The 72,089-nt window shown below is 44.6% G+C and overlaps 1 protein-coding gene across 2 annotated transcripts; it reads left to right on the forward strand.

Annotated features, from left to right (window-relative positions):
• The first annotated feature begins 16,855 nt into the window (after positions 1–16,855).
• LOC118363292 (SH3 and cysteine-rich domain-containing protein 2-like) lies at positions 16,856–58,137 on the forward strand. Of its 2 annotated transcripts, XM_052487804.1 has the most exons (12): positions 16,856–17,354; positions 45,077–45,440; positions 45,885–45,979; positions 48,943–49,027; positions 49,630–49,742; positions 49,949–50,012; positions 51,633–51,686; positions 52,294–52,346; positions 52,817–52,905; positions 53,333–53,384; positions 57,424–57,561; positions 57,653–58,137. In XM_052487804.1, the coding sequence occupies exons 1-12, from the start codon at positions 17,265–17,267 to the stop codon at positions 57,749–57,751; spliced, it is 1,296 nt and encodes a 431-aa protein (XP_052343764.1). In that variant the 5' UTR covers positions 16,856–17,264; the 3' UTR covers positions 57,752–58,137. The 2 variants fall into 2 exon arrangements, with proteins under 2 accessions (XP_052343764.1, XP_052343765.1); XM_052487805.1 differs by lacking the exon at positions 51,633–51,686.
• Positions 58,138–72,089: the final 13,952 nt, after the last annotated feature.

The raw sequence follows: 72,089 nt of genomic DNA on the forward strand, positions 1-72,089 counted from the left end.
TAAGGCTAGGGGGCAGTATTCGGAGGTTTGGATGACTGAGATGCCCAAAGTAAACTGCCTGTTACTCAGGCCCAGATGCTAGGATATGCATATGCATGGTAGTATTGGATAGAAAACACTCTAAAGTTTCTAGAACTGTTAAAATAATGTCTGCGAGTATAACAGAACTGATTCGGGAGGCGAAACCCAGAGGACAATCCATCCAGGAAATGTTTTTGTTGAGGTCATTGGACTTTCCAATGTTTTTCTATGGGAAAGCCTAATTATTAGGACCCAGATTGCAGTTCCTATGGCTTCCACTAGATGTCAACATTCTTTAGAAATTGTTCAATGTTTTTATTTTTAAATGAAGAAGTATTCGTATTCTTTGTAAGTGTCACTCAGAAGGACTCTTGTCTTTTGGTGCGTGTGAATGACTGTGTGCTCCTCGTTGTTTTTCTCCGGTATTGAAAACAGTTTATTCCGTCTTAAATGACTTAAATGTAAATGTAAATGTTAAATTATATTGATTATTTACATATTAAGGTATCTGAGTTTGGATTAGAAACGTTGTTTGAAATGTTTGGACCAAGTTTACAGGTAACGTTTTACATTGCTTTGTAGGCATGTTGGGGAGTTGGAACAGGTGTATTTCTGAATCAAATGCGCCAAATAAATTGACATTTATTTTATTGCTATTTCTGACTTTCGTGATGCATCTGGTTGGTTGGAAAATGTTTGTGACGCACTCCGGTGAGTTTGTGCACTTGGTTATGATTCCCTTCACTGGAACTAAGGGGCCTTGCCCGAACCATGAAAAACAGCCCCAGACCATTATTCCTCCTCCACCAAAATTTACAGTTGGCACTATGGACAGGGGCAGGTAGCGTTCTCCTGGCATCCGCCAAACCCAGATTCGTCCGTCAGACTGCCAGATGGTGAAGTGTGATTCATCACTCCAGAGAACGCATTTCCACTGCTCCAGAGTCCAATGGCTGTGAGCTTTACATCACTCCAGCCGACACTTGGCATTGCTAATGGTGATCTTAGGCTTATCTGTGGCTGTTCGACCATGGAAAACCATTTGATGAAGATTCTGACTGACATTTCTTGTGCCGATGTTGCTCCCAGAGGCAGTTTGGAACTCGGTAGTGAGTGTTGCAACCGAGGACAGACAATTTTTACGTGCTAGGCACCCTCAGCACTCGGCAGTCCCATTCTGTAGACTTGTGTGGCCTACCTCCTCGTGACTGAGCCGTTGTTGCTCCTAGATGTCTCCACTTCAAAATAACAGCACTTGCAGTTCTCGGAGGACAGAAATTTGACAAACTGACTTGTTGGAAAGGTGGCATCCTATGACGGTGCCATGTTGAAAGTCACTGAGCTCTTCAGTAAGGCCATTCTACTGCCAATGTTCGTTTATAGAGATTGCATGGCTGTGTGCTCGATTTTATCAGCAACAGGTGTGGTTGAAATGGCCCGAATTTCAAGGGGTGTCCGCATACTTTGTATATATAGTGTATAAATATCTGTAAGGTCCCTCAATTCAATCACATAGACCAATGGCTCTCAAAGAAGGGAACCTATTGGTAGATGGGTAAAAAAATGACATTGAACATCCCATTGAGCATGTTGAAGTTATTAATTACACTTTGGATGGTGTTTCACTACACCCAGTCACTACAAAGATACAGGCGCCCTTCCTAACTCAGTTTCCGGAGAGGAAGGAAACTGCTGAGGGATCAACACCATGAGGCCAATGTTGACAAACAGTTACTAAATTAAATGGCAGTAATAGGAGAAAACTGAGGGTGGATCAACAACATTGTAGTTACTACACAATACTAACCTAATTGACAGAGTGGTAAGAAGGAAGCCATACAGAATACAAATATTCCAAAAACATGCATCCTGTTTGCAACAAGGCACTAAATACTGCAAGAAATGTGGCAAAGTGATTATCTTTTCGTCCTGAATACAAAGTGTTATGTAGGGGGCAAATCCAATACAAAACGTTACATATTACCACTCTCCATATTTTCAAGCATAGTGATGGCTGCTTGTAATCATTAAAGACTGGAAGTTTTTCAGATTAAAAAATAAATTAAATGGGCCTTAGCACAGGTATAATCCTAGAGGAAAATCTGGTTCCGTCTGCATTCCTCCAGACACTGGGAGATGAATTCCCCCTTCAGCAGGACAATAACTGAAAACACAAGGCTAAAAAATACACTGGAGTTGTTTACGAAGAAGACAGTGAATGTTAGTGAGTGGCCGAGTTACAGTTTTGACTTACACTAAGACCTTAAAATTGTTAGTCTAGCAATGATGAACAACCAATTTGACAGAGCTTGAAGAATTTTGAAAAGAATAATGGGCAAATATTGCCCAATCCATGGATGGAAAGCTCTTACAGACTTACCCAGAAAGACTCACAGCTTTAATCGCTGCCAACGACGATTCTAACACGTATTGACTCAGGGGTATGAATACTCATTCATATGAGATATTTCTGTATTCCATTTTAAGTTAATTAGCTTAATACAAAAATAAAAACATGTTTTCAATTTGTCATTATGGGCTATTGTGTGTAGATGGGCGAAGAAAAGTAAATCATTCATCCATTATGAATTTAAGCTGTAACACAATAAATGTCAAGGTGTATGACTACTTTCTGAAGGCACTGTAACTATGCAGTCTGTTGGATGAATCTGCATACCACTGTGGCCTAACTTAACCCTGTTTCCCTGTTTCTCCCACCCTGCAGAGCCCAGGGCCAATTAGAGAGCCTCACAGAGAGATGGGAGACGGACATTCATCCCATAGTTCTGCAACCACATCCTCCTCTTCCGTCTCCTCCCCAACTGCCTGCCCCCTGTCCATCCCTACACCTGTCAACATATTTCCCCCCCTTCTATACCACTCTCCCTCCCATCTCTATCTGTGACACGCTGCAACCCATCCTCCTGCCCCATCTCTCCCATCCTGGATGACAGCCATTTACTAGGAAACGGGAGCTGAAATGCTGGGTTTGGAGAGGGACAGGGTGAGTTGAGGTTTAGGATGAGACTCTGGGATTAATTGGATAGAATAAAGAGTTTCACCGTAGATTCACTGTAGATGAGACTTTATGAGGGTCAGACCTGGGTCAAATACATTATGTAAAGTATTTGACTGGTGAACTCTTCTAATTCTCCCACAGAGGTGAAGGAGCAGGCAGAGGGAGCATTGATAGGAGAGAAAAAAATAAAAATAAATGGTAGCAAAAGCACCAGAGGAGAAGGTGGAAAGGGTGAACAGGAGGAGGAGAAGAGGGATATTCAGGGAGATGAGATGAAACGCAGTGACACTGATACTGAAATTCAGGCAACAAGAGAGGACAAGAGAGACAGGAAGCTTCAAGAGTTTCAAGAAAAGGTGAGCAGATAGAAAATCCCAAGCAAAAAAAACTCAAATAAATATTTGATGGTTTTCCATAGTTTGGGGGTATCGGAGTTAACAGCTTCAACCCATAGAAGAAGAGTAGTAAGAATAGGAATGACACAGGCAGTCCTTGAGTGTGACGTACCATTTTAAGTAAGTTAGGTTTCTATAATTTAGATAATAATTCACGTTTTTGTTTTTGCTCTAGCATTACACAGTTGATTCAAATAATCAACTCGTCATCAAGCTGTGATGATTTGAATCAGCTGTGTAGTGCTAGGGCAAAAAACAAAACGTGTACTCAGTGGGGGCCCCAGGACCGAGTTTGGGAAACGCTGTTCAAGAGTATAAATATATCTATCTGTATATCTGTCTCATTCACAGATGGATTCGGGTTGAGATGACACTTCTTTCTCCTGTTGACCCATCATCCATCTAAGAAAAGCTACCCAAGATACTAAGGACACAAACAAATACACACAAAGACACACACACAAGCACTTGTCTGCCTACCGACTGACCTGACCGACTGACCAACCTACCCATCTACCTACCTACTGACATACCTACAGTGGCTTGCGAAAGTATTGTTAAATGTTAAATTATATTGATTATTTACATATTAAGGTATCTGAGTTTGGATTAGAAACGTTGTTTGAAATGTTTGGACCAAGTTTACAGGTAACGTTTTACATTGCTTTGTAGGCATGTTGGGGAGTTGGAACAGGTGTATTTCTGAATCAAATGCGCCAAATAAATTGACATTTATTTTATTGCTATTTCTGACTTTCGTGATGCATCTGGTTGGTTGGAAAATGTTTGTGACGCACTCCGGTGAGTTTGTGCACTTGGTTATGATTCCCTTCACTGGAACTAAGGGGCCTTGCCCGAACCATGAAAAACAGCCCCAGACCATTATTCCTCCTCCACCAAAATTTACAGTTGGCACTATGGACAGGGGCAGGTAGCGTTCTCCTGGCATCCGCCAAACCCAGATTCGTCCGTCAGACTGCCAGATGGTGAAGTGTGATTCATCACTCCAGAGAACGCATTTCCACTGCTCCAGAGTCCAATGGCTGTGAGCTTTACATCACTCCAGCCGACACTTGGCATTGCTAATGGTGATCTTAGGCTTATCTGCGGCTGTTCGACCATGGAAAACCATTTGATGAAGATTCTGACTGACATTTCTTGTGCCGATGTTGCTCCCAGAGGCAGTTTGGAACTCGGTAGTGAGTGTTGCAACCGAGGACAGACAATTTTTACGTGCTAGGCACCCTCAGCACTCGGCAGTCCCATTCTGTAGACTTGTGTGGCCTACCTCCTCGTGACTGAGCCGTTGTTGCTCCTAGATGTCTCCACTTCAAAATAACAGCACTTGCAGTTCTCGCAGGACAGAAATTTGACAAACTGACTTGTTGGAAAGGTGGCATCCTATGACGGTGCCATGTTGAAAGTCACTGAGCTCTTCAGTAAGGCCATTCTACTGCCAAGGTTCGTTTATAGAGATTGCATGGCTGTGTGCTCGATTTTATCAGCAACAGGTGTGGTTGAAATGGCCCGAATTTCAAGGGGTGTCCGCATACTTTGTATATATAGTGTATAAATATCTGTAAGGTCCCTCAATTCAATCACATAGACCAATGGCTCTCAAAGAAGGGAACCTATTGGTAGATGGGTAAAAAAAATGACATTGAACATCCCATTGAGCATGTTGAAGTTATTAATTACACTTTGGATGGTGTTTCACTACACCCAGTCACTACAAAGATACAGGCGCCCTTCCTAACTCAGTTTCCGGAGAGGAAGGAAACTGCTCAGGGATCAACACCATGAGGCCAATGTTGACTTTGAAACAGTTACTAAATTAAATAGCAGTAATAGGAGAAAACTGAGGGTGGATCAACAACATTGTAGTTACTACACAATACTAACCTAATTGACAGAGTGGTAAGAAGGAAGCCATACAGAATACAAATATTCCAAAAACATGCATCCTGTTTGCAACAAGGCACTAAATACTGCAAGAAATGTGGCAAAGTGATTATCTTTTCGTCCTGAATACAAAGTGTTATGTAGGCGGCAAATCCAATACAAAACGTTACATATTACCACTCTCCATATTTTCAAGCATAGTGATGGCTGCTTGTAATCATTAAAGACTGGAAGTTTTTCAGATTAAAAATAAATTAAATGGGCCTTAGCACAGGTATAATCCTAGAGGAAAATCTGGTTCCGTCTGCATTCCTCCAGACACTGGGAGATGAATTCCCCTTCAGCAGGACAATAACTGAAAACACAAGGCTAAAAATACACTGGAGTTGTTTACGAAGAAGACAGTGAATGTTAGTGAGTGGCCGAGTTACAGTTTTGACTTACACTAAGACCTTAAAATTGTTAGTCTAGCAATGATGAACAACCAATTTGACAGAGCTTGAAGAATTTTGAAAGAATAATGGGCAAATATTGCCCAATCCATGGATGGAAAGCTCTTACAGACTTACCCAGAAAGACTCACAGCTTTAATCGCTGCAACGATGATTCTAACACATATTGACTCAGGGGTATGAATACTCATTCATATGAGATATTTCTGTATTCCATTTTAAGTTAATTAGCTTAATACAAAAATAAAAACATGTTTTCAATTTGTCATTATGGGCTATTGTGTGTAGATGGGCGAAGAAAAGTAAATCATTCATCCATTATGAATTTAAGCTGTAACACAATAAATGTCAAGGTGTATGACTACTTTCTGAAGGCACTGTAACTATGCAGTCTGTTGGATGAATCTGCATACCACTGTGGCCTAACTTAACCCTGTTTCCCTGTTTCTCCCACCCTGCAGAGCCCAGGGCCAATTAGAGAGCCTCACAGAGAGATGGGAGACGGACATTCATCCCATGCTTCTGCTACCACATCCTCCTCTTCCGTCTCCTCCCCAACTGCCTGCCCCCTGTCCATCCCTACACCTGTCAACATATTTCCCCCCCTTCTATACCACTCTCCCTCCCATCTCTATCTGTGACACGCTGCAACCCATCCTCCTGCCCCATCTCTCCCATCCTGGATGACAGCCATTTACTAGGAAACGGGAGCTGAAATGCTGGGTTTGGAGAGGGACAGGGTGAGTTGAGGTTTAGGATGAGACTCTGGGATTAATTGGATAGAATAAAGAGTTTCACCGTAGATTCACTGTAGATGAGACTTTATGAGGGTCAGACCTGGGTCAAATACATTATGTAAAGTATTTGACTGGTGAACTCTTCTAATTCTCCCACAGAGGTGAAGGAGCAGGCAGAGGGGAGCATTGATAGGAGAGAAAAAAATAAAAATAAATGGTAGCAAAAGCACCAGAGGAGAAGGTGGAAAGGGTGAACAGGAGGAGGAGAAGAGGGATATTCAGGGAGATGAGATGAAACGCAGTGACACTGATACTGAAATTCAGGCAACAAGAGAGGACAAGAGAGACAGGAAGCTTCAAGAGTTTCAAGAAAAGGTGAGCAGATAGAAAATCCCAAGCAAAAAAAACTCAAATAAATATTTGATGGTTTTCCATAGTTTGGGGGTATCGGAGTTAACAGCTTCAACCCATAGAAGAAGAGTAGTAAGAATAGGAATGACACAGGCAGTCCTTGAGTGTGACGTACCATTTTAAGTAAGTTAGGTTTCTATAATTTAGATAATAATTCACGTTTTTGTTTTTGCTCTAGCATTACACAGTTGATTCAAATAATCAACTCGTCATCAAGCTGTGATGATTTGAATCAGCTGTGTAGTGCTAGGGCAAAAAAACAAAACGTGTACTCAGTGGGGGCCCCAGGACCGAGTTTGGGAAACGCTGTTCAAGAGTATAAATATATCTATCTGTATATCTGTCTCATTCACAGATGGATTCGGGTTGAGATGACACTTCTTTCTCCTGTTGACCCATCATCCATCTAAGAAAAGCTACCCAAGATACTAAGGACACAAACAAATACACACAAAGACACACACACAAGCACTTGTCTGCCTACCGACTGACCTGACCGACTGACCAACCTACCCATCTACCTACCTACTGACATACCTACAGTGGCTTGCGAAAGTATTCATCCCCTTGGCATTTTTCCTATTTTGTTGCCTTACCACCTGGAATTAACATCTTCCACTTTGAAGATGCAAAATATTTTCTATTGTGAAACAAGCAAGAAATAAGACAAAAAAAACTGAAAACTTAGCGTGCATAACTATTCACCCCCACAAAGTCAAAACTTGGTAGAGCCACCCTTTGCAGCAATTACAGCTGCAATTCTCTTGGGGTAAGTCTCTATGAGATTGGCATATCTAGCCACTGGGATTTTTGCCCATTCTTCAAGGCAAAACTGCCCCAGCTCCTTCAAGTTGGATGGGTTCCGCTGGTGTACAGCACTTTGTCATACCACAGATTCTCAATTGGATTGAGGTCTGGGCTTTGACTAGGCCATTCCAATACATTTAAATGTTTCCCCTTAAACCTCTTGAGTGTTGCTTTAGCAGTATGCTTAAAGTCATTGTCCTGCTGGAAGGAGAACCTCCGTCCCAGTCTCAAATCTGGGGATGGTGTTCTCAGGGTGATGAGGGGTGTTGGATTTGCGCCAGACATAGCATTTTCATTGATGGCCAAAAAGCTCCATTTAGTCTCATCTGACCAGAGTACCTTCTTCCATATGTTGGGGAGCCTCCCACATGCCTTTTGGCAAACACCAAATGTGTTTGCTTATTGTTTTCTTTAAGCAATGGCTTTTTTCTTGCCACTCTTCCGTAAAGCCCAGCTCTGTGGAGTGTACGGCATAAAGCGGTCCTATGGACAGATATGGATGAATACTTTTGCAAGGCAATGTACCTAAACAACCTACCTGCTTATCTATCTTTCTCCCTGCCTACCGACATACTTACCAACCTACCGGCCTACCAACCTACCAACCTACTTACCTACTTACTTTATTATGGTTTATGGCTTATGAAAGCGTAATACATACATTTTTTAATTAATTTTCTTTGTGTCTGTGTATTTAATTTGTAATGGAATTTACGTTGACCTCTCTGTTCAGTTGTAAAATAATGAAATTGAGAGAAAAGACAGGATCATCATTTTGACCTGAATGTGAAATGTTGTGACACCTAAGAACCATGGACAGTTCCCAAGCATTCAGGCCACAGTGCACTCTTCCTAAGCAATCAGAAACCAAGGGGGAATCAGATCTCTTTATAGTAACGACAAGGGGAAACTAGAAGTCCACTTTTTTTTTACCCCTTTTTCTCCCCAATTTCGTGGTATACAATTGTTTAGTAGCTACTATCTTGTCTCATCGCTACAACTCCCGTACGGGCTTGGGAGAGACGAAGGTTGAAAGTCATGCGTCCTCTGATACACAACCCAACCAAGCGCGCATCCAACCCGGAAGCCAATGTTTCGGAGGAAACACCGTGCACCTGGTTAGTGCGCACTGCGCCCGGCCTGCCACAGGAGTCGCTGGTGCGTGATGAGACAAGGACATCCCTACCTGCCATGCCCTCCCTAACCCGGACAACACTAGGCCAATTGTGCGTCGCCCCACGGACCGGTCGCGGCCGGTTACGACAGAGCCTGGGCGCGAACCCAGAGTCTCTGGTGGCACAGCTGGCACTGCAGTACAGCACCCTTAACCACTGCGCCACCCGGGAGGCCCAGAAGTCCACATTTTAAAATCATTTTTTACATCAGGTATTGTTATTCTAATGATAGACTAATAGCGAGATTATCACACCATATCAACCAATTATTTATAACTGTGCATCACTTATTCATTAATCTCAAGATTAACAGTCTATAAACTCATTTTAAAACATGAATAAAGTACATATGTCTGTAAACATTTTACTAAAGGTTTTGTATTGTCTGAACACATCCAGAATCCTGGTATATTAGTACATTTGGCCCGAAGTGGATGTATTGTAGCAGCACCACAGGAGGTTGGTGGCACCTTAATTGGGGAGGACGGGCTTGTGGCAATGGCTGGAGGGGAATGAGTGGAATGCTATCAAACACATGGTTAAATGCCATTCCATTCGCTCCGTTCCAGCCATTATTATGAGCCGTTCTCCGATCAGCAGCCTCATCTGGGCTGCAGCACTCAGGCTATTTCAACAGTGATAACCCGGCCTCGGACCCCAGTTATACCTCTCATTAAAGATAAATGGAGCTTTATTGTCCTTATAATCCCGATGGAGGGTGAGTCAGCGACTGACGGCGTAAAAACCTCTTGGTATGTCCAACACTTCCTCCCCGTCAATGTCACTACGTCTGGTACGGTTTTCTATCTCACACACATCCTCTCTCTCTCTCTCTCTCTCTCTCTCTCTCTCTCTCTCTCTCTCTCTCTCTCTCTCTCTCTCTCTCTCTCTCATTCTCTCTCTCTCTCCCTCTCTCTCTCTCTCTCTCTCTCTCTCTCTCTCTCATTCTCTCTCTCTCTCTCTCTCTCTCATTCTCTCTCTCATTCTCTCTCTCTCTCTCTCTCTCTCTCTCTCTCTCTCTCTCTCTCTCTCTCTCTCTCTCTCTCTCTCTCTCTCTCTCTCTCTCTCTCTCTCTCTCTCTCTCTCTCTCTCTCTCTCTCTCTCTCTCTATATATCTCTCACACACACACACACACACACAGACACACACAAAACACAGTGTTCTAGACCTCACCCACTGACACAGAACCCTAAGCCCTGCGGGCATATCTGGACCTCAGACCCGATTTTGTTTTAGAAAATAGATTTTCACACCTTGTTTCTTCCTCGCTTCAAAAGCACTTAAGGTGTAAATGGGGTTTCTGAATATTTCACATGAGGTGAGAAGGAGTTGCTGTTGCCAAGATAAGACAAATAGCTAAGCTAAGATAACATTTCATAGAGTTACCAGAATACGTAAGAAACACACACACACACACACACACACACACACACACACACACACACACACACACACACACACACACACACACACACACACACACACACACACACACACACACACACACACACACACACACACACACACACACACACACACAAACTTAAGCACTTTATTTGTATCCACAACGATACATTACAGCACAGCTAGCTAGAGCAATTTTTAGAGGAGAACGCTGAGTCCCAATCCCAAGACAGCAATATTATTCTCCCACTAACATCCGTAACCAGCAGAGAGCAGCCACATCGACGCGTGCAACTAAGAATAGACCTCTGGCTGTCAGATTTGTTGAGCAAACATATTTCTGTGCCGGCTCTGCTATCTGGCTTCCTCTGTTTCCCTGGCACTCTGACTGTCTTTGTCATTGAAGGCCGTCCTCTCTCTATTACACTCACACACTCTTTAATTCGATGATCCAATAAATGAAATCGAATCCCCAATTTTAAATTTTGAATAAAAAGTTTTCTTGTTTTTTGGTCATAGTTTATTTTTATTTTTATGGAGGATTGGGATCTCTATCTCTCTTTCTCTCTCTTTCCCTCTTTCCCAGGGGAGGTTATTACCAGGATATCATACCACTCCTTAATTTTCTATTCACACTCAGCACAGATGGACACTGGAATGATAATGTACTCATTGTCCAGGCTAAATATCTTTGTACATACACTTCTATAAATATATTAAGTCATAAATATGTCATACCAGACTTATTGTACTGGGTGTAGGGGTATAAATGACAATGTATAAACTCTCTAATCAAGACCCGTTTATTATTCTAAATTCACGGTAATCCAATCAATATTCATGGGCATGGTAGGGATTAAAATGAGAAAGGCTTTTTTACGTGTTCATTTTGTGTGCCACATATGTGACTGCTCATGTCAATCTGCAGTAGCTAAGCATAGTACCATTGACCTTTAGGTGTTTTGAATTTTTCAACATCTGTTGTAAAGATTTTGTTTTCGAAGCGCATACCCGTACGTGCGTGCATACGCACACACACTTTAAGTGAACAGAGGTCCAAACAAGCACACTGCCTTTATCACACACACACACGCACACACACACACACACACACGCACGCACGCACGCACGCACGCACGCACACACACACACACACACACACACACACACACACACACACACAGCACTTTTGCACACACACACACAGCACTTTTGCACACACACATACACACACAGCACTTTTGCACACAAATATACTCACGCACACACACACACACACACACACACACACACACACACACACACACACACACACACACACACACACACACACACACACACACACACACACACACACACACACACACAGCACTTTTGCACACACACACACAGCACTTTTGCACACACACATACACACACAGCACTTTTGCACACAAATATACTCACGCATGCACACACACGCGCGCACACACACGCACGCGCGCGCACGCACACGCACACGCACACGCACACACATACGCACACACGCACTTCATGGCAACAGAGGCCCGAACACACACACACACACACACACACACACACACACACACACACACACACACACACACACACACACACACACACACACACACACACACACACACAGCACTTTTGCACACACACACACAGCACTTTTGCACACAAATATACTCACGCATGCACACACACGCGCGCGCGCACACACACGCACACACATACGCACACACACACTTCATGGCAACAGAGGCCCGAACACACACACACACACACACACACACACACACACACACACACACACACACACACACACACACACACACACACACACACACACACACACACACACACACACACACACACACACACACACACACACCCTTCATGGCAACAGAGGCCCGAACACACACAGAAATATTTTGCACACAAACCCACAGGTCTTTTGCACACTCAATGGAAGTGTGTTATATCATACAGGGATTTGTGTTATTTGATGTATTAGTAGGTTCATCTTTGACTGAGATAGAGCAAGTCATTGGGGACTTTCATAACAACAGAGGATACAAATAAAGCTCTAACAATGGCCAAGCTGAAGGCTCGTATTCTTCATATGTTAGAAAACATGTCTGAAAGGCACAATGTGTCATTTCCACAGCCTGACTCGGCATCTTTGTTTGGTAGGCCGAGGGACAGGGCTGGGGTAATGTAACCACTGTTAAAAACATATAGACAGCAGTGGATGTAAGGACTGACAGATTTACGTGGCTCATAAGGCATTATAAGGTATATTATTCAAAATAGGAAAAGTGATCAAACATTTGAGGTTGCTTGTTGCAGGTGATTGGTAATAATGAAATTATATCTGTGTGATTCTGGTACTGGTTCCGACCGACATTTTTGCTTATAAATCATTATGTAGATGCCATAGATTGAAATGGGATCCCTTACAGAAACACCCACCACCAAAGGACCAAGCAGCGTGGTAACGGGCAGCAGCAGCAGCAGCGAGATCAGGACTCCTGGACATGGGAGGAGATTCTGGACGGCAAGGGACCATGCGCACAGCCTGGAGAATATCGCTGCCCCAAGGCAGAGCTAGAGGCAGCATGGCAGCGCGGCTGGAAGCCCGAGAGGCAGCCCCAAAAATGTCTTGGGGGGGTGGCACACGGAGAGTGTGGCAAAGTCAGGTAGGAGACCTGCGCCAACTTCTCATGCTTTCCAGCGAGCGAGAGGGACCGGGCAGGCACCGTGTTATGTGGTAGAGTGCACGGTGTCCCCGGTGTGCGTGCATAGCATGGTGCGGTACATTGCAGCACCTCGTATCGGCCGGGCTAGAGTGGGCATCGAGCCAGGTGCCATGAAGCCGGCTCAGCGCATCTGGTCTCCAGTGAGTCTCCTCGGGACGGTGTACCAGCCTTATGCATGGTGTGCCCGGTTCGCCAGCACAGCCCAGTGTGGGCTATTCCACCTTACTGCACTGGCTTGGCTACGGGGAGCATTCAACCAAGTAAGGTTGGGCAGACTCGGTGCTCAAGAGCTCCAGGGCGCCTTCACGGTCCGGTCTATCCGGTGCCACCTCCACGCACCAGCCCTCCGGTGGCAGCCCCCCGCACCAGAATGTCTCTCTGTCTCCTCCCTACAGGTGCTCCTGCCTGTCCGGCACTGCCGGAGTCTCCCGTCACTTCCGGCGCTGCCGGAGTCTCCCGTCCATTCGGGACCCATTGCTAGGGTCCCCAGTCTGAGGTCGGCGGTGAGGTTCACCGCTCTAAAGAGGCCGCGGAGGTGGGCTAAGAGGTGGACAAGGACTATGGTGAAGTGGGGTCCACGTCCTGCACCAGAGCCGCCACCACGGACAGACACCCTCCCAGATCCTCCCCTATAGGTTCAGGTTTTGCGGTCGGAGTCCGCACCTTTGGGGGTTCTCAATCAGAGGCAGCTGTCAATCGTACTTAGGTAGCCTGGTTTCACTTTTGAGTTGTGGGTGTTTGTTTTCCATGTGAGTGTTTGGTCCACACGGTACTGTTTTCGGTTTTGTATATTCACGTCATCGTCTGTTGTTTTGTTCGAGTGTTCTATTGTCTTGATTAAAAAACATCATGGACACTTACCACGCTGCGCATTGGTCCTCCGAGAAGAGGATCACGAGATCCCATAAACTGTGTGAGTTTTTCTTGTCATGGAGGTATATTCTTCAAGAATCAATGAGCTTTATCACATCGAAATATAGTCAGAGGATTCTATTTAAAGTAACTTATGTGGCTCATGCACATCCTATCTAATGATGTGAGCAACAGCCTTTCATGGCATTGTGGCGCATCATAACACACCCCACGGCGTCCTCCTCAAAATCACGCCGAAAAGTTTATTCTATTTCCGTTTTGCGATAATAATGAACACAGCGGTGAAACGAGGTCACTCGTCAGAAGCACTTGTAAATAACACGCCATGGAGCTGAGTCTAAAAAGACACCAGAGCAGACACCCCCCAGCAGCAGAGCGAGAAGGCTGAAAGCACTATTTGCTCACAGGCCTCCAGTTGCAAGACGGCTCTTTTGTACCAAAATAGATTTAAGAAACAAAAAGTTGGCACTCAGTAGAAACGACAGAGCAGCAGAAGGGAATAAGAGAGAGAGAGAGGAAAAAGATAGAGAAAGAGAGAGAGAGGAAAAGAGAGGGAGAGAGAAAAAGCTGTAAAGAAAAAGTTGAAGACCAAGGGAGAGAGTGAAATGGAGAGGTGGCAAGAAAGAACGGTGAAGAGAAGAGAAGAGGCGAGAGAGAGAGTGACACTGGGTGTTATGCTAATTGGGGGGGGCAGACATTCAGCCTGCTTATGTTCCTGAGCCAGGAGACTTATCCCCTTGCTCTCTACCTACTGTGGAAGAGCTTCTGGATCTTAGAAAGCAACACGCACACACACACATACTCGGGTACACTCTAGCTTGCATGCACACTAGCTCACATACACACACACACACACACACACACGCTTGCCTCTAACGTAGTTCTGTTCCCTGCTGTGTGCTACGAATGTTGTAACCTTTACACTGTGGGATGACTGTTTGTGGAGGCAGAGTCGGGAAACAAGAACACAGAGGAGAGGGCCGCACTGTCAGGAGTGGAAGGAGAAGAGAGAGAAATAGACGTGGACATTTGTCCGAATTTTAGCTGTCGCCCCCACCCTGCCTGATAACAGCACGAGCCACACATCTCCATTCTACCTGATTCCTCTGGATGGTGTGATGAGGTGTCAATGAGAGAGAGAGAGAGAGAGAGAGAGAGAGAGAGAGAGAGAGAGAGAGAGAGAGAGAGAGAGAGAATGAGACAGAAATGCGCAATGAGAGATGAGTACATACTCTAAATGGGACTAAAAATGCTCTTACACATAATTTATAAAATATGTCCTTTTTATGTAACAGCCATGTTCTCTCTCTCTGTCACTCCTCACCCTCACTAATCCACTTACACCCTAAGTAGTGCTTAAAGCTCTTAGTATATTTGACTTCAGTCGATGGTCCAAATGGCACACTATTCCCTACCTAGTGGACTTTCTTTTCACTAGAGCCCTATGGGAATAGGGTGCCATTTGAGATGCAGACCTACATGATCCCGACAAACATAAAAGCCCTGTATGAAACTCATACAGAGTAGCTAATACACTTGATGTGTATTATGTATCACACACAAACACACACACAGACACACACGTACACAATTAAGTTATACTATGTCACTCAAAAGCTAGGCCTCAATGTGCCTCCGGAATGTAATGTGGAAATGCAAGCCAGCCGGCGAAGCAATCAACCAACCTCTGATCACATGTTATAATATATGCCATTTAGCAGACGCTTTTATCCAAAGCGACTTACAGTCATGTGTGCATACATTCTACGTATGGGTGGTCCCGGGAATCGAACCCACTACCCTGGCGTTACAAGCGCCATGCTCTACCAACTGAGCTACAGAAGTTATGGCCTAATAGTTTTCCCTGTGATACTGTCTTTATTCCTGTAACAGAATGGGCAAGACGTGACTAAGAACCCATGGGAATGAGTAATGAATACATGTGCATGAACCGCAGTGCCAATTACAACTTCAAGGACGTTATCATAAAAGTGATCAGCTACTGTCTGTGTTTTAGATAAATGAGTAATTGTTGTGGTTATGTAGCCATTGGCGGTCCCATCTGAGTTTTCAGCATTGCAGTGTTGTAAGTGAATAATATTATATGCCTCTCTATCCTCCTTGTTCTATTCAATAGCTTCTATATTTAGCTCGGCGTCATGGGGTGGGTGCATATTTAAAAACTCAAAGAGGGGGATGCTTGCGTTTGCAAGTGAGAAGTACTGCTTTTTTGCAAAACCAGTGATTATTACAGTAGATTGACTTTGTAAAGTCTTGGTATTTTTGATGTTTTTGAAGATTTACATTGTGTTTCACCCCCTTTTTTTAATGTGATTTGGTTATTCTAAGGTTCAGGTTCTGTCCATGGCATATGGTGCTGAAACAGGGACTGGGCACTGTTCAGGCCTTTTTTGCTGAAACATAGGGTCTGAGTACTGTCGAACGTATGGTTTTGAAACATGGGGAAAGGACCAGGCGCTGTCCAAACCTATGGTGCTGAAAAATGAGACTAGGTGCCTTTAGGATTTACTTTGGAAGGGGCGCTGTCCAGCTATAATATGGTTCTGAACCGCGAGGAAAGAGTCAAACCCTGTCCCGGGCATATGGTGCTGAAACACAACGTTCCACCTAGCCTTCCTACAACTCCACTTTGAAATAACATCATCCAACATAAAAGCAGTCATAACCATAAACCGAAAGAACATTATTAATAGACATGTTAGCAAGCTGTTGCATTGCCATCAACAGACGTACACCTGCGTCCTAGCACCGCCCAAGTCTACCAACGTCATCAACTTTGATCCAGTCCTGACGTGGTACTACACTAACATTTGCATAGTGTAAGGGGGTTAGGCCAATCAGGTTGAGCCAACCTTGTCACAAAATCAAAGTTTTGTAAAGGCGCGTGTGGCAGAAGCTGAGCGAAGCAGTGGACAGCGCTCATCAATAGATAAAGATAAGGCTATATAATACGCTTTGGCTAGTGGATATTTACAATTGTTTTAAAGTAGCCTAACGTGATACGAGGATTTTTTTATTTGGAAGAGAGAGGATATTGTTTTTGCGACGGAGTGGCTTCGCGCGTCAAGATACCTTATTCACTGGAATGTTATCGAGTAAATTACTTCGATTTGACTCGTGAAAAAGTGAAAAGCATGAGCCTTTATAGCCTACGTATGCTTTCAAGTTCATAGCCCACGAATACCGGTCGCGTTAGACGTTTGTTGTATTTCACTAGAGCAAATTTAACCACGGTATCCAATTTTGGTAGTATACTGTAATAGCTTCTGCCTGTCTGCCAAAAGATGACGGAAAACAATGAGAAGGAGAATGAACCGCAACACCGGGACCTCCATCGTTGCCGGAGCACTGTGCCTATTCAGCCCGAATCAAAGGTAAGACATTCGGCGTTACTTTGAAGCCTTGCACGTGCGCACGCAAAGACGTTGATTCTAGTTGCCAGATATTAGTTTAAATGCAATGCAGTTTAATGGCCTGAATCAAATGATGAGGACTTATAGCCATACCTAACCATTTTTAGACGACATTTTTCGTTTATATGCAAAGCATTTATATTTATTTTTGAGACCCAACATGATTGAGAAAAACTGGGATGTGACACCACAGGCGGCAAAAGTGACAGCATGTATCGAAAGTGACAGCTAGCAGCTAGCCTTAAATGACAGTGTCATGGTGCTTTCAAGACAACTGGGAACTCGGGGAAAAACGAGGTCAAATCATGACATCAGTGATCTTCAGGTCGGAAAGGCGGGGCTCTAGAAAGAGGTCCGAGTTCCCGACTTGTAATTCCGAGTTGGATGACTGTTCGAAACCATTTTTATCAGTTGGAGCTTGTTATTTTCCAAGTTCCCAGTTGTGTTGAACACACTGAATTCGAAACTCTGTGAGTTGTTTGAGAGAAGACTATAGCTTAAGGAGGGATGAACCTGCATGTCACCAGATGAAATCTACAAGATCCAAATATTCATAAAAGTAATAATAATACATTTGATTTATAAAGCAGCATTGTTTTTTTTTTTACAAAAATGCATAGAGATTTTTAAAACTTATGACAGAATGTTATTAGGTACTCCCCTTTGCCTCCAGAACCGCCTGAATTCTTTGGGGCCTGAATTCTCTGAATTCTTTGGCGCCTGAATTCTTTGGGGCATGAATTATAAAACGTGTCGGAAACGTTCGTTGCTCAATTGGTATCAAGGGACATAACGTGTGCCGGGAATACATTCCCCACACCAGGCAGGATGGGTCCATGGATGCTGCTTACGCCAAACGTTGACTCTGCCGTCAGCATGACGCAACCGCAATAGTTGGACCAAGCAATTGTTTTTCCACTCCTCAATTGTCCAGTGTTGATGATCGCGCCCTCACTAGAGCCGCTTCTTCTTGTTTTTAGTTGATAGGACTGGAACCCGATGTGGTTGTCTGCTGTGTCATTCTGCACACCACTGTTGTACCGCGTCGTGATTTGCGTGTTTGTGGCCCGCCTGTTAGCGTGCATGATTCTTGGCATTTTCTTCCGACCTATCTCATCAACAAACTGTCTTCTCCCACAGGACTCCAGCTGACTGGATGTTTTTTGTTTGTCGCACCTTTCGCAGTAAACCCTAGGCACTGTGGTGCGTGAAAAGCCCAGGATGGCGACCGTTTCTGAGACACTGGATCTGGCGCGCCTGGCGCCGACGATCATACCACGCTCAAAGTCACTTAGGTCACTTGTTTTACCCATTTTAACATTCAATCGAACAGTAACTGAATGCCTCAATGCCTGTCTGCCTGCTTTATATAGCAAGCCATGGCCACGTGATTCACTGTCTGTAGGAGCGATTCATTTTCATGAACGGGATGGTGTACCTAATAAACTGACTGGTGAGTGTACTGTATATGAAACAGTGTAATATAAAAAAAACAAAAGTAGCCTACATAGGGAATAATACAATTGGTAGGCCTACATGTAAAAGTGGATAACCAGTAAAGAAAGATACAAAAGCAATTGAAAATAGGCCTACATTTTCTACTGTCTCTTAAAATGAAGATTGTTTACAAAATCGTTGGTACTTCTATTGAAACAAGCCAAGGCTACCAACCAAAAAATAACATATCACACACACCACAGAAAAAAAACACTATCCAAAACTTTCATTGATTGCAGAGCCCTGACAACCTTCTACTCTGCACCTGAATTTGTGTGGTGTGTGTATATGTGTGTGTGAGTGTTGTGTCTGTTTCTGTATGTACACTGAGTGTACAAAACATGACATAGATTGATGAGTTGAATCCAGGTGAAAGCTATGATCCCTTATTGATGTCACTTGTTAAATCCACTTCCGGCAGTGTAGACGAAGGGGAGAAGACAGATTAAAGAAGGATTTTAAACATTGAGACAATTGAGACATGGATTGTGTATGTGTGGACTTTAGAGGTTGTATGGGCAAGACAAAATATTTAAGTGCCTTTAAACGGGGTATGGTAATTGGTGCCAGGCATACCGGTTTGAGTGTGTCAAGAACTGTAATGCTGCTGGGTTTTTCATGCTCAACAGTTTCACTTGTGTATGAAGAATGGTCCACCACCCAAAGGAAATCTATTTGTCAATAACAGCTGGTGCTCGATATCTAATATTAAGGTAGTCTCGAGGTATTGCTTGCCTAAGGCAGAGTACCTCATGATGAGCTGTAGAACCGTACTATCTACCGAGAGAGTTTTCATCTATATTTTTCTTAGCCATCTATTTACCACCACAAACCGACACTGGCACTAAGACCACACTCAATGAGCTATATAAGGCCAATAGCAAACATGGAAATGCTCATCCAGAAGCGGCGCTCCTAGTGGCTGGGGACTTTAATGCAGGCAAACTTAAATCTGTTTTACCTAATTTCTACCAGCATGTCAAATGCAACCAGAGAAAAACAACTCTTTACTACACACACAGAGACACATACAAAGCTCGCCCTCCATGATTATATCCTGCTGATTCCTACTTGCAAGCAAAAACTAAAGCAGGAAGTACCAGTGACTCGCTCAATACCGGAAGTGGTCAAATGACGCGGATGCTACACTACAGGACTGGAATATGTTTCGGGATTAATCCAATGGCATTGAGGAGTATATCACCCCAGTCACTGGCTTCATGTCAAGTACATCAACGACATCTTCCCCAACAGTGAATGCATGTACATACAGTGGCTTGCAAAAGTATTCACCCCCCTTGATATGTTTCCTATTTTGTTGTCTTACAACCTGGAATTAAAATATATATTTTTGGGGGTTGTATAATTTGATTTACACACATGCCTACCACTTTGAAGAAACAAAATATTCTTTCTTGTGAAACAAACAAGAAATAAGACCAAAATAAACGTACAACTTGAGCGTGCATAACTATTCAACTATTCAAAATCAATACTTTGTAGAGCCACCTTTTGCAGCAATTACAGCTGCAAGTCTCTTGGGGTAGGTCTCTATAAGCTTGGCACATCGAGCCACTGGGATTTTTGCCCATTCTTCAAGTTTTGGATGAGTTCCGCTGGTGTACAGCAATCTTTAAGTCATACTGTCAGGACCCAGTTGCGAACCCGGGTCTCCGGAGTGAGAAACAGTCACTAAACCAACTGAGCCACGAATAGTCAGCAGAACCCAGAAGATGAGGCAGACACAGCAGTACTTGAGACGGTGTATTTAATGAAGTAAAAAGTGAAGTTCTTCAGGAAAACATGTAACTCCACAACCTCAAAAGGAATTCCACAAGAACAAAGGCAATCCTCAAAGACAAAGAGGCAAATCCACAAGGTGGAAGGCACAGCACAAAAAGCCTCAAAAGATACTCAAAAATAAACAAACAAGAACAAAAAAAAAACAGAACTCCACAAGAGAGTCCACCGGGATCAACAAGAGCTCACAGAGTACTAGGGCTGGGTGCTAACATACAAACACAGAGCAAAGAACTGAGTAAAACAAAGGGTTTAAATACAATCAGGGGAAACGAGGCACAGGTGCAAATAATAATGGGGATCAAGGGAAAACAAAAGGTCAAAAGGCACAATGGGGGCATCTAGTGACCAAAAACCGGAACAACCCTGGCCAAAACCTGACACATACCACACATTCTCAATTGGATTGAGGTCTGGGACAGGTTTCTGAAACAGGTTTCCCTCAAGAATTTCCCTGTATTTAGCGCAATCCATCATTCCCTCAATTCTGACCAGTTTCCCAGTCCCTGCCAATGGAAAATGATGGTGTTCTTGGGGTGATGAGATGTGTTGGGTTTGCACCAGACATAGCGTTTTCCTTGATGGCCTAAAAGCGAAATTTTTGTCTCATCTGACCAGAGTACATTCTTCCATATGTTTGAGAAGTCTCCCACATGCCTTTTGCCGAACACCAAACATGTTTGCTTATTTTTTTCTTTACGCAATGGATTTATTTCTTGACGCTCTTCCGTAAAGCCCAGCTCTGTGGAGTGTACGGCTTAAAGTGTGTGTTCGTGCGTGCGTACGTGCGCATACTTAAAGTGGTCCTATGGACAGATACTATCATCTCCACTGTGGAGCTTTACAGCTCCTTCGGGGTTATCTTTGTTCTCTTTGTTGCCTCTCTGATTAATGCCCTCCTTGCCTGGTCCATGAGTTTTGGTGGGTGGCCCTCTCTGTGATTTGATTTAACTTGACACAACTGTGGGAAGCATTGGAGTCAACATGGGCCAGAATCCCTGTCGAACACTTTCAGCACCTTGTAGAGTCCATGCCCTGGCGAATTTAGGCTGTTCTGAGGGCAAAAGGGTGTGCAACTCAATATTAGGAAGGTGTTCCTAATGTTTCATACACTCAGTGTATGTGTGTATGTTGTGTTAGAATGTGTGTATGCGTTCATGCTTGTGAGAGTGTGTGTGCGCATGCATGCGTGTGTGTTTGTGCGCGCATGTGTGTGCGTGTGTGTTCGTGCGTGCGAACGCGCGCGTGCTTAAAGCGGTCCTATGGACAGATACTATCATCTACACTGTGGAGCTTTACAGCTCCTTCAGGGTTACCTTTGTTCTCTTTGTTGCCTCTCTGATTAATGCCCTCCTTGCCTGGTCCATGAGTTTTGGTGGGCGGCCCTCTCTTGGCAGGTTTGTTGTGGTGCTATATTCCTTGCCTTTTTTAATAATCAAATAAAATGTATTTATATAGCCCTTCGTACATCAGCTGATATCTCAAAGTGCTGTACAGAAACCCAGCCTAAAACAGCAAGCAATGCAGGTGTAGAAGTAATAATGGATGTAATGGTGCTCCGTGGGATGTTCAAAGTTTTGGAAATATTTTTTTATAACACAACCCTGATCTGTACTTCTCCACAACTTTGTCCCTGACCTGTTTGGAGAGCTCTTTGGTATTCATGGTGCTGCTTGCTTGGTGTTGCCTCTTGCTTAGTAGTGTTGCAGACTCTGGGGCCTTTCAGAACAGGTGTATATATACTGAGATCATGTGACAGATCATGTGACACATAGATTGCACACAGATGGACTTTATTTAACTAATTATGTGACTTCTGAAGGTAATTGGTTGCACCAGATCTTCTTTAGGGGCTTCATAGCAAAGGGGGTGAATACATACAGTGGGGAGAGCAAGTATTTGATACACTGCCGATTTTGCAGGTTTTCCTACTTACAAAACATGTAGAGGTCTGTAATTGTTATCATAGGTACACTTCCACTGTGAGAGACAGAATCTAAAACAAAAATCCAGAAAATCATATTGTATGATTTTTTTTGTAATTAATTTGCATTTAATTGCATGACATAAATATTTGATACATCAGATAAGCAGAACTTAAAATTTGGTACAGAAACCTTTGTTTGCATTTACAGAGATCATACGTTTCCTGTAGTTCTTGACCAGGTTTGCACACACTGCAGCAGGGATTTTGGCCCACTCCTCCAAACAGACCTTCTCCAGGTCCTTCAGGTTTCGGGGCTGTCGCTGGGCAATACGGACTTTCAGCTCCCTCCAAAGATGTTCTATTGGGTTCAGGTCTGGAGACTGACTAGGCCACTCCAGGACCTTGAGATGCTTCTTACAGAGCCACTCCTTAGTTGCCTTGGCTGTGTGTTTCGGGTCGTTGTCATGCTGGAAGACCCAGCCACGACCCATCTTCAATGCTCTTACTGAGGGAAGGAGGTTGTTGGCCAAGATCTTGCGATACATGGCCCCATCCATCCTCCCCTCAATACGGTGTAGTCGTCCTGTCCCCTTTGCAGAAAAGCATCCCCAAAGAATGATGTTTCCACCTCCATTCTTCACGGTTGGGATGGTGTTCTTGGGGTTGTACTCATCCTTCTTCTTCCTCCAAACATTTTAGACCAAAAAGCTCTATTTTTGTCTCATCAGACCACATGACCTTTTCCCATTCCTCCTCTGGATCATCCAGATGGTCATTGGCAAACTTCAGATGGGCCAGACATGCGCTGGCTTGAGCAGGGGGACCTTGCGTGCGTTGCAAGATTTCAATCAACAGGGCTGTAGTGGAGCGGGTCGAGAGTTTCAAGTTCCTTGGTGTCCACATCACCAACAAACTATCATTGTCCAAACACACCAAGACAGTCGTGAAAAGGGCACGACAACCCCTTTTCTACCCTGGAAACTGAAAAGATTTAGCATGGGTCCTCAGATCCTCAAAAAGATCTCCAGCTGCACTATCAAGAGCATCCTGGCCGGTTGCATCACCGCCTGGTATGGCAACTGCTCGGCATCCGACCGTAATGGGCGCAACAGAGGGTAATGCGTATGGCCCAGTACATAACTGGGGCCAAGCTTCCTGCCATCCAGGACGTATATATACTAGGCGATGTCAGAGGAAGGCCCAAAAAATTGTCTAGGTCCAAAAAGCTCATTAACAGCTGCTACCCCCAATTAATCAAATGGCCACCCAGACTATTTGCATTGACACCTTCCCCTTTGTTTTACACTGCTGCTACTCACTGTTAATTATCTTTGCATAGTTACTTTACCCCTACCTACATGTCCAAATTACCTCGACTAACCTGTGCCCCCGCAAATTGACTCGGTACCGGTACCCCCTGTACATAGCCTCATTATTGTTATTTTACTGTGTTACTTAGTAAATGTTTTCTTAACTCTGTTTTCTTAAAACGGCATTGTTGGTTAAGGGCTTGTAAGCATTTCACGGTAAGGTCTACCTTCCGTATTCGACGCATTTGACAAATAAAATGTGATTTGATTTAACTTGACACAACTGTGGGAATCATTGGAGTCAACATGGGACAGAATCCCTGTCGAACACTTTCAGCACCTTGTAGAGTCCATGCCCTGACGAATTTAGGCTGTTCTGAGGGCAAAATGGTGTGCAAGGTGTTCCTAATGTTTTATACTCAGTGTATGTGTGTATGTTGTGTTAGAATGTGTGTATGCGTGCATGCTTGTGAGAGTGTGTGTGCGCATGCATGCGTGTGTGTTTGTGCGCGCATGTGTGTGCGTGTGTGTGCGTGTGTGTTCCTGCGTGTGTACGCGCGCGCGTGTGTGTGTGATGGAATGTGCACTGACAGGGACAGTGCTCCAGAGACAGTCTGGGTGTAGTTCCCTGAGAGTTTGTTTTTATCCCAGTGGTGGAACTTTGTGCCTGGGCACACGTGAGCTCCAGCTCCCATTACTCTCCAGAACTCTAGACAGGCACACCACGTACTAGAGGTTGTATGAATGGAGGTGGTTCGCTGAATCACACTTGTGTGTAACATTAGGTTGTCAATGATCTAAATGCAAACTGAGACTGCCCTCAAAAAGTATTTGTTTAACAAAATGTTAGTGTTAAATATGTTTTTTGGACATCCCCTTTCCCATGGGCCCCAATTATTTCAACCAAAAGTATCTCTGTGCTCAATGTACCTTTTTTGATTGATCATGGAAACGCTCACACACCAGTCACCTAGCATACACACACAGACAAGTGTTAAAAGAGATGAGCTACGGTACATTTCGACCAGGGAGGGCGGACTCAGTCCTCGACCGTCACCTGAGAATTTATGACTCAATCAGGTAACAGATGTTTTCTTTGTCTGGCCACCAGTTGGGACATAACTCAGTGGGTCGCTGGCTCAACAAGACATGGGGGAAACAAAGGGTGTCCCATGTTTCACTTCCCGCCAAGCCAAAGCCCCGGCTGACAGCCACAGGCCCATTTCCAACCGGTTAGAGGAGTCTCAGTGTACAACGGCCAGGAGGACATGTGGCATATCATCACTCTTTCCCCCTCTCTCTCCTCTCTCAACTCTCGCCAATTTCAAATGGCTCTGGGAGAATTTGTCATAGTCTTAAATGGGACCGCTGGCCTCAGCGCTCTGCTAAGTGACCTTCTCCTCCTTTGGGGTGCAGTGACAGCTATGTTCTCTGAAACAAATGATTTTGGCCCTTTTTACCCCCTCTACCTCCCTGCTGGGGGAGGTTTCTAAGGGGGAGGTAAGACTAATGGGTGAGGTTGATAGTCTCCCGAGTGGCGCAGCAGTCTAAGGCACTGCATCTCAGTGCCAGAGGCTCCACTACAGACCCTGGTTTGATCCCGGGCTGTATCACAACCGGCCGTGATCGGGAGTCCCATAGGGCGGTGCACAATTGGCCCCAATATTATCCGAGTTTGGCCGGGGTAGGCTGTCATTGTAAAATAAGAATTTGTTCTTAACTGACTTGCCTGGTTAAATAAATCTAATTAAAATAACAATTCCACTCAAGGGGTTTGAGTTCTAATCAAAGGGGTATGGAGCACTGATGCCCCTTCTTGGAAATGAACCAATAGGGGGAACACTGGATATAAAGAGGTAGTGTTGAATTGAAACTCTGATAGTGCAGAAGAGTACAGAGCCTTCGTCACATGGCCCATCAGTTCTTCAACTAACACACAACGTACCGGGCACAGATGTCTATTCCACGTTGGTTCAACGTAATTTCATTGAACTGACATCGAAACTACGTTGATTCAACCCGTGTCTGCCGAGTGGGAATGCACATTTATGAGGGGGAAATTGTGATACCTCACTCTCTCTATCAGTGGAGGCTGCTGAGGGGAGCACTGCTCATAATAATGGCTGGAACGGCGCAAATGGAATGGCATCAAACACATAGAAACCATGTGTTTGATGCCATTCCACCTATTCCGCTCCAGCCATTACCACGAGCTCATCCTCCCCAATTAAGGTGCCAGCAACCTCCTGTGCTCTCTATATCTATCCTGCACGCACTCTTCATCCGTCTCTCCCTTCTCTGCCTCTTTAATGTCGCACCCCTCTCTTTGCATCGTTATCTTGTGTCCCTCTCTCCCTCTGTTCGCTTTCGTATGAACATTTTCTCTGAACTCTCTCCTCACCCACTCTGTTTTCTCTTCGATTCATTCTTGTCTCCTTCACTATACACTTCTCCACAGTTGATGTTCCCTCTCCTTTGAATGCCCCCCCACCCTCCTCTCTGTTTCCGCCCCCCTCTGTCTCTATGGACATTGATTGGGTGGTGATGGCTGGCTGAGCACTTGGCAGGTTAGAGGTGTGATTACGGGCAGGGTAGCGTGCCAGGGACAGTGCCCGTGCCAAGACGGGGGGATAGAGTGATGGAGAAAATAGCAAGGAAGCAAGAGGGACAAAAATAGAAAGATAGGACAGAGAGAGGAGAGTGAAGACTAGAGAGAGATGGAAGTGATGGGACACAAGCTAGAGTGAAAGAAGAGAGCAAGGAAGCAAAATGTCATGTCATCTGTGTGTCATCAGAATGACATGTCATCTGTGTTTTGGCTTCTTGACTGTGCCTCCACAAACAGTCATTCCACAGTGTAAAGGTTACATCATTCACAGTACATTATACTACTATGGAGGCACTACAGAAGAAGCAATAATAGAAAATGTGTGTGTGTGTGTGTGTGTGTGTGTGTGTGTGTGTGTGTGTGTGTGTGTGTGTGTGTGTGTGTGTGGTGTGTGGTGTGTGTGTGTGTGTGTGTGTGTGTGTGTGTGTGTGTGTGTGTGTGTGTGTGTGTGTGTGTGTGTGTGTGTGTGTGTGTGTGTGTGTGTGTGTGTGTGTGTGTGTGTGTGTGTGTGTGTGTGTGTGTGTGTGTGTGTGTGTGTGTGTGTGTGTGTGTGTGTGTGTGTGTAAGCATGACTGTATATATTTGTGTGCTAACTTTGGTTTGGGCAAGTGTTTGTGGGAGTGCGTGTGTCCGTGTTTGTTTACACACACACAGCTTGCCAAACTGAGTGACCTGCTGACCTTTAAATAGAAATGTCTGTACAGAGAACAGATGAAGAGAGAGAGAAAGCAAGGTTAGAGAGAGAAAGGAAAAGAGAAAGCGAGACAGAGAGAGAGAGAAAGCATAGGTGGAGAGGGAGAGATGTAGAGAGAGAGCAAGGGTAGAGAGAGAGAGAAAGAAGCAGAGAGAAAGAGAGAGAGAGAGAGAGAGAGAGAGAGAGAGAGAGAGAGAGAGAGAGAGAGAGAGAGAGAGAGAGAGAGAGAAAGAGATGGAAAAGCAACAAGAGAATACAGAAGGATGAAGGAGGAGGCAACGCTAACCATTAGCTAGACCAACCCAGGGCCACGAACTGATCATTTATAACACTCTGAATGATGATCCTTCTAATACCCTTGATTGAGCTCCACAAAGTGCTGACCCAGAAAAGTCACAGTTGGAGAACAAGAGAACAAGAGTGTGCTGACAGTGATGACCTTTTACTGTTGCAATTATATTCTTGATATATTAATCTAGATGTAATTTAGGATTACACACGCACACACTCACACGTTCACACTCACACTCTCACACCCCTGATGATATTTGGAATATTTAAGAAATCAAGGCCTTCCGGAGATATGGGATAGTAATTGCAAAGAGTTTGCCCTGGATCAAGGTAAAAGTGGCAGGTTGTCCATGCAAAATATTTCTTAACCCAACCACCAGTCTCACAAAGCCTCAGTGTGACCGCCGTAAATTGCCTCTGTGTTGTGTTTTGATTGGCTTACATATAAGATCAGGGTTGGTTTTGATCTTTTTTTCTCTGATGATGACAGGACAAACTTCTATTAACAAATGCTGTAAAGCCCTTATACGTCAACTCCTCTATTCCACTCCTCTCTTCCACACCAAGGCAGTCGTGAAGAGGGCACGACAAAACCTATTCCCCTTCAGGAGACTGAAAAGATTTGGCATCCTCAGATCCTCAAAAGGTTCTACAGCTGCACCATCGAGAGCATCCTGATGGGTTGCATCACTGCCTGGTATGGCAACTGCTTGTCCTCCAACCGTAAGGCACTACAGAGGGTAGTGTGTACGGCCCAGTACATCACTGTGGCCAGGCTTCCTGCCATCCAGGACCTCTATACCAGGTGGTGTCAGAGGAAGGCCTCCAGCCACCCTAGTCATAGACTGTTCTCTCTGCTACCGAATGGCAACCGGTACCAGAGCACCAAGTCTAGGTCCAAGAGGCTTCTAAACAGCCTCTACCCCCAGGGTTCCCGAGTGGCAAAGCGGTCTAAGGCACCGCATCTCAGTGCAAGATGCGACCGGTATGCCGTCATTGTAAATAACAATTTGTTCTTAAGTTACTTGCCTAGTTAAATAAAGGTTCAAAAAAATAAAAATACCCCCAGCCATAAGACTCCTGAACATCTAATCAAATGGCTACCCAGACAATATGCACTGCCCCCCTTTTACTCTGCTGAACCTCTATGTTATTATTTATACATAGTCACTTTAATAATTCTACCTACATGTACATATTACCTCGACTAACCGGTGCCCCCGCACATAGACTCTGTACTGATACCCTCTGTATAGAGCCTCGCTATTGTTATTTTACTGCTGTTCTTTAGTTATTTGTTACTTTTATTTTAAATTTTTTTAAGGTATTTTTCTTAAAACTGCATTGTTGGTTAAGGGCTTGTAAGTAAGCATTTCACTGCTGTATTCAGCGCATGTGACAAATAAAATTTGATTTGATTTATAACAATAATCTCATTTCACATAACGGTACAATATAAGGTCAATGCAATGTACAGTTTGAAATAGATATGTACAGTATAGCCTGTGAGGCTCGCCAACCTTCTCAATGACAGTGCATTAGCGACAGCGAACAGTCAGTAAAATATTGTTAAGATATCTTTGAAAAACAAAAACACCTTACTTCCTGATAATGACAGGAAATACGTCCAGAAACAGATGCTGGGCTGCCCTTATACGCCAACTCCCCTGCAAGGTACCCATTAGCAATGAAAGGGGACCTGAATAGTAGTGATGGGGGGAAGGAGATCGATACAGCTACATATCTAAACATATCTTTTTGATGATATCTCGCATCGTATGAGTTTGACTATCGCAATATTATTTTTGCACTAGTTGGTTGTACCTGCACCAAAACGCCAGTATTTTTCCTTCATAGATTTTTCCCGAAACTTCTTTTTAAACAGGGAGCAAATGTTGTTTTCAGCACTTTTATATCCCTGACTGATCAAAGCTAGTTTTCTCGTGGTTCTCTCTTGTCCCGCTGCAGCAGACATATGGGGAGCAATGTTTGGAACATTGAATCGCAATAAAATCACAGTATCAAATAGCAATACATATAGAATAGTGAGAGTCACGGGAATCACAGTACATATCGTATCGGCACCTAATATCGTATCGTGAGGTCCCTGGCAAATCCCAGCCCCAATGAATAGCCATGCTAGCCCAATGACGACATGTACAGACATCTACCACCTCATGCTAATTTGCTAAAGCTGCTTAGGCAGGATTTGGAGATGCTACATATAGCTAGCTCCTCTTCACACATACATACACTCAGACCAAAGCACGCAAGCACATGGAGTGTTGGCTAGTTCGGCTAAAATAGGCTAAATAAGGCTAAAAATACCTACCGCCCCCAGAAAAGCCAGATAGTTTACGCACAAAGCTAAAAGTGAGGCCTGAGAGAACCCGATTAAACTGACAGTGGGTGGCCATTGATTTCTTTCACTTCTATCACAATGATATCCTCCCCCTTAGCTCTTGTATAAAACATACATTTGCATGATACATCATTTGACAATTATCTCCCCTAAAATACGGACATGGCTCCAGTGTTACTAAACAACACTTTCTTTTCCATGTTTTTTGTTTCTTGGTGCACTGTAAATACTGAGAAGCGTCCTAACTTAAATATTTTACATTTGCTGACAGGACTATCTATGGCTTAGTTCTCTGTACTTTTAGGATGAAATGTTTAGTCAACTCAGTGTAATAAGTTGAGTGTACTTAAAGGGGCAGCTTGCACAATAAGGCTGGAGTTACACTAAGCAACATTTTAGTTGCAAGTTTTTATTTATTTAACCTTTATTTAACTTGGCAAATCAGTTAAGAACAAATTCTTATTTTCAATGACAGCCTAGGAACAGTGGGTTAACTACCTGTTCAGGGGCAGAACAACAGATTTGTACCTTGTCAGCTCGGGGATTTGAACTTGTAACCTTCCGATTACTAGTCCAAAGCGCTAACCACGAGGCTACCCTGCCGCCCCAAGTGACATCATCTCGAGCAACTTTCTGTTACATAGAGCAACTCAAACGCGATTAGAATAGCATGCAACAGACAATTAAATTGAAGCAGCTTCTGTCATATTGTTTGAGAATTCTATACCCCATGTCATCTGCTGCATTACATAATGGTTTCACAAATTTTCCAACCGTTTGGTTATTGTAACTGCATGGATATAAACACAATGCAGCCTGTACAATTTAGCTAGCTAGCCAAAATGACATTGCAAACACCAACACAGCTGGCTAGCAATGAGCTATCCAAGATAGCAACTAATTAAGCTAGTTCATGGTGAATAATTTAAGTTGAAACTGGTCAGTGAGAGGTTTAGGTTCACTTTGAACATTACATTTATTGACTGCCAAACCATGTGCATAAACCTTTACTAGCCATTCTATTAACAATTCTGTCAATCTTTGTGGTTCCCGCAGCACTGACAGCTGTGTTGGTCAGAGTTCTGAACATTGGAATGGATCATGTGACAACAGCATTTGTTTTGATTGGCAGTTGCTTTGTATTTGTATTTATTAAGGATCCCCAGCAGCAACTCTTCAGTTTTAAAAACATTACAATACATTCACTGATTTCACAACATGCTTTGTGACCTCAGGCCCCTACTCCACCACTATCACATATCTACAGTACAAAATCCATGTGTACGTGTGTGTATAGTGCGTATGTTATCGTCTGTGTATGCATGTGTCTGTGCCTATGTTTGTGTTGCTTCATAGTCTCTGCTGTTCCATAAGGTGTATTTTTATGTTTTTTAAAGCAAATTTTACTGCTTGAATCAGTTACTTGATGTGGAATAGAGTTCCATGTAGTCATGGCTCTATGTAGTACTGTGCGCCTCCCATAGTCTGTTCTGGACTTGGGGACTGTGAAGAGACCTCTTGTGGCATGTCTTGTGGGGTATGCATGGGTGTCCGAGCTGTGCTCCAGCAGCTCAAATAGACAGCTCGGTCCACTCAACGTGTCAATATCGCTCATAAATACAAGTAGTGATTAAGTCGATCTCTCCTCCACTTTGAGCCAGGAGAGATTGACATGCATATGATTAATATTATCTCTCTGTGTACATCCAAGGGCCAGCTTGTAACTAATTGCACAAAGTTGACATTTTTGCAACTGCATGCAACCAAGTTGCAGATAAGTTGCTTATTAGTTGCTGGGGCTGTTTCAGGAATCAATCAGGAAGCAACTCAGTTGCAAGAAACCAAGCTGTTTTGGTAAAAAGCTGAGAGATGAGGCTAGAGAAATGTACCCACTCTCAAATTCATGGAAAGAGCTATGGATACAAGGGGTGTATTCAGTTCGATTGAATGTTTGCTACGCTGCAGAACGGTTTGTACTCAACTACGTTTCCCCAAAATGTTCTTGTGCTCTCTGGAACAGACTTTTGAGGTATGTTTGATCCGTTTGGTGGTGTGGCGGGGTGTGGCTTGAAGCAATGAGTGAAGCATTTTATGGGCAGCGGCCATGCTGACAGCGTTCCACAACCCAACCCCGCCCCGTTTTTCAGCTGGTCATTCAGTACAGCACCGTTTCTGTTGAATTGAACGTTCCAGTACGTTTTTTCGTACTGAACGCAGCCCTTGACTGACCATTAATGTTATCAAAATTATAGTTTAACCATGTTTTGAGGCCATACAATGTTTGTTTACAATTGTTTTATTTACAAACAAAGGAGCAAAAAAAACACATTTTGGGAGCAAAAAGGAGCAAAAAAACATTTTGGGGTACAACAGTTGAACTAAGTAGTGTGAGAAACAGGAAGTCGACAAGAAATCTAATATGTACTGTAGGACTAACAGCAGTGTTTTTTGTGCTCGATACCTTACAGTTTTTCCGAGGCATGCCGTGTGAACGCCTCCGTAACCCTAATCATTAATTTATCTATGCATCTCACAACACTCTATTTTTAGCTCGCCGCCAAACAACCCTCTGTAGACTGCTCACCTTCAAACAGCCGAAGAAGAACAAGGCCACAATGTCTTCTCTGCCTCTGTCTTTACCATCTGTCTATCTGTCTATCCGTCTGTCAGAGGGAGGAAAAAAGGCTCTGTGTATTGTTTGGGATTTCAAAAGAAAGGGTCTCTCTCTCTCTCTCTCTCTCTCTCTCTCTCTCTCTCTCTCTCTCTCTCTCTCTCTCTCTCTCTCTCTCTCTCTCTCTCTCTCTCTCTTTTTCCCCTCCCTGTCTCACTCTCACACGGTCCTTCCTCTATTGCTCCCTCTTTCTCTCTTTTCCGCTAATTGAGTAGCCAGTTGTTCAGAGAGAGAGTGGTCTGTGTTTTTTGGAACTATGAATTGATGCAACAGCACGAGGGAGAGACTGTAGCAATTGAAGAGGGCTGGCATCCCCCAAGGGTCTGCATTTGTTCCTTTCAAATTCAGGGAGACGTGGTAAGAGACAAGGAGCAGAGGAGCACATTTGGGAAGTCGCCATTTACGCTCCTCGCATGTAAATAGGCTAGTCACAAACACCCACACACACAGTCAAATACACACACACACATACACACACACAAACAGTCTCACACTTACACAGGCCTAATCACACACAAAAAAGTTCACACATATACACGCAGTCACTCCCCCGTGTACACACACACACACACACACACACACACACACACACACACACACACACACACACACACACACACACACACACACACACACACACACACACACACACACACACACACACACACACACACAGACACAGACACACCCCCTACCACCACACGCACACCTTTCAGCCCCTGAAGTGTGAGTGGCGAATACAACAGTTATGAGTCAGATACTTCATGCAGTCACTTTGGTAGGACTAATGGTGTAAGGTGTGAAAAACACCCATGAGACCCAAACCTGTCACAGAGCCCTTCTGTTCACAGCTGGCACCCACTGCGGCAGTTCGGGACAATGAGAGAAGCCAAGGCACTTAACCTGGCCTTTGCATATTGATATGAGATCCATGTAGCCCGAACCTAAGAGGCCTGGAATTAAATTGAGATTGCTGAATAATGCAAACCTACTGTATAGTGATTAGCCCAGTGGGATGCACTCACAAGTGTGTCGACTGAGGTACTTAGGTGTGCTGTCAGTGGTGCATAATGGGAGTTATTCACATAGGCCTGCGGAAATATGCAGATTTGCTACTATAACGAGAGGATGAAGGGAAGGTTTAATTAACATGATTGTACATATGCAAACACATACATAAAACATGTGATGTCATACAATACTTAAAAAAACAGGTACACATATATAAATGCTGGTTGGCATTTTTTGTCATGAATCTTGTTTTGGAGGCAGCTCTGCAGAGTGGTCACTAGCTGGCACAGCCAAAAAGGAATAAAAACAGATTTTAAACCTAACCCTGACCTTAACAACACTGATAACCCTAATGCCTAACCCTAACCTTAAATTAATCTTTGTTTCCATTCATTTTTAAATAGCCTCTTGTGGCAGCCGGCAGGGAGAGGTGAGGGGAGTGGTAATTGAGGAGAGAGATCTTGCAGGTAGCTGGCTCCACCCCTAAACCTTATATGGACTTCCTGCCCCAACGAGGAAAGGCTATGGGTCTTTAAGCCAGTGCTTGGGGATAAAGAAGGAAGCAGCCTGCACAAAGGGGCAGAGGAGGTGAGAGACAAGAAAGGTATGAAGAGTGAGAGAAACGAGAGCTAAATCTGTGTGATTGCCCGTTGTGGCCCGGATTGTTGGATTACCCCCCTTGTGTAATGGACCGGATTGGCTGAGGACCCGAGTGGGGATTACCCCTGGAAAATGGAACCTACAAAGAGAGAGAGGCTTGTAGACTGTGAGGTGATTGGTGAATTGCCCCTTCTTTCCCCCTGTACGAAAATCCCTAAAACTTCCCCGTTGCATTCCATTTGTGCTACTGGTGCCTGTTTTGTTATTGAACTTGGTGACGTGGAAACCCCGCACCCTTGATCTTGCTACACTCTTAAAGATCGTACAATTTAAAAAAAATGTTTGCCTAAAATGACGTACCCAAATCTAACTGCCTGTAGCTCAGGACCTGAAGCAAGGATATGCATATTCTTGATACCATTTGAAAGGAAACCCTTTGAAGTTTGTGGGAATGTGAAATTAATGTAGGAGAATAACACATTAGATCTGGTAAAAGATAATACAAATCAAAACCCATGGGTATTTTTCTTCTCATCTTTGAAATGCAAGAGGCCTTACTTTCAGGTAGTAGTCTATGTGTAATTTAGATTTTGGCCACCAGATGGCAGCAGTGTGTGAAAGTTTCAGACTGATCCAGTGAAGAATTACCTTACTGCACAATATTTTGTATCAAATCTGCCAGGAGTTTGCCGCCTTGGTCAATTGATACATTTTCAAGTCCAAAACTATAGAGAACATACGAAAATGCTATGGTAATACAACATTTAAGTTTACACACTCCCAGGAATGTCATACATAATGGATCATTAGCTAATACACTAACTTTCTCATATCTAGATGGTCTGGGCGGGGTGGGTGTGGAGTCAGAGACAGTAGTGAGGTCAAACTGTAGACCCCAGCTCCTACATTTGAACATAAATGTATTTTACCGAACAAAACTATGCAATATTTTATGTCTGGGACCCTTGGTGTAATATTGGAGCTGTGAGTCAGGAATCAGGTTCAACGTTTAATAGAACAACAACAACCAGAAACGAGACAATTCCATGTGGCTATACGCCAGTACACAAGAATAATACCAATTGTTGAGAAAACATAGGATAGTGACATATAAAGCGGAGGAAATTAAGGTAATGAATTCCAGGTGTGAATCATAATGATTAACAGGTGCGCGTAATAATGAGTGCCAGGTGTGCGTAATGATGAATCCCAGGACCGGTGGTTAGTATTCTGGCGACGTTGTACGCCGGAGGGGAGGAGCAGGAGAAGATGTGACAGTACCCCCTCTCTGACGCACGGCTCCAGCCGCAGGACGACACCGACCAGAGGGACGACCCGAGGACACGGAGCGGGTCGGAGCGGGTGGGAGCGGGTCGGTCCGGGCGGCGAAGGTGGAAGTCACAGATGATGTTAGGGTCCAGAATGTCCACCGGAACAAGTCCATCAGATACTGAAGCTGACCCCCATGACGTCGGGAGTCCAGTAGAGATCTGACAGCGTACGCTGGACCCCCCTCAATGTCCAGGGCGTGCAGGTGTGTCGTGGGGGACAGTATCAGCTAGGGGACCAGGAACCACTGGCCTGAGAAGGGAGACATGAAAAGAGGGTGATATGCGATAGTGACTGGGTAGTTGTAACCTGTACGTCACCTCGTTGACCCTCCGGAGAACCTTGAATGGCCCCACAAACCGGGGGCTCAGTTTGTTACAGGGCAGGCGGAGTGGCAGTTTCCCGGTTGAGAGCCAGATGCGGTCGCCAGGATGGAACACAGGGGTCTCACTGTGGTGGCGGTCTGCCTGTTCCTTCTTACGATGGACATTACACTGGAGTCTCACATGCGTGTCACTCCACACCCCCTTCTCGTGCCGGAACCACTCATCTACCGCAGGAGCCGTGGTCTGGACCGGGGCCACGGGGCCAGGGCCAGCTGGAAACCCAAAACACACTGGAACGGGGTCAACCCAGTGGAGGAGTGACGTAGGGAGTTCTGAGCGTACTCTGCCCAGGGAAGGAATCGTGCCCAGTCACGCTGCTGGTCCTGACAGGGACTCCTCAGGAACCTCCCCAGCTCCTGGTTCATCCTCGTCACCTGCCCATTGGACTGAGGCCGATACCCGGAAGTGAGGCTGACCGTGACCCTGAGCATCTCCAAAAAGTCCCACTGTCAGAGACGATGTCCTCCGGAAGGCCATAATGCCGGAAGACCTGCTGGAAGAGTACCTCAGAAGAGCAAGTAATCAACATGACTTGGAAAATCATCAGAGGAGGGAAGATCGGTTACAAAGTCAACGGATAGATGTGACCAAGGTTGCTGAGGCACGGGAAGCGGTAGGAGCTTCCCTGCTGGAGCATTCCAGGGGGACTTGGTTTGAGCACATACGGGACCCTGAGTTGGTGGCCCACCTGCACCAAGGAGTGGGAGTGCGAGTAATACCTGGACTTCCTGCGACGACAGCTGTGTGTGCCCAGGTCAGCAGCCAATCCCTTATCCCTGTGGGAATGTAGATGCACTTGGGAAGACAATTCCAGGGTGTGGGCTCCCTCTCTAGAGCCTGGCAGATGTCCACATCTATGTCCCAAACCACTGGACCCACGACTCGGGAGGATGAGATTATGGGTGCCCCCTGTACAGGAACCTCTCCCAAATCGTAGATACGGGACAGAGCATCGGCCTTGATGTTCTTAGAACCTGGGCGATAGGTCAGCGTGAAATTTAACCTGGTGAAGAAAAGAGCCCACCTGGCTTGGGGCGGATTAATTCTCCTTGCTGTCCGTATGTATTCTAGGTGCCGATGGTCGGTGAGGATGACGAATGGTTCCTTGGCGCCCTCAAGTCAGTGTCTCCACTCCTCTAATGTCAACTTCACCACCAGGCCCTCCAGATTGCCGACGTTGTAATTCCTCTTTGTGGAGGACAGTTTCTTGGACAAAAAAGCGAAAGGATACAATTTCAATGGGTTACCCTGTCTTTGTGACAAAACTGCCCCCACGCCCACCTCAGATGTGTCTACATCAACCACAAAAGGTAGCGTGGGATCTGGGTGTTTTAGCAAGGAGGCGGAGATGAATCGCCCCTTGAGGAGACGAAAGGCCTCGTCAGCTGCTGGAGACCACACCAGCCTATGAGGCCCACCCTTGAGGAGGGAGGTAAGAGGGGTGGCGATAGCGGCAGTTGAAATGGGAAACCCCAAAAAACATTGCCATGACCTTACCACATCACCTTCTTGTCCTCCATCCTCACTCCCTGCGGGCTGATTTGGTAACCCAAGAAGAATTTAGCCATCTGGTGGAATTGGCGCTTCTCCGCCTTGACGAACAGGTGGTTGACCAAGAGGCGTTCCAGGACTACTCGAACGTGGGGTATGTGATCCTTCAGGTTGGTCGTGAAGATCAGGATGTCATCGATGTATACAATCACCTGCCGTCCGAGCATGTCCCTGAACACCTCGTTGACGAATGCCTGGAACACTGACGGAGCGGAGCATTGGCTAAGCCAGAGGGCATAACCAAATACTCGTAGTGACCAAACATCATGCTGAATGCCGTCTTCCACACATCCCCCTCCTGGATACGGATGAGATTGTAGGCATTCCGCAGGTCCAGTTTGGTGAAGAACTGGGCCCAGAGGAGCTGCTCGATGGCTGACGGCACCAACGGGAGAGGGTACTGATACTTCTTGGTAATGTCATTGAGTCTTCGGTAATCGATACATGGGCGTAATCCTCCCTCCTTCTTATTCACGAAGAAGAAACCAGCCGATGCAGGAGACGTATGTGCGGATGAAACCCTGTTGAAGCGCCTCTTTTGAATGTAATCCTCCATGGCCTGGGTCTCAGTCACAGACAGAGAGTAGATGCGTCTGCACGGAGGTGTAGCACTGGAAACAGGTCAATGGCACAGTCCCAGGGGTGATGAGGGAGACAAGAAGCACGGGTCTTGGAGAATACACATTTTAGGTCCTGTTACTCCTCCGGGCTGAAGGGAAACCATAGGACTCTCAACCGACGTGGAACCACAGGGGACAGGGAAGCAGGTCTTCCGGCATTCAGGTGACCAGTCTGTGATTTTCATCCTTGACCATGAGATTGTAGGGTTATGGCGTTGGAGCCAAGGGAAGCCGTGGATGATTTTGTGAACTGGTACACTTGCGATGAAGAAGGAGATGCTCTCCTGGTGATTGGTCTCCATGGTGAGTGTGAGTGGTTGAGTGATGTATGTGATGGTCCCAGATCCTAATGGCCGACAGTCGAGACCTGGATCCGGTGTCTCTAGACACAGTACACGAGGAACAGTCAGCCAGAGTGATGGACACTAAAAATAGTCTAGCAGGAAGAGCTGAATCTGGAATAACCACTCCTGGTCCAGGGGATGGAACATCATGTGATCATCCCTCTGCTCTAGTGGATCCCGGATTCTGAAATACCGGACACCGCTGGAGCGTGTGTCCTCCTTGCCTACAGTGCAGACATAGCCCCAGCTTTATCCGTCGCTCTGCCGCGTAAATGCGTGTGACCCCTACCTCCAAGGGTTCATTCTCTGATCCCGAGTACTCGCCGAAGGAGGGAGAGAAGCGATGAGAATGCCTACGCTCCAGGAGAAGGTTATCCACGCAGATGGCCATCGCAATGAGTGCGTCCAGGGTGAGGTTATAGCCCCGACTGGCCAGTTCCGTCTGGACCTTCTCGCGCATACCTCTTCTAAATAGTGTGTGAAGTGCCGGCTCATTTAATCCACTGGAAGCTGCCATTGTCCGGAAGGTGAGCGCATGCTCAGCAGCCATCTGATTCCCCTGCTGTAGCTGAAGCAGACGCTCACCTCCCTCTCTGCCCTCCGCGGGATGATCGAAAATGCATTTAAACAGAGCCATGAACCCTGCATAGTAATCTAGCTCCTCTTCTCCTATCTCCAAGATGGCCAAAGCCCATTTCAATGCCCACCAGGTCAGCAGAGAAAGAACCGTGGCAACCTTAGACCTCTCGGTAGTGGGGGTCCCAACTGGTGTGAAAAATAGAGAAAATTGAAGGAGGAAGCCACGACAATTGGATCGTGTACCGTCGTATTTCTCAGGGAGGGGTAGACGGGCATAGCTGACCTGAGCGTGTTGCTGAATGGGCCGTTGCGCTGGCTCGCTGGGTAGACTGGCTCTAGAGTATCCTCAAATGCTTGGCTGCAACGTCTCTCGGGGGTGTTTGAGACGCCGCAGACTGCGGAGAACCTCTTTCATGGAAGTCCCCAGTTGAGCCAGCTGGACATGGTATTGACGTAGAAGACACCCTTGTTCATCGACCATCTGAGATTTCCGACTTTCCTGCTGCTTCCATAGCTTGAGTTGGTATTCGGTAATAACAGAGCTGTGAGTCGTGAAGCAGGTGAATGTGCAACGTTTTAATAAAACAACAAAACCAGAAACGAGACAATTCCATGTGGCTATACGCCGGTACACAAGAATAATACCAACTGGTGAGAAAACATAAGAGAGTGACATATAGATGGGAGAAAATGATGAAAGTAATGAAGTCCAGGTGTGAATCAGGACCGGTGGTTAGTATTCTGGCGACGTCGTACGCCGGAGGGGAGGAGCAGGAGAAGGTGTGACGAATCAGAGCAAGATTACTGAATGTAAGTACATTATTTACCTTCCGATGTGAATGTATCCAACCAGTTGCCGTGATAAAAGGGTTTTGTTGTTGTGCACTCCTCAAACAATATCATGGTATTTTTTTCACTTTTTCACCGTAATAGCTACTGTTAACGCCATTCTAGTCATATTAGCGCACAAATCTTGTTCTGGAGGCAGCTCTGCAGAGTGGTCAGCCACAAAGTAATAAAACCAGATTTTAAACCTAAACCTAACCCTAATGACACTGATAACCCTAATGCCTAACTCTAAGCTTAAATTAATCTTTGTTTCCATACATTTTTCCATAATAGACCATTTTAACTTTGCAGCTGGCCTAAGGGGAAACTGCCCCAGTTCTGCCTCCAGGACAAGACTCATGCCATTAAACGTCGGAAAGTATTCAGACCCCTTCACATTTTCCACATTTTGTTATGTTACAGCCTTATTCTAAATTGGATTAAATCGTTTTTTCCCACTCATCAATCTACACACAATACCCCATAATGACAAAGCAAAAACAGGTTTTTAGAAGGAAAATAAAATTGGAACTGAAATATAACATTTACATAAGTATTCAGACCCTTTACTCAGTACTTTGTAAAAGCACCTTTGGCAGTGATTACAGCCTCGAGTCTTCTTGGGTATGACACTACAAGCTTGGCACACCTGTATTTGGGGTGTTTCTCTCTTCTCTGCAGATCCTCTGATGCTCTGTCAGGTGGAGAGCGTCGCTGCACAGCTATTTTCAGGTCTCTCCATAGATCTGGTTCAAGTCCGGGCTCTGGCTGAGCCACTCAAGGACATTCAGAGACTTGTCTCGAAGCCACTCCTGTGTTGTCTTGGCTGTGTGCTTAGGGTTGTTGTCCTGTTGGAAGGTGAACCTTCAACTCAGTCTGAGGTCCTGAGGGCTCTGGAGCAGGTTTTCATCAAGGATCGTTCTGTACTTTGCTCATCTTTCCTTCAATCCTGACTAGTCTTCCAGTCCCTGCCGCTGAAAAACATCCCCAACATGCTTCACCGTGGGGATGGTGCCAGGTTTCCCCCAGACACTTGACATTCAGACGAGAGTTCAATCTTGGTTTCATCAGTCTAGAGAATCTTGTTTCTCATGGTCTCCGAGCACTCCACAAGCGGGCTGGCTTCCGTCTGGCCACTCTACCATAAAGGCCGGATTGGTGGAGTGCTGCAGAGATGGTGGTCCTACTGGAAGGTTCTCCCATCTCCACAGAGGAATTCTGGAGAATTCTGACAGAGTGACCATCAGGTTCTTGGTTACCTCCATGACCAAGGTCCTTCTGCCCCGATTGCTCAGTTTGGCCTGGCGGCTAGCTTTAGGAAGAGTCTTGGTGGTTCCAAACTTCTTACATTTTAGAATGATAGAGGCCACTGTGTTCTTGGGGACCTTCAATGCTGCAGAAATGTTTTTGTACCCTTCCCCAGATCTGTGCCTCGACACAATCTTGTCTCAGAGCTGCAAGAACAATTCCTTTCGACCACATGGCTTGGTTTTTGTTCTGAGATGCACTGTCATGCACTGTCAACTGTGGGAGCTTATATAGACAGGTATGTGCCTTTCCAAATCATGTCCAATCAATTGAATTTACCACATGTGGACTCCAATCAAGTTGTAGAAACAACTCGTTTTTTTTTTTTTTTTACCTAGGCAAGTCAGTTAAGAACAAATTCTTATTTTCAATGACGGCCTAGGAACAGTGGGTTAACTGCCTGTTCAGGCGCAGAACGACAGATTTGTACTTTGTCAGCTCGGGAGTTTGAACTAGTCCAACACTAACCACTAGGCTACCCTGCCGCCCCAAATGATCAATGGAAACAGGATGCACCTGATCTCCGTTTCGAGTCTCATAGCAAAGAGTAGGTATACTTATGTAAATAAAGAATTTATTTTTATTTACATTTTTATAGATTTGCAAAAAAATCTAAAAAACGATTTTTGCATTGGCATTATCAGGTATTGTGTTTAGATTGAGCAAAATGTTATTTAATACATTTTAGAATAAGGCTGTAACGTAACAAAATGTGGATAAAGTCAAGGGGTCTGAATACTTTGCGAATGCACTGTAAATAGGCTGAAATTGCTGGTTCTTTGTGTAAAGTAGATGACAGAACAGAATTCTGTCGCAAGTCAGAAATGAATTTGATGCGCTACAGAATTTGATGAAACTTACAGGGTTTACTCTCCAGCTTTGAAATACATCGTTTTCAAGCTCATCAAACCATTTTGGTGACTAATGGACCCTGTGGATGCGGGCATTGTCATCCTATGTGGACATAGCCATCATAGCCAAACTAATGGCCTTAAATATTTTCTTAATTAACTCAGGAACCTCACCTGTGTGGAAGCACCTGCTTCCAATATACGTTTTAATCCCACATTTACTCAAGTGTTTCTATTATGAAATACATTAAATACAAAAACGAGGTCAAATGTGTAAACAGTGTGGTGGAACGAGAAAGAAAATCAACTAGACTATTTTGAATGAACCACCAGTCAACCCTATAAAAGCCCATTAAAAAATGAGCCTGGATGCAGCTCGGGGTAGAAAAGCACGTGCAAGAGGTGCTCGCTAATGGGTCAACAGAGAGAGCGCTCTTTTCATCACTCAAGGTAATTGGTGCCAGTGGAGCCATGGCTTAAGGGAGGAAAAGAGGAACCCACTCAACGTTATTGATGACCGTTTCTCCGAGAGAGCGCAGGCTCCAAGAAGCCTCCGCAGGTGCAGAGGGAAACGATGTGAAGGCTACACACACTCAGTGATGCACACATAGGGAGACACGAATACACGCATGCGCACACACCAACTTATACAAGGCCTTGATAATGATATACACACACACACAGTTGTGTCATATATATTTTTTTATTTATCTTTAGGCTACTGCAGTGCAGGTGCAAACAGAAACAAAACAAGCTGTAACCTGCAGACAAAAGAAACCGAAGAGCATTTAACAAACAGCTATACACCAGACACGAGCTGTAAGGCGTAGACATAACACACAACTATACTGCGCCACGGGAAAATAAATCATAAAAAACGGCCATACCAGTCAGATAGGCAGCGAATAGCGGTATGCCCGACAGTTTCACCTCAATGTGTTTTTGGTTTTACTATACAATATATATATATATATTATATTACTATACACACTGCTCAAAAAAATAAAGGGAACACTAAAATAACACATCCTAGATCTGAATGAATGAAATATTCATATTAAATACTTTCTTTACATACTTGAATGTGCTGACAACAAAGGCAACTTATCAACCCATGGAGGTCTGGATTTGGAGTCACACTCAAAATTAAAGTGGAAAACCATACTACAGGCTGATCCAACTTTGATGTAATGTCCTTAAAACAAGTCAAAATGAGGCTCAGTAGTGTGTGTGGCCTCCACGTGCCTGTATGACCTCCCTACAACGCCATCCTGGATGAGCTGCACGACCTGAGCCACTTGTGTGGGTTGTAGACTCCGTCTCATGCTACCACTAGAGTGAAAGCACCGCCAGCATTCAAAAGTGACCAAATCATCAGCCAGGAAGCATAGGAACTGAGAAGTGGTCTGTGTTCCCCACCTGCAGAACCACTCCTTTATTGGGGTGTCTTGCTAATTGCCTATAATTTCCACCTGTTGTCTATTCCATTTGCACAACAGCATGTGAAATGTATTGTCAATCAGTGTTGCTTCCTAAGTGGACAGTTTGATTTCACAGAAGTGTGATTGACTTGGAATTATATTGTGTTGTTTAAGTGTTCCCTTTATTTTTTTGAGCAGTGTATATAAAAAATATAAGAACCAGGAAAATTGGAGACATTTCGTCGGCACCCACAAGGAAAAGGTTATTTTAGGCTTAAGGGTTAGGTTTAGGGTTAGGGTTACAATTAGGTTTATGGTTAGAATTAGAGTTGGGGGTTAGGTTTAAGGTCAGGGTTATGGTTAGGACAGGGTTCTCCAACCCTGCTCCTGGAGCTCTACCGTCCTGTAGGTTTTCGCTCCAACTCTAATCGAGCACACCCGCTTCTAATAATTAGCTTTATAAACTGAAATACAATTGAGTTTGGAGGGAAAACCTACAGGAGGGAAGCTCTCCAGGAACGGGGTGGGAGTACCATGGGTTAGAAGTTAGGGTCAGGGGTTTGTGGTTAAAGTTAGGATTAAGGTTAGGGTTAAATTAAGGGCTCAGGGTTAAATTTAGGATTAGGGGTTAGGGAATATAGGAGTTTGAATGGGAGTCAATAGTTTGGTTCGCACAATGGTAGTAAAACAAACGTGTGTGAGTGTGTGTGTGTGTGTGTGCCTGCACGTGTGCTCTCATTCCGTAGGCCATTCTATTGATGTAGGAATCTGTGGCTTATTATTATACCATAGGACCTCATTGCCTTCCACACCCCATAATCTTATGTCATTAGCAGAATCGTAATATTGCGGCCAAGATGCCTGGGCAAGTCCACTGAAAGTGAGGCGGCCGGAGGAGTGAAATATCAACCCAGTGTTTGTTCCTTGTTGTGCATCAATACATCACAGTACGGAGGAGCAGACCGGTCAATATACTAATCAAATCTGAATTTTAAGGGGTATTGACTTGAGTTCCCTGGATCTGCTATAATTCTGATCCAAACAAGGCAAGTGTGGTGTTGTAGGACAAGGGCAGTCAGAGGGTACTGCAGGGTCTCTGTCTCGCTTCCCTCTGTCTCACTCCTGTCACCATATTCAAGTCAGAAGAGTTGTTGCTAGCTGCTGCTAAAATGATGTTTTTTTTTTAAGAGTCCGTTAGCAAATTCTGTGGTCGTTTTGTTTTCATCGTCACTGAATGAAGGAATAAATAAATGAATGGATGGATGGAATGAATGTCTTTGATCCAGTGGGTTGAACACAGGTCATGAACAGGGATCTTGTGTAGATGTGAGTGGCTGCGGTCAAACCCAGGTCTCGTGCCACAAGACTACGTTAGGCTGCTGCGCTATAAACTCATATGCATTAGCTTGGGAAGTTAACACAATTCTTCAGGTCTGTGGCAAGGTTACTCATTACCCGAGAGGGGTTCACCGAACCACCTTCGTTATCATTACATGGAGACAGCGAAGTTATAGTGCTTTGTCAAATTGTGTTTGAATTCTGGTGTTGCTAGGTGCATACATGGATCTCAAGTTACGATTCAGCCCTTAATGAGTGCACCCTGCTATTCTGAACGATCACTGTCGGTGATTCTGTCATTCCCCAGCCCTTGTCTATCCATGCTGACCTAATGTCTCCACTCCTCTCTTTCCACAGCTGCAGCGACTAAAGCGCTCCTTGTCCTTCAAGTCAGTGATGCGCAGCAAGAGCGTGGACAACTTCTTCCAGCGCCCCAGCAACGGGGAAGTCCGCCTGCCCTCTGGGATCATCCACGAGCCTCCTCTGACCTCCTCGCCACCACCCTTCGGGGAGACGCCCCTGACCTGCGAGCGCTCACCCTCCCTCTCCCCTTCGCTCAGCCCCAACCCCTCGCTTTCGTCCCGCTCGCCCTCCCTCAGTCCCTCCCTCTCCCTGACCTCCAAAGCCCAGCTCCAGGGCCGGCTAGTGAAGACCCACTGTTTCCAGGAGCACGTCTTCCGTCGGCCCACCTGCTGCCAGCAATGCAAACACGTGATCCAGGGTAGGTCGATTCAGGTCCAGTACTCCCTTAATGCAGTGACATGAAATGCAAATCATCTTATGGTGGATCATGTCACATAAAATCTATTCTCTTTGGGCCGACTACTGACTACTGAGAGACCGTATGCACATCCAACACAATCTAGCAATCCCATTTGATCAGTGCAATGTTTCCACGAAAATTTGAGCTCTTGTTGCCAAATGGCAAGTTAGGATTTTGATTGAGGATGAGTTCGAAGTAGATGTGGCTAATAATCACACTGTCCATACACATGTTGCCTACATCTCTCATCACTTTGACATTTTATAACCTAGTCCTAGTTGATTGATTGATGAATGGATTGTAGTGTGTGAGCTGAGGCTACTGTCGTGTGTGTGGTATGTACAGTATAGTATAGTAAAGGAAAGTACAGTACTGTAGTAACCTGGCTTCCCATCTGTGCAGGGAACTCCAAGCAGGGTCTGCGCTGTAAAGCCTGTAAGCTGGGCGCCCACCTCTGGTGCTCCTCTGAGCTGTCCCAACAGCCCTGCACAGGAAAGGTGAGTCAACTGCCCTAGATTCAGATTTCCCCACAGCTGTCTTGTACTCAACCATTACAACCTAAGTAGTGGACTGTTCTAGAGTTGGATATCTACTGCTTTCCGATCCTCAACAATTACGGTCTAAATATGATTATTTTCTTGGGGGAGGGGGGGGGGGCTTGCTTGTAGTCTCAAAGTCCCAATCGTGTTAGAAGAGGATGAACGTTTTTCCACTAGAGGAGCTAAAAAAAATCAAAAGAGGGGACAGAAATAGAAAGATAATTGACAACCTGACAAAGAGAAACAGCTGAAGAAAAGAGAGAAGAAGAGGATGAGTGAGAGCCATAATAAAATGATCCGCAATGAATTTCTATATGTGGAACAAAAGCCGAGGCGAGGGCTGAGGCAGATAGCGCTGTTCTGTCCCCCCATCCATCCCCCAGGCCACCCCCCACTCACCCTGTTCTCGCATGGATCCGATTTTCTCAAGTCAGTCAGAAAAATCAACATCTCCCTGCACCAGGCGCTGGTACTAATTCAGTGTGAAATGCGGTGTGTTTGAGGTGCTCGCAGTTCCCGCAGGACGCGACATGGCCGCCAGCAGCAAAACTTGTTGTGTCCGCTGCATAGTCATAATGGAGGAGAGGCGGCAGCAACATGCTACAGTAGCTTGTCCATAAGTTTAGACTCGTGTTGCCCCCCAACCACCCCTGATCAGTATGTAATGAATTTTTTTTGATGTCACTTTGTATGCAAATTAAATATGGCCCCTGTGGAGTGGGATTTGAATTTGAATTCATTTTAAAACTTTTAATTCATTTAATTTAGTGACGTTGTCGGCGTTCTTCTGTTGTAGAGTCAATTACAATGTATTTTAAAAAATCCAAGGACCAAGCATTATGAAAAGCAATGTGAGAATTGGGAATATATGGTGAGACTGGTAATTCACCTAGCCTTCAGATAGGCTAGATGAAAATGTCCACCATATTGCTTACACCTATCCTCTCTGATCGACACAATGCCTAGGAGATAGGAGGTGGGGGCTAGGAGTTAGGAGTGATGGTGTCAATACAGGATTGGGCACCAGTCTTGTTTGAGGTCAAAAGAGGGGCAATTGTGTGTTTGTCCAAAAGTGTCCAAAAATCTGAATCAGTTGGACATCTGGGAGCCACATTGAATCTAGCCAGTGGGAATATCATCAAAGGTGCATTAGTAATCTAGCCCAATCCCCAGCCCAGACCAATAATTATAATAAAGGCACGATTGGGGTGGGGAGAAGGGATGATTAGGTAAGTTTGGTTCGTAATACCACCCCTCTCAGCTTCACCCCCAAATAATACAAAAATAAAGGTTGTCGGCCAAGATTAACGAGCAAGAGTTTTGTAAACACAACTAGTTTAGTTATCTATTCTCTCTAGTTCTTTCTCATTCTCTCTCTCGCTCGTTCGCTTGTTTTCTCACTCTCTTTCTTTCTCTCTCTCCTTCTCTTTCTCATCATCGTTTTACCCTATCAGGGGTGAAGCTGTAATTTGGACGGGGACGAGGAGGGCCCCAAGATAAGCAATAAGAGAAGCAATAAGCGTTAAATTGACTTTAGATCACTCCAGAGAAAGTAGAAAGTCACCCCTCCAATTCCCCACATGCCCTGCTGAGCACCTTGGGGCCATCTTGACAGCCAATAGGAACCTCTAGTCTCATTTATCAAAATCTCACGGTGGCGCATCCGTTATAACATATCCGTTATAATGAGACTAATCTAATCAAATGCAGAGAGGATACTCTGCTCACATAATAACTTAGGATTTATGTTTCCAAAAAGTTATATTTGGAAGAAGCGAGAATGATCGAACAGTTATCGCCCCAAGACAGGGTCGGCGAGCCAAACTAAACCAAGGCATTAGCTCTTGGAGCCAACGCGAGTCTCCCCGTCTTGGGTGAGGTTACTCGTGACGGTTCAAGGTTCACCTTTTATGAGTATGGTTGACAATATTTTGTCGATGACACTGCCCGGTCCTATGTTATGCTTTCGGTTATCGGTTCTCATCACAAGACTGTGTTAGCCCACTGAACTGAAGCCAAGGCATTACCTCGGAAGCTAACACAAGTCTTTCGGGTCTTGGGTAAAGTGACTTATCACATTACCGTGGTCCTGACACCTTATCTTCCCCTTTCTGTATAAACTCTCATCCAGCCACTGATGACAGCTGTTGACATATGGATATATTTTACGCCATGATGCCCCGCAAAGATGAAAGTAGAGCTATGCTGCACCTGAGGCGGGATCGTACAGGGAAAAACAACGACACAACACTGCTCCCTCTGTCAAACACAAAGCGTTCAATGACTCAGATCGACCTTTGAGTTCTATTCCGTTCCTATTTCTAAATCAGAGTCCGTGATTCATTGCCTTACACGTCCGTGGACTATTTGAATCCCAACAGCTTGGGGATTACTGTGGCGAATGTTGGTTTTCTGTCAAACGACAATGCCGAGGCTTTGTTGTGCTTGTCTAGCTGACAATTGGGTGTGAGATGTGAACGATGCTGTACAGATAGACATGATAAGAGAGTGCAGGTACAATTCACTGGAAATGCAGAAGGCTAAGAATCGAGTTCCACCTGTCTCCTTGTTCAATTTACAGTGACCCCCGGGCCACAGACTGCAGATGGAATATCATACACAGTCAGCATCCGCTCTGCACACACACGCACACGCGCGCGCGCACGCACGCACACATACATACATTTTCAGCTTCCTTTGTAAACCACAAGACTATCCGTTTACGGTGGGAAAGTTTCTGAGACTTGTGTTTGTCCGCCTTTCGCTGCTTAAATAACATTGAGCTGATAGAGAAAGAAATTGTTCTTAACTGAATTGCCTCGTTAAATAAAGGTGAAACAAAATGAATAAATAGGGACAGTTATTCATCGCCTCTCTGTCTCTTCTCATCCCACTCTCCTTCTCTCCTTCTCGCCTGCTAGACGGGGGCCTTTAAACGGAACTTCAGCTCCCCTCTCTTGACTAATGATATGTTAGGGGTGGTCAAGGAAGCTCCACCATCGCAAGGTGAGTGAGTGTGTATGTGTGTGTGTGAGCGTGTGTGTGTGTGTGTGTGTGTGTGTGTGTGTGTGTGTGTGTGTGTGTGTGTGTGTGTGAGCGTGTGTGTGTGTGTGTGTGTGCGTGTGTGTGTGTGTGTGTGTGTGTGTGTGTGTGTGTGTGTGTGTGTGTGTGTGTGTGTGTGTGTGTGTGTGTGTGTGTGTGTGAGCGTGTGTGTGTGAGCGTGTGTGTGTGTGTGTGTATGTGTGTGTGTGTGTGTGTGTGTGTGTGTGTGTGTGTGTGTGTGTGTGTGTGTGTGTGTGTGTGTGTGTGTGTGTGTGTGTGTGTGTGTGTGTGTGTGTGTGTGTGTGTGTGTGTGTGTGTGTGTGTGAGCGTGTGTGTGTGTGTGTGTGTGTGTGCGTGTGTGTATGTGTGTGTGTGAGCGTGTGTGTGTGTGTGTGTGTGTGTGTGTGTGTGTGTGTATGTGTGTGTGTGCGCGTGCATGTTGCTTGAGGGATCAGCGTTGATGCTACATAGACCTTTAGTTCATTCCAAGATCTGGTCTTTAGTCTGACACATTGTTTTGTTCTCTCTGTGTGTGTGTGTGTGCGTGTGTGTGTGTGTGTTTCTAGAGTCTGATAAAGGGGGAGTTGACCCTGTGTATGAGGCTCTGCGTTATGGAACGTCGCTGGCACAGATGAGTCGCTCTAGCTTCGGAAGCATCACTGAGTCCCCCATTCATAAGGTACACTGCTTACATGCACTTGAGTTCATAGATACAAATTGTCTATTTGACATTTTTCTCACTATAGTTAATAAAAAAGCTATGTGTTTTAATATACAAATGCTAACCATAACAGTTCAAACTGATCAGTATTTTCCCAGCTTCTTTCCTTTTGCACGCTGTCTTCTTCCCTCTCTGACTTGGCACCTTGTTCTTATCTTCTTTAGGTGGAGAGAGTAGGGGAGGGACTGGAAACGCAACCAATCGTTGAGGAGGAGTTTGTCCCTGAGAGTGAGTTGGATCAAATTCCCCACAATTTACTCACCCCTAACCTATTACCTGACATCTCACCCCAACCTCTCACCTCTAAACCTCTCACTTCTAACCTATTATCAGAGATGGAAGAGGAAGTGAGACATCCCACTCTCTGTTTTTTTTTTGTTGGTTCATATACATTCAATGAACGAAGCAGACCAGACCCATCATTGGTATCTATGGGAGAGCCACCCCGTTAAGTAGATTATATATATTTTTTTAATCCAATGGTAAACGGCCAGAGTGAACTATCTTTATTTATCCACCATCTTTGCTATTATTCCTCACCCCCCCCCAACCTTGTGAAATATCCGTGCAACTTCCGGCGCCCGTTTTCTGTGAACACTGAGGCTGTACCTGCTTTCATTTACAGTTTTAACAGTGGCTAAGTAGATGACTGTGGCTATTTGATCATAATGTAGGCCTACCAGAGTGGCCTACCATGAAAAACTATGGAGAAAATGAATCACAAAACATTTTAACATGGAAATAGGGTTTCTATCATTCAGCCAATGTGTGGTGTTTGATGCAGGCCTGCAGGCCATGAAACACGCAGGGCTTGACATTAACCTGTGCATCCACTTGTCCTACAGACGAGGAGGTGACTGAACACTTGTTTTGTTGTTTGATGCAAGAAACCACTTTACAAAATAAAATGTATTATTATTCCTATACCATTATTACAGAGAATCAGACAAATTATGCTACCCTATGCCTATTGGCTACTTAGTATGACTCGCTTTTCAAAGATGTCTAGAAATACACGTTTTGTACTCTTGTAGGAAGCAATCACTCCCACATTGCTAACTACAAGTTAGCTATTACTGGGCTAATAACGCACAAACTAGCAAAGAATATGAACAAATGTGCACACGTGGCTAAATGCTGCTCTCGCATTAATCTGTAAAGAAGCGCATAATAATCACAACCACCCATGGTGTAAAACAGTCCAGTTCAGAGGGAATGGCACAAATCCATATATGGCAAGGGTTCATTTGCATATAGGCCTACTGCAGCTCTGATTGGTTATGGCGCACCAGTCTGTTTAGAGTACGGGCAATAGAATCCTATTCCGATGTGTTCTGCCTACAGCAAAATATTTTGCATAGTTAGTTTTGCATACTAATGCATGCATCATTTGTTTTGTTTTGGTATGTTAAAATTGAAAGTAGTTAATATTGCGTTGATTCTATTACAATTCCCATAGTAAAGGCAAACATTGCTAATGTTAACTCACGGGGGAAACTCTAGCACTTCGTGCTTCTGTGACTTGATATTTCTTCCGTGCGCGGCAGTCCCTGGGAAGCAGCGCCTGTGCACTCGCGTTGCTTAGAGGAAACATTGCCCCTCCCTATCCTTTCACTCTAAAGCACCCTCACTCCAAACCCCCAACCCTCTGGGCTTTAAATGGTTGAGTCAACCTATTTCCTCATTATTTCAAACTCCTTTATCAATGTCATGTCATTTAAATGTCATTCATGTAATGTTATGTATGTAATGTTGCATCAACGTGACTAGTTGGTTGAACTTGCAAAAAGTCAAGGCTGGACTGTCAACCATTGTCCTCCTCTCCTGAAATAATCTCTTTCATTATAGACTATCATTATACCCATCCATTACACAGAGAAGGCCTTCCATTGACAAAACTAGGTGATCTGTCTGTCTGTCTGTCTGTCTGTCTGTCTGTCTCTGTCTGTCTGTCTGTCTGTCTGTCTGTCTGTCTGTCTGTCTGTCTGTCTGTCTGTCTGTCTGTCTGTCTGTCTGTCTGTCTGTCTGTTCATGCGTGTGTGCGTGTGTGTGAGAATATGCCTGTGTGTGTGTGTGTGCGTGTTTGTGTATGCATGCGTGTGTGTAGTGAATTCACCAATGTTTTTCCATCTTCAATAAATCCGATGATATAATGTACTGTGTATGCTTTAACTAACTGACCTTGTCTTTGTGCTATACTGCAAAGTGACAAGACCCCCTCCCTCGTTCTCTCTCTTTCTGTATCTCTACTCTCTTTCAATCTGTATGCTCCCTCTCTCTATTTCACTGTCCCTCCCTCTCTCTTTCTGCTCCCACTCTCTTTCTCTCTCTCTCTCCTCTCTCTCTTTTCCCTGCTCTCGATCTATCTTCTTTCTCTCTTTCTCTCTCCTCTCCCCTCTCTCTCTCCCCTCTCTCTCTCATATATATATATATATCCCCCTCTCTCGTTCTCTCTCTCTCGTTCTCTCTCTACCCCCCCCCCCCTCTCTCTTGCTCTCTCTCCCTCTAGCTCTCAATCCTCCTGAAAGTGAGGCTGATTCAGAGGACAGGGTCAGTCTGAAGGTGCGTAGTCAGCATATCTCTTTCTCAAGTGTTTCCTCTTTCCTTTCAACCTTGAATCCCACTTCACCTCTACATTTAAACCCTCCCTCTATCTATCCCTCTTTCAAACTCTGCCATCACCCTCCATGTGACTTTTTGTTCACCCCTGTTTTACTAAAATTGCATAGGCCAATACAGTACCGTAATAATGTAATATATGCTAATTACGATAGATTGCCATCCCAATGAGTGTACCCCCCTTCATTGAGAAGATATCATTATTTTGTGTTTTGGTGAACCAATGTACTCACTATATTTCACAGTAAACGTATATTTCGGATCAATGGTGAAAGATGTCCACCAGTTTGGAAATTTGTAGTAGGAGTTTTGAAAATTCACCACACACATACTTGTGAAAACAGTACCAAAGTGATCAAATGAAATACAAACGGTGTGTATTAGACTCATTTGGTGTGTGCGTGTGTGTCCAGACTCCAAAGCGCATCGACGTCCACTCTGTACACACCTATGTGGCTCTGTACAAGTTCATCCCTCAGGAGAAGAATGATCTGGAATTACAGTGAGTTAAATACATAGTACTTTTGTGTGTGTGTGTGTGTGTGTGTGTGTGTGTGTGTGTGTGTGCATGTGTGCATGTGTGCCTGCACACGTGTTCGGTCATCTTCAGACAGAAAGTCAGACTTCGCATTACCACATGAAAGGTTCAAAGTTAGAGGTAAAGAAAGGGGCAGTGATGAAGAATGGATGGAGGGAGAAATGTATGTGTGTATGGGGAGGGGGTATTGTCGCAGTGGGCAGGTGAGAGAAAGAGGAGGGACAGGTGTGCAGTGCCAACACATCTCTCAGACCATCTGCCTTCTCACTGGGGGTCTGAGACGTAACTGGCAACGCTGTTGGAGCCACAGACTGAGAAGGACAGGCAGCCGGGAATGTATGTGTGTGTATGCGTTTGTGTGTTTAATCAGTACCTGTTGTTTCCCTCTCAGACCTGGCGATCGAGTGCAAGTAACTGATGACTCTAATGAGGACTGGTGGAAGGTGGGTGAAAAATACGTTTTTTTGTTTTGTTAGAATACTTTTTCTATCCTTCCTTCCTTCCTTCCTTCCTTCCTTCCTTCCTTCCTTCCTTCCTTCCTTCCTTCCTTCCTTCCTTCCTTCCTTCCTTCCTTAGTAAAAATTCCCTGTCTTTGGTCAGTTAGGATCACCACTTTATTTTAAGAATGTGAAATGTATCGTAGAGAGGATACGAGTAGAGAGAATTATTTATTTAATCTTTTATTTATTTTTTCACATTCCCAGTGGTTCAGAAGTTTACATACACTCAATTAGTATTTGGTAGCATTGCCTTTAAATTGTTTAACTTGGGTCAAACGTTTCGGATAGCCTTCCACAAGCTTCCCACAATAAGTTGGGTGAATTTTGGCCCATTCCTCCTGATAGAGCTGGTGTAACTGAGTCATTTTTGCAGGCCTCCTTGCTCGCACACTCTTTTTCAGTTCTGCCCACAAATTATCTATAGGATTGAGGTCAGGGCTTTGTGATGGCCACTCCAATACCTTGACTTTGTTGTCCTTAAGCCATTTTGCCACAACTTTGGAAGTATGCTTGGGGTCATTGTCCATTTGGAAGACCCATTTGTGACCAAGCTTTAACATCCTGACTGATGTCCTGAGATGTTGCTTCAATATATCCACATAATTTTTTTTCTCATGATGCCATCTATTTAGTGGAGTGCACCAGTCCCTCCTGCAGCAAAGAACCCCCACAACATGATGCTGCCACCCCCATGCCTCACGGTTGGGATGGTGTTCTTCAGCTTCCAAGCCTCCCCCTTTTTCCTCCAAACATAACGATTGTCATTATGGCCAAACAGTTCTATTTTGTTTTTATCAGACCAGAAAACATTACTCCAAAAAGTATGATCTTTGTCCCCATGTGCAGTTGCAAACCGTAGTCTGGCTTTTTTATGGTGGTTTTGGAGCAGTGGCTTCTTCGTTGGTGAGCGGCCTGGCAGGTTATGTCGATATAGGACTCGTTTTACTGTGGATATAGATACTTACCTGCTTCCTCCAGCATCTTCACGAGGTCCTTTCCTGTTGTTCTGGGATTGATTTGCACTTTTCTCACCAAAGTATGTTCATCTCTAGGAGACAGAACGCGTCTCCTTCCTGAGCGGTATGACGGCTACGTGGTCCCATGGTGTTTATACTTGCGCACTATTGTTTGTACAGATGAACGTGGTATCTTCAGGCATTTGGAAATTGCTCCCAAGGATGAACCAGACATGTGGAGGTCTACAATTTATTTTCTGAGGTCTTGGCTGATTTCTTTAGATTTTCCCATGATGTCAAGCAAAGAGGCACTGAGTTTGAAGGTAGGCCTTGAAATACATCCACAGGTACACCTCCAATTGACTCAAATGATGTCAATTAGCCAGAAGCTATTATCAGAAGCTTCTAAAGCTATGACATCATTTTCTGGAATTTTCCAAGCTGTTTTTAAAGGCACAATCACCTTCTGACCCACTGGAATTTTGATACAGTGAATTATAAGTGAAAACAATTGTTGGAAGAATTACTTGTGTCATGCACAAAGTAGATGTCCTAACCGACTTGCCAAAACTATAGTTTGTTAACAAGATTAACGAGTTTTAATTACTACAACCTAAGTGTATGTAAACTTCCGACTTCAACTGTATATCTAAGGGCTCCATTACATAGCTTTCACCCTTCTAGTCAAGTCAATATCAGAAAAGACATGAAAGCATTCAAGTATTCAAACAGGATCAACTGTACTTTATACAGTAGTGATGCACGGGTCAGCTATTTCTTCACCTGCACCTGCCCAGACTTGCTAATAACCTATCTGCAAGCGCCTGATTATAGAGTATGTAACAACGTGACAATCTGAGGCTTGCACCTGACCCTAACCCACAAATATAGAAAATGCGCTGGTTCTAGATAGCACCTTTTGTAGAAGACTAAATAAACGCTTGTTCATAAATCGATAGAATGAATGTTTCAATCTAGTTGACATTGGGTAAAGTTTGTTTTCATTTTCCTCTTTCATCTCTGCTTAGTTCGCGCAGGAAAGACATTTAATGTACCGGGGAGAAAACGATAACAACAAAAAACAGGGAAGATTTTTCGTGTAACATTTTCAAATGACATCAGTTTGACCGGTTGTAAGAAATGTCAATGTTTAAAAAAAAAAAATAACCCAACATGTTTTTCATAAGATTTCAGTTCGGCTTGGATGCATATATTCTATGTTGTTGGAATACGATCATTTTTTATGATGGTGACCAAGATAGCACCTCCACCTTTACAGACACTCCTTAACCATGCATTCATTCTCTCAAGATGCTGAAAGAAAGAAATCCATATTTCTCCACTCCTGTTCCTGAGTAAAAATGTACATTTGGTGTATAATTGTACTACAGGAAATGCTTTATTCTGCAGGAGTTCAAATTATATTAGGCTATGTGAGAGGTTATAGACCAACAGTCAGTGTCCAGATTTCAGTTAGCTATTCCATTTAACCCATCTAAACTGTACAGTTCCCTTGACGTGCCATTTTGAAGTCCCCGTCTTGTGACTGTCGAATTTGCATAGCGCCTCACAATCATCACACATAACATAGCCGACACTGCTAACATCCTCTTTTACCACTTTACAAAATCTTTCCCAAACATTTGACTACTGTTCTGGCCCTCCCTTCTATTTATTTGTAACTTCCCATTTTGCAGCTTTTCTCTTATTGAATTAAACTCCGGCATTGTCCTTTTTGCCTCTGTGGATCGTCATGAACTTTTTCTACTCAAGTTCCCAAAAGCGTTTGGCAATTGGCATTTATTTGGTGTGCTACAGTTCAGCCTGGTCTCATAGACTAGACGTAACATAGTAAATGTATATCCGGGACACTCAAATTAGTATGATATGTTACATTTGGTAAGACAGAAGGTTACTTAAGGCTAAAATGAAAGTAGGGCGGTTGGTCAGTTACATAACACAAACGTCTATCTTGGACAACTTTAGCATTATAGCTAATTAGCAACTTTGCAAATACATACTACTTTTTAGCTACTTTGCAACTACTTAGCATATTAGCTAACCCTTACCCTTACCCTAATCCTAACCTTAACCCTAACCTTAACCCCTAACCCTAACCCCTTGCCTAGCTAACGTTAGCCACCTAGCTAACATTAGTGTTAGCCACCTAGCTAACATTAGCCACAACAAATTGGAATTCGTAACTTATTGTACGAATTGCAATTCGTAACATATCATACGAAATAAATGACAGACATCCACAAATTAATACACACAAAACGTACCCCTGAGTCCAGGTTGTACAGTTAGGCCCTAAGGTTACGCACTAACGCCAGATAAAAATAATGTAAGAAAAACCTCAATGTAGCCCATAGATATGAATTGCACGGGAATTATACATTTATGGATTTTTAATGCATTGTTTAATCTATATTCAACCCGCCCACCACCCACACTCCCTTCATCCACACAATATTTCCTGACCCTAAACATGCGAGGTCAACCGGTGCATCACTAATATACAGTATATCTCCATGAAGTGTTCTTAGACAATAGAGAGAGTAGTGGCTTTATCTAAGTACAAGTTGCCGATAAGCACAGATCTAGGATCATCTTAACTTCCCCCAATTATACCTGTAACAATTAGATGGGGAAAATCAAAACTGACCTTAAATCAGTATCTTTGGGCAACTTTGGTTTAGCAGAGTTAGTAAGTCAGTAAGTGGAGCAGGATGTAATGAAATTTTTATGTGCTTTGCCTTTTGGTTTGGCCTAATGGAGGTAAGGTGAGCCCAGATGGAAAGGCAATCGCCCAGCTCACACAGTCACACGCAAACACGTTGGCACACAAGCGTGCATGCAGACACACCATTTGTTCAAACAATAAAAAAGTGCTGTATCTACATGAATACGCCATTTGTCTATTGGCATTCGGTGTTTACACACCTTTTTATCACTACATCCCTGAGAATATACTAGCATAGTGTAATTAATTATCTTAACTATGCTCTGCCGTGTGTTCACAGGGGAAAAGCAAAGACAAGCTGGGTTTCTTCCCCGCCAACTTTGTACAGAGAGTGCGCCCAGGTGAGCGTGTGTGGAAGGTCACGGGTGGTTTCCATGGTGACCGCGACAGAGGGCAGATGACTGTGAAAGAGTCTCAGGTACGCTGACGCACAAGCACACAACATGCGCACGCACACACACACACACACACACCTGTACTAAACACACACCTTTCTTTTCTCAAACTAGATCTGTGTGGGGAAGAACGAAGAGTTGGACGGTTTCCTAAAGCTGAGCAGTGGGAAGAAGAGAGGTCTAGTCCCTTCCAAGTACCTTCTGGAGATATGACTTCCGTCAAAGAAGGGAATTCTCTGTGTCCCGACCCTCGTTCTGCCCTGAAGACCACCCTCTATCAGGAGCGCTTCCCTAACACCTCACTGACTGCCAACCCCCTGGATGTGGAAATGGACCCTCCCACCAACACCAGAAAACATAGAGAGGGAGGGAGAATATGGTGGACACTGGCCAGGATCGAATTGGTTTCACTGCTTTGCTTGGAGTGGTGGAATAATTTTGAGAGAAAGGAGGGGGGAGGGCTTCTGTTGAGCTAGCTGCTTTACCTGTGGTGTACCCTCACACTCTTTTACCTGTTCACGCACACAGACACAAACGCACACACACAAACGCACACACACACACACACACACACACACACACACACACACACACACACACACACAACACACACACACACACACACACACACACACACACACACACACACACACACACACACACACACACACACACTGCACAAAGACACTGATGCTAACAATGGCCCTGGAGCTTGGGCGGAGTGACTGTAGCAGGCAGTGGTTGTCTGAAAGATGTATGGATACCTCACAATCTACACAAGCACAGCTTCTGCTTGAGCCAAGGTGGAGAAGACTGGCAATTATTCGCCGTGTGGTCGTGTGACCTTTTGGATTTCATGTGAAAATGAAATTTGGACATTTTTGTGAGTCCAAGTTCTGTAGCATTTTATTGTAGCAGCTTGTTGCGACAAAGCTCTTTTCCTTTGAGGTTGTCCTCCCAGCCAGATATGCTATAGCCGCATTCCCTGTGGCGCAGAATATTTAGCACATTGGGGCAAACCAAAGTGGGTAGGTGGTGGGGGTAGAAGGGAGCCTCAAGGGCCCTATGCTTGATTTGAGGATTGTAGCTTGGACAATGTAATTGAAAGTGTACTGTTGAGTCAAATGTATTGATTGATGCATGCTTCACTCACTCCCTGACTATTGGGAGGTTCAGGTCCTTGCATTTCATCTTTGCTAACCCCCTTCTTTCTTTACATTGCTCAATCCCATTTGACAATTTGTTTAGCTAAATGGCTAACAGTTTTTTTGTGCAAAATGGCTTCCGTGGCATCATCCAGGTGGGTGCTACACATACCTATAGGTGTTGGATGAGGTTTAAACTGCTCCGAACATCAGGAAAAGCGCTAAATAATATCAAATCTATTATCGTCAATGATCTTTACTATTAAGAAGGGTTTAGCCAGGAGAGCGAGGGGAGACAGACACACATGTTAATCCTGCTGTGATGTCCTTCCCAACGATGCGTGATTATTTGGGACCTCTGTCCCTCTTCCCCCATTTATTTCCCCCACCTCTCTGTCTGTCACACATGCTCTCTGTCTAGCACTCTCTCCCTCTCTGTGATCACTGAAGGCTTAGAGCTCTGTGACTGCAGCAGAGGTCACAGCGGTCACAGCACTGAGACAGTGTAGCATGATAAGATACTCAGACACAAAGCTTAACTTAAAAGTCAGATTCATCCCTCTATATGGGCTCCTCCGCAGGCCTCTGGATGTCAGCCATTTTCATAGCATTTTATAGTAAGTTAGTAATACATTATTCTCATGGAATGTGTTGGGATGCAACCACCCGACAGAATTATTTTCACGTGCGCAATGTCCTCAGCCCTTTTGGTAATGCCATGTTGTGTTTTTTTTCTGTATCTTGTGTTGAAACATACCATTCTAACACTCTCAAATGCCTAGGATGTTTTTGTGTATCCTGCTGAATTGAGAGTGAAATGTCTATGTAACACTGGATACAACGTCCTGTGGATGTCATTACTTCCTTTGCTGATTTATTCACTCTAGGATTCACTCCGTAGCAGTCAGAAGCTTTCTTGGCAATAACCACTTAGTACCAGTCAAAAGTTTGGACACACCTACTCATTCAAGGGTTTTTCTTTATTTTTACTATTTTCTACATTGTAGAATAACAGTGAAAACATCAAAACTAAATGGAATCATGTAGTAACCAAAAAAGTGTTAAACAAATCAAAATATATGTTAGGCTTTTGATTCTTCAAATTAGCTACCCTTTGCCTTGACAGCTTTGCACACTCTTGGCATTCTCTCAACCAGCTTCATGAGGAATGCTTTTCCAACATTCTTGAAGGAGTTCCCACATATGCTGAGCACTTGTTGGCTGCTTTTCCTTCTCTCTGCGGTCCAATCCATCTCAATTGGGTTGAGGTTGGGTGATTATGGAAGCCATGGCATCTGATGCATCACTCTCCTTCTTGGTCAAATAGCCCTTAGTCAAATAACTTTTACAATGATGGTGTAGGCAGTCATTGTAAATAAGGATTTGTTTTTAACTGACTTGACTAGTTAAATAATTAATTCAAATAAAAAATGTAAACAACATTTTTACAGCCTGGAGGTATGTTTTTGGTCATTGTCCTGTTGAATAACAAGTGATAGTCTCACTAAGCACAAACCAGATGGGATGGCATATCACTGCAGAATACTGTGGTAGCCATGCTGGTTAAGTGTGCCTTAAATTCTAAAAAAATCACTGACAGTGTCACCAGCAAAGCACCCCACACCATCACACCTCCTCCTACATACTTCACGGTGGGAACCACACATGTGAAGATCATCCGTTCACCTACTCTTTGTTGTCTCACAAAGACACTGTGGTTGGAACCAAAAATCTCAAATTTGGACTCATCAGACCAAAGGACAGTTTTCCACCAGTCTAATGTCCATTGCTGGTGTCTCTTCTTGTTATTAGTGTCTTTTAGTAGTGGTTTCTTTGCAGCAATTCAACCATGAAGGCCTGAGTCACACAGTCTTCCCTGAAGTGATGATGTTGAGATGTCTGTTACTTGAACTCTGTGATGCATTTATTTGGGCTGCAATTTCTGATGCTGGTAAATCTAATAAACGTATCCTCTGCAGCAGGTGGTCCTCATGAGAGCCAGTTTCATCATAGCGCTTGATGTTTTTTGCGACTGCACTTAAAGAAACTGTTCTGGATTGACTGAAATTCATGTCTTAAAGTAATGATGGACTGTCATTTCTCTTTGTTTATTTGAGTTGTTCTTGCCATACTATGGACTTGGTCTTTTACCAAATAGGGCTATATTCTGTATACCATCCCTACCTTGTCACAACATAACTGATTGGCTCAAATGTAGTAAGAAGGAAAGAAATTCCACAAATGAACTTTTAAGAAGGCAGACCTGTTAATTGAAATGCATTCCAGGTGACTACCTCATGAAGCTGGTTGAGAGATTGCCAATAGTGTGCAAAGCTGTCATCGAGGCAAAGGGTGCCTACTTTGAAGAATCTAAAATATATTTGGATTTGTTTAACACTTTTTTTGGTTACTACATGATTCCATATGTATTATATCATAGTTTTGATGCCTTCACTATTATTCTACAATGTAGAAAATAGCAAAAGTAAAGAGAAACCCTTGAATCAGTGGGTGTGTCCAAACTTTTGACTGGTACTGCATTTAAATAGAACTATGGGGAAACAGCTATCATGGCCTTAACCATGTGGTACACGGTTATCAAAGAGTTCACTGTTTTCAGTAATGGTTATTCATTCCCTACCTAATATATCAGCATCAAGACTTAAAAGCACAACACAACCACAGGACTTTGCACTCTACCCGTTCTAGTCACACTGTACATCTGATTACCCCTCAGTATAGTCTCAATCTTTACAAGGCTTTATAAGGTGTATATTGCAATTAAGCCACACTCTTGGATTTCTTTGCCATCAAGGAGTGAGTCCACCAAGCATTGGATCATCACGATGCATTCCAGTACAGTTACACACGCATATAGCACTTGAATTATATGATAATTCTATAGTGATCCAGGGACGACATTTCATGAGAGCAACAGTACTTTTTCATACATGATTTAAAGCTATACATACAGTAATTTGTTTACAAAGTCCTATATAACTACAAAAGCAAAGACAATGGAGTAATATGTATGGTATATATATTCTCCTAATTAAGTGTGTATTTTATTAGTCAAAATGTCCACTGGAGTGACTTGAAATCGTACAGCATGTAGCTTTAAAAGAATAGCTGCGTAATAAAGGCATAACAGGTATAGTAGCCTTTAAGGGCTGGTCTTGGATCAGTTTATTTGAGACTGACTAACCAAGCCTGGCTCTGGACCAGTACTCCAAGGTCATTTCCCTCCCCATCCACCTGGCATTGGCACACACAGTCTCCCTTCCTGCATGGCCACCTGGACTGTGACCTGTACACATGTCAATAAAGTTCCGTCAAATCAATCAACGGCTGTTTTATTTTGTATTTTTACTCCCATAGATAGAAATCCATCACACTCTCCTGCCCAGCTGCCTTTGTTGGCTCTAGCTGCAGTTTAGACCCAATCGGTTGGCAGTCAGGAAGTACAGCAATATTTGATTAGATAAACTGAAATGATGACCTTGTGATGATGAAGGCCTCTGGTTTACAGAGTCTCACTTAGGCTGCACCTCAAATGACATACTGTATATACTGTGCTATTGTGCACTCCTTATGGCGAGAGCTGGATGTTTTGATACAGCACATAACACTGGTCATATTGCAGTGCTTGAAATGGAATGAAAAAAGGGCTGTTACTAATATGTCTGTGCAAAGGTTTGTATTAGAGCCAGTATTCGATAAGAGATGCACGCAAAGAAGAAAATGATGGTGCCGGGTTCTCCATACAGGTCAGGACTGGCTCACTTCAATCACTTACTGTATGGGGGAATAGGGTGTCATTTTAGATTTGGTCTTGGTGTTATGCAGATGAATGAGGACCCAAAAGCGACTTGGCGAAAACAGAGTCTTTATTCCAGTAAAGGATAAGAGCACTACTCCTGGACAATCAGAGCAGAAAACAAAACATAAAAACTTAAATCCACTCGTAGTGACGAGGACAGACTGGAGACTCGACCATTAACTGTAGGTTGCCTCGGGAAGGCACCGACCGTAGCGGACTCAGACACCTGCTCACACGCAGCATCTGAAGGAGACAAGACACGACAGGGCGAGACCAAGACACAGCACAGCGAACATCATACAAGGATCCGACAAGGACAGAAGCGGAAAACAAGGGGAGAAATAGGGACTCTAATCAGAGGACAGAATAGGGGACAGGTGTGAAAAGACTAAATGAGTGAGTTAGGAGAATGAGGAACAGCTGGGAGCAGGAACGGAACATAGAGAGAGGAGAGAGAGGGAGGGGGAGAGAGAGGGATAGAAAAAGGGAACGAACCTAATAAGACCAGCAGGGGGAAACGAACAGAAGGGAAAGCATAATGACAAGACAATATAAGACAAAACATGACAGTACCCCCCCACTCACCGAGCGCCTCCTGGCGCACTCGAGGAGGAATCCTGGCGGCAACGGAGGAAATCATCAATCAGCGAACGGTCCAGCACGTCCCGAGATGGAACCCAACTCCTCTCCTCAGGACCGTAACCCTCCCAATCCACTAAGTACTGGTGACCACGTCCCCGAGAACGCATGTCCATGATCCTACGTACCTTGTAAATAGGTGCGCCTCGACAAGGACGGGGGGGAAGACGAACGGGGTGCGAAGAAAGGGCTTGACACAGGAGACATGGAAGACAGGATGGACGCGACGAAGATGTCGCGGAAGAAGCAGTCGCACAGCGACAGGATTGACGACCTGGGAGACACGGAACGGACCAATGAACCGCGGAGTCAACTTACGAGAAGCTGTCGTAAGGGGAAGGTTACGAGTGGAAAGCCACACTCTCTGGCCGCGACTATACCTAGGACTCTTAATCCTACGCTTATTGGCGGCTCTCACAGTCTGCGCCCTGTAACGGCAAAGTGCAGACCTCACCCTCCTCCAGGTGCGCTCACAACGTTGGACAAACGCCTGAGCGGAGGGAACGCTGGACTCGGCGAGCTGGGACGAGAACAGAGGAGGTTGGTAACCCAGGCTACTCTGAAACGGAGATAGCCCGGTAGCAGACGAAGGAAGCGAGTTGTGAGCGTATTCTGCCCAGGGAGCTGTTCTGCCCAAGACGCAGGGTTTCTAAAAGAAAGGCTGCGTAGTATGCGACCAATCGTCTGATTGGCCCTTTCTGCTTGACCGTTAGACTGGGGATGAAAACCGGAAGAGAGACTGACGGAAGCACCAATCAAACGACAGAACTCCCTCCAAAACTGTGACGTGAATTGCGGACCTCTGTCTGAAACGGCGTCTAACGGGAGGCCATGAATTCTGAACACATTCTCGATGATGATTTGTGCCGTCTCCTTAGCGGAAGGAAGCTTAGCGAGGGAATGAAATGTGCCGCCTTAGAGAACCTATCGACAACCGTAAGAATCACAGTCTTCCCCGCAGACGAAGGCAGACCGGTAATGAAGTCTAAGGCGATGTGAGACCATGGTCGAGAAGGAATGGGAAGCGGTCTGAGACGACCGGCAGGAGGAGAGTTACCTGACTTAGTCTGCGCGCAGTCCGAACAAGCAGCCACGAAACGGCGCGTGTCACGCTCCTGAGTAGGCCACCAAAAGCGCTGGCGAATAGAAGCAAGAGTACCTCGAACGCCGGGATGGCCAGCTAACTTGGCAGAGTGAGCCCACTGAAGAACAGCCAGACGAGTAGAAACAGGAACGAAAAGAAGGTTACTAGGACAAGCGCGCGGCGACGCAGTGTGAGTGAGTGCTTGCTTAACCTGTCTCTCAATTCCCCAGACTGTCAACCCGACAACACGCCCATAAGGAAGAATCCCCTCGGGATCAGTAGAAGCCACAGAAGAACTAAAGAGACGGGATAAGGCATCAGGCTTGGTGTTCTTACTACCCGGGCGATAAGAAATCACAAACTCGAAACGAGCGAAAAACAACGCCCAACGAGCTTGACGTGCATTAAGTCGTTTGGCAGAACGGATGTACTCAAGGTTCTTATGGTCAGTCCAAACGACAAAGGAACGGTCGCCCCCTCCAACCACTGTCGCCATTCGCCTAGGGCTAAGCGGATGGCGAGCAGTTCGCATGTTACCCACATCATAGTTGCGTTCCGATGGCGACAGGCGATGAGAAAAATAAGCGCAAGGATGAACCTTATCGTCAGACTGGAAGCGCTGGGATAGAATGGCTCCCACGCCCACCTCTGAAGCGTCAACCTCGACAATGAATTGTTTAGTGACGTCAGGAGTAACGAGGATAGGAGCGGACGTAAAACGCTTCTTGAGGAGATCAAAAGCTCCCTGGGCGGAACCGGACCACTTAAAGCACGTCTTGACAGAAGTAAGAGCTGTGAGAGGGGCAGCAACTTGACCGAAATTACGAATGAAACGCCGATAGAAATTAGCGAAACCTAGAAAGCGCTGCAACTCGACACGTGACCTTGGAACGGGCCAATCACTGACAGCCTGGACCTTAGCGGGATCCATCTGAATGCCTTCAGCGGAAATAACAGAACCGAGAAAAGTGACGGAGGAGACATGAAAGGCGCACTTCTCAGCCTTCACGTAGAGACAATTCTCTAAAAGGCGCTGGAGTACACGTCGAACGTGCTGAACATGAATCTCGAGTGACGGTGAAAAAATCAGGATGTCGTCAAGGTAGACAAAAACAAAGATGTTCAGCATGTCTCTCAGTACATCATTAACTAATGCCTGAAAAACAGCTGGAGCATTAGCGAGACCAAACGGCAGAACCCGGTACTCAAAATGCCCTAACGGAGTGTTAAACGCCGTTTTCCACTCGTCTCCCTCTCTGATGCGCACGAGATGGTAAGCATTACGAAGGTCCAACTTAGTAAAGAACCTGGCTCCCTGCAGAATCTCGAAGGCTGATGACATAAGGGGAAGCGGATAACGATTCTTAACCGTTATGTCATTCAGCCCTCGATAATCCACGCAGGGGCGCAGAGTACCGTCCTTCTTCTTAACAAAAAAAAACCCCGCCCCGGCAGGAGAGGAAGAAGGCACTACGGTGCCGGCGTCAAGAGACACAGACAAATAATCCTCGAGAGCCTTACGTTCGGGAGCCGACAGAGAGTATAGTCTACCCCGAGGAGGAGTGGTCCCCGGAAGGAGATCAATACTACAATCATACGACCGGTGAGGAGGAAGGGAGTTGGCTCTGGACCGACTGAAGACCGTGCGCAGATCATGATATTCCTCCGGCACTCCTGTCAAATCACCAGGTTCCTCCTGAGAAGAGGGGACAGAAGAAACAGGAGGGATAGCAGACATTAAACACTTCACATGACAAGAAACGTTCCAGGATAGGATAGAATTACTAGACCAATTTATAGAAGGATTATGACATACTAGCCAGGGATGACCCAAAACAACAGGTGTAAAAGGTGAACGAAAAATCAAAAAGGAAATAGTCTCACTGTGGTTACCAGATACTGTGAGGGTTAAAGGTAGTGTCTCATATCTGATACTGGGGAGATGACTACCATCTAAGGCGAACATGGGCCTAGGCTTCCCTAACTGTCTGAGAGGAATGTCATGTTTCCGAGCCCATGCTTCGTCCATAAAACAACCCTCAGCCCCAGAGTCTATCAAGGCACTGCATGAAGCACCCGAACCGGTCCAGCGTAGATGGACCGACATAGTAGTACAGGATCTTGATGGAGAGACCTGAGTAGTAGCGCTCACCAGTAGCCCTCCGCTTACTGATGAGCTCTGGCTTTTACTGGACATGAATTGACAAAATGTCCAGCAAGTCCGCAATAGAGGCACAGGCGGTTGGTAATCCTCCGTTCCCTCTCTTTAGTCGAGATGCGAATACCTCCCAGCTGCATGGGCTCAGTCTCTGAGCCGGAGGGAGGAGATGGTTGCGATGCGGAGAGGGGAAACACCGTTAACGCGCGCTCTCTTCCACGAGCTCGGTGACGAAGATCTACCCGTCGTTCTATGCGGATGGCGAGTGCGATCAAAGAGTCCACACTGGAAGGAACCTCCCGGGAGAGAATCTCATCCTTAACCTCTGCGTGGAGTCCCTCCAGAAAACGAGCGAGCAGCGCCGGCTCGTTCCAGTCACTTGAGGCAGCAAGAGTGCGAAACTCTATAGAGTAATCCGTTATGGATCGATCACCTTGACATAGGGAAGCCAGGGCCCTAGAAGCCTCCCTACCAAAAACTGAACGATCAAAAACCCGTATCATCTCCTCTTTAAAGCTCAGGTAATTGTTAGAACAATCAGCCCTTGCCTCCCAGATAGCTGTGCCCCACTCTCGAGCCCGGCCAGTAAGGAGTGATATGACGTAAGCAACCCGAGCTCTCTCTCTTGAGTATGTGTTGGGTTGGAGAGAGAACACAATATCACACTGGGTGAGAAAAGAGCGGCACTCAGTGGGCTGCCCGGAGTAACAAGGTGGGTTATTAACCCTAGGTTCCGGAGACTCGGCAGACCAGGAAGTAGCAGGTGGCACGAGACGAAGACTCTGGAACTGTCCAGAGAGGTCGGAAACCTGAGCGGCCAGGGTCTCAACGGCATGACGAGCAGCAGACAATTCCTGCTCGTGTCTGCCGAGCATGGCTCCCTGGATCTCGACGGCAGTGTTACGAGAATCCGTAGTCGCTGGGTCCATTCTTGGTCGGATCCTTCTGTTATGCAGATGAATGAGGACCCAAAAGCGACTTGGCGAAAACAGAGTCTTTATTCCAGTAAAGGATAAGAGCACTACTCCTGGACAATCAGAGCAGAAAACAAAACATAAAAAACTTAAATCCACTCGTAGTGACGAGGACAGACTGGAGACTCGACCATTAACTGTAGGTTGCCTCGGGAAGGCACCGACCGTAGCGGACTCAGACACCTGCTCACACGCAGCATCTGAAGGAGACAAGACACGACAGGGCGAGACCAAGACACAGCACAGCGAACATCATACAAGGATCCGACAAGGACAGAAGCGGAAAACAAGGGGAGAAATAGGGACTCTAATCAGAGGACAGAATAGGGGACAGGTGTGAAAAGACTAAATGAGTGAGTTAGGAGAATGAGGAACAGCTGGGAGCAGGAACGGAACATAGAGAGAGGAGAGAGAGGGAGGGGGAGAGAGAGGGATAGAAAAAGGGAACGAACCTAATAAGACCAGCAGGGGGAAACGAACAGAAGGGAAAGCATAATGACAAGACAATATAAGACAAAACATGACACTTGGAGCTGTGTGGTTGTATGACAACCCTATGGCTGGCTGTGTAAGTCATTGGCCACAGAATGGCGTGGTGACAGTGACACTCCTCTGGGACTCTTTAGTTTCAAACCATTTCGATGTAAAGTCCCCTGTTTAGGGGACCTGCGTGGTTCTGGTACCAACATTTTAGCTTATAAATCTATCTGTGGACACCGTAGATTGAAATGGCTTGCATCGAGCGATAGCCCTGATTCTAATATGTCTAATTTTCTTGTGTGAAGCAGGATGTGAAATCTGACACCACTTGAAGCTGGGATGTTCCTCCTACCATTTTATTCACTCTTCTGACTGTCCATCAACTCCTGGCAGAACCCTAAGTTATAGCCTCTAATAAAATGTTCTGCCTAAGAATCCTTACATTTTAACACAGCAGGAGAGAGTAGTTTCGTGGCTGTAGCACATTCAGAGATCAATTTATAGCCAGTAATCTAAAAGATGGACAACATTAATGAGATGAAAGGCGAGTTCCGAACAAGTTCAGGAAGCCAAGCTAGAGCTTTTTGAGACATTCACAGCGATCAAGAGAGGCCTTCAGAAAATATGCACACTGAATATACACATATGTACACTGAGTATACCAAACATTAGGAACACCTTCCTAATATTAAGTTGCCCTGCCCCTTTTGCCCTCAGAACAGCCTCAATTTGGTGTCTCTACAAGGTGTCGAAAGAGTTCCACAGGGACGCTGGCCCATGTTTACTCCAATGCTTCCCACAGTGACGTCAAGTTGGCTGGATGTCCTTCAGGTGGTGGACCATACTTGATACACACGGAAATCTGTTGAGCATGAAAAACCCAGCAGCGTTGCAGTTCTTGACACAAACGGGTGCGCCTGGCACCTACTACCACACCCTATTCAAAGGCACTTAAATGTTTTGTCTTGCCCATCCACCCTCTGAATGGCACACATACCGTACACAATCCATGTGTCAATTGTGTCGAGGCTTAAAAATCCTTCTTTAACCTGACTCCTCCCCTTCATCTACACTGATTGAAGTGGATTTATCAAGTGACATCAATAAAGGATCCAAGCTTTCACCTGTATTCACTTGGTCAGTCCATGTCATGGAAAGAGCTGTTACAGTTATAAGGAAGGTGAAATCTTATAGGTAGTCCTTTCAGAACTTGATTATTTTATATTTAGAAGAAAATATGTCATTTCCAGCCTTATTCATAGTTTTGTTGAATAGGAAATACATCATATAAAATATTTCATTTTTTTAAACATTTGTACTGTGTACTTGAACTTGTGTCCTCAAAAGTGACAACACCTCAGCAATATATAACTTTTTTTTACCAGAAAGGTGAGATATTAACCTTTCTTGGAGCATGCAGCATTACTAGTTCATGTTTTATCTCATGATAAATAATTACTTTTGGTGATTACATAGATTACATTTTCGATTACATGTAGTTACATTTAAAATGATTAACCTTTTACTGCAGTGGGCTAAATCGGGGGTCACATAGAGTGTGAAATCTAACTCGAAACAAAAGTATAAACCTCACACACAGTTATCGGATTTAAAAAAAAGAAGGCACCTGTGCTATGTCAGATACTGTATATAAAGCAGTTGAAATGTATTCCATTTTGAGTTTACATATATAATATACCAAAACCGTTTGACACAGAAACACCGTATTTTCAGCGTAAAACATAATATAATGTTTATTAATTATGAAATGTTGAATAAATATGGATAATATTCCACCCATGAGGCCAGTAGAGGACAATTAGGTCAGGAAAGGGCTACGGTGACATGGCAGAGCTCAGGAAGTTTGCTCCGCCTTAATGAGCCCAAATAACACAATTAGTTCTAATTAAACTAATTGGCTTTGAAGGGGAGCTGCTGGCAGGCGAGACAGTGAGCTGGCAGAGTGGAGTGATCTGTGTGTGCGTGTGTGTGTGTGTGTGTGTGTGTGTGTGTGTGTGTGTGTGTGTGTGTGTGTGTGTGTGTGTGTGTGTGTGTGTGTGTGTGTGTGTGTGTGTGTGAATGTCAGGTCTTTTGAGAATGTGTTGTTGGTTAATACATTAGACAGACACTTCATTGTCGTCACAGGGAGCATGAGAGCCAGGGGAGATCATAGTGCTGTAAAATATATAATTATAAACAGGTGACTCTTCCTTGAATTTTTAGTTAATAAATAAAAAAAAAATGTGTGTTAGTGTCATTCTTCAAAATTGTTGTTGTAGACAAAAATTGCAACAATTCTAAAAAACGGCAGGATTAAAATTACATTTTGATGGACACTCACAAATGTACAATTCTGACTATAACTACTGTTCCCTGAAAGAGGGAACGAGGTATAACATACTATGGTTAGTCAACTACCAATCATACTCACCAGAAGAAAACTGAATTCATGCCCAATGGGCCAATGGATGCCGAGCCTGCTCTCGGAAGCCCCGCCTCCCTGGCTATAATACTGGGCTCGCATCCATTACCTCAATTCAGTATCGCTCTTCAGTGAGCTCAAATCCCCTGATGTCGCGGTGCCAAAATATGTTATACCTTCCTCCCTCTTTCTGGGAACAGTATTTATATTCATAACTGTACGTTCCCTTTCAGTCAGTGACTCAGTATAGCATACTATGGGGACATACAGTCGTGTGCCAAGCCGGCTCAGAGAGTAACAAACTAGGAGGTATACAGCAGCCCAAGCGCACACAGGTTTCACCAGCTCCAAAGAGGGGTTACAGAAGCCATATTTTCCCCCAAAACTTACCCGAAAAGGCTTCTTCTTCTTCTAGGTCCAAAATGCTTCTTAACAGCTTCTACCCCCAAACAATAAGACTGCTGAACAGCTGACCAGCTAATCAAATGGCTACCCGGACTATTTGCATTGACCCCTTCCCCTCCCCCCTTTTTTTACGCTGCTCCTACTTGATGTTTATTATGTATGCATAGTCACTTTACCCCTACCTACATGTCCAGTACCAGTCAAAGGTTTGGACACACCTATTCCAGGGGTTTTCTTTATTAAAAAAAAAAAATTCTACATTGTAGAGTAATAGTGAAGACATCAAAACTATGAAATAACACACATGGAATATATTTGAGATTTGAGATTCTTCAAAGTAGCCACCCTATGCCTTGATGACAGCTTTGCAAACTCTTGGCATTCTCTCAACCAGCTTCCTGATGTAGTCACCTGGAATGCATTTCAATTAAGAGGTGTGCCTTGTTAGAAGTTAATTTGTGGAATTTCTTTCCTTCTTATTAATGCGTTTGAGACAATCAGTTGTGTTGTGACAAGGTAAGGCTGATATACAGAAGATGGCTCTATTTGGTAAAAGACCAAGTCCATATTATAATAAGCAAAGGGAAATGACAGTCCAGTCAATGAAGGTCAGTCAATGCGGAAAATTTCAACAACTTTGAACGTTTCTTCAAGTGCAGTCGCAAAAACTACCAAGCGATATGATGTAACTGGCTCTCATGAGGACCGCTACAGGAAAGGAAGACCCAGAGTTAACTCTGCTGCAGAGGATAAGTTCATTAGAGTTAACTGCACCTCAGATTGCAGCCCAAATAAATGCTTCACAGAGTTCATGTCACAGACACATCTCAACAATTCAATTCAATTCAATTCAAGGGCATTATTGGCATGGGAAACATGTGTTAACATTGCCAAAGCAAGTGAGGTAGACAACATACAAAGTGAATATATAAAGTGAAAAACAACAAAAATTAACAGTAAACATTACACATACAGAAGTTTCAAAACAGTAAAGACATTACAAATGTCATATTATATATATATATATACAGTGTTTTAACAATGTACAAATGGTTAAAGGACACAAGATAAAATAAATAAGCATAAATATGGGTTGTATTTACAATGGTGTTTGTTCTTCACTGGTTGCCCTTTTCTCGTGGCAACAGGTCACAAATCTTGCTGCTGTGATGGCACACTGTGGAATTTCACCCAGTAGATATGGGAGTTTTTCAAAATTGGATTTGTTTTCGAATTCTTTGTGGATCTGTGTAATCTGAGGGAAATATGTCTCTCTAATATGGTCATACATTGGGCAGGAGGCTAGGAAGTGCAGCTCAGTTTCCACCTCATTTTGTGGACAGTGAGCACATAGCCTGTCTTCTCTTGAGAGCCATGTCTGCCTACGGCGGCCTTTCTCAATAGCAAGGCTATGCTCACTGAGT

This window comes from Oncorhynchus keta, chromosome 3, assembly GCF_023373465.1.
Source record: "Oncorhynchus keta strain PuntledgeMale-10-30-2019 chromosome 3, Oket_V2, whole genome shotgun sequence".
Classification (NCBI taxonomy): Eukaryota; Metazoa; Chordata; class Actinopteri; order Salmoniformes; family Salmonidae; genus Oncorhynchus; species Oncorhynchus keta.

Excerpts from the sequence above, each read along its gene's own strand:
- LOC118363292 (XM_052487804.1), top strand. The coding sequence starts at position 17,265 with ATGACGGAAAACAATGAGAAGGAGAATGAACCGCAACACCGGGACCTC. Across the intron at positions 49,743-49,948 it reads CTGAGTCCCCCATTCATAAG|GTGGAGAGAGTAGGGGAGGG; the intron begins GTACACTGCTTA and ends TATCTTCTTTAG. Across the intron at positions 52,347-52,816 it reads AGGACAGGGTCAGTCTGAAG|ACTCCAAAGCGCATCGACGT; the intron begins GTGCGTAGTCAG and ends GTGTGTGTCCAG.